The following is a 72,089-nucleotide window of genomic DNA, read 5'->3' on the forward strand; positions in this document are numbered from 1 at the left end:
TGCATTTTGAATCTCTCTAAGATCTACCTTGCATATTTTACTTGAGAGATGAAGATGCCATCATGCATTTGTTTTACTTCTATTCCTAGAAAATACTTCAAGAGACCTAGGTTTATCATTTCAAATTCATTTTTCATAGCCTCTTTGAAATCGCCAATTAGGAAAGTGTCATTTCTACTGAAGATCAAGTCATCAACATACAAGACAACAATCAACACATTACCAAAAAATTTCTTGATGTAAAGTGTGGGCTCATCATTGATTTTGCTAAAGTTATTTCTCATCAAATATGAGTCAATCTTGTTGTACCATACCTATGGAGCTTGCTTGAGTCAATAAAGAGTTCTCTTCAATCTATACACTTTGTGTTCTTCAACCAGAACTTCATATCTAGGTGGCTGCTCCACATATACTTCTTCTTTCAATACACCATTTAGGAAGGTGGACTTCACATCCATTTGATATACCTTTCATTTGTGCTGGGCTACAATTGTCATGACAACATGCATGGTTTCTGTTCTTGCAACTGAGGCATATGTCTCATCATAATTTCTACCATACTGTTGCTTGTACCCCTTGACCACTAATCATGCCTTATGCCTATCTATTTTTCCTACAGCATTGCAATTGGTCTTGTAAGCCCATTTCACTCCAATTACTTGTTTCTTGGGAGGAAAAGTAGATAGATCCCATGTCCCATTCCTTTGAATAGCATCTATTTCCTCATCCATCGCATTACACCATTTCTCTTCATTCATAGCTTCCTCAAAATAAATTAGATCACTATGAAAAAATAATGCAAAATTTACACTCTCATCATAATCTTCATCATTCCTTTCTTCTTGGTATATCTCCCTTACACCCTTAGTCTTTCTTGGCAATAGGGAGGTAAGAATGGGATCTAAATTTTCAATATTGTTGTTGCTACTATTTTGCATACTAGCTTAGGGTTGTCTTGATGTGCTTGGAGCTATTGCTCAGCATGTTAAGGGCTACTTGCCTTTTTGCCTTTGTCTACAATCCATGTTAGCTGCTCAATCTTCTTGCTAATTACCAATGTCATTTTCTTCCTCTTCAATAGTAGGCACTTTACTTGAAGTGCTTGAGGATTCATCTATCGATCCATCCCATGACTGATTTTCAAGAAACTCCACATCTCCTAAAATGATGATCCATTAGATCATATAGCTTATAGGCCTTTGATTCTGAGCTATACCCTGTGAAGATGCACTTTGCACCTTTTTCATCCAACTTTTTCCTTTATTCTGTAAGAATATGTGCATATGATATACATTTGAACACTCTCAAGTGTTCAACTATCCATATGTTCTTTGACCAAGCCTCAAGAGGTATCTTGTCATGAACTAATTTTGTAGGATACCTATTAATCAAATATACTATTGTTGCTATAGCCTCTCCCCAATATTTAGTTGGGAGCCCTTTTTCTTTCATGATGCTTTTTGCCATTTTTACAATGGTCCTATTCTTCCTCTTAGCCACTCCATTTTGCTGCAGAGTATAGCTAGCTATAAGATCTTTTCTTATACCATTTTTCTTGTAAAAATTTACAAACATATTGGACGTATACCCTCCTCCTCTATCTAATATTAGGACCTTAATATAGTGTGCATATTATTTTTCAGCCAAGGCTTTAAATTCAACAAATTTATCAAATGCTTTAGATTTTTTTTTCAAAAAATAAGTCCATGCCCTATGACTAAAATCATATATGAATGTCATAAAATAAGTACTCCCCCCAATAGAAGTAGTTTGCATAGGGCCTACAAATTAGAATTCACCAATTCTAATGGCTCTTTAGCCCTTCTAGAATTTCTAGAATTAAAGAGAAGCCTATGTTGCTTACCCAAAACAAAAGCCTCACACTTGTCATAAGAATCTACTATGCTTGGAAAACCATCTACCATTCTTTTCTTGGACTATAAATTTAAACCAAAAATGCCAAGATGTCCATACTTGAGATCCTAAAGGTTGGAGAGGTCTTCAATCACGCTCCTAAGAGTTGATTGCTGATGTACGATTGTACATGCATGCTTGGGAGGTGTAATATTGACTTGAGAAGAGAAACATGTCTCTATCCTCAATAGGAACAATTGGTTCTTTTTCATTTGGATGATTGCAAGTAATCCATTACTCCCATCCTTCTCATGAATGACACACTTGTTATTTTCCATCAGCACCTTGTATCCATTTTAAATAAGTTGTCCAACACTCATGAAGTTGTGCTTCATAATGGGGGCAAAATACACATTATCTATCTCCTTCTTCTCACCTTTCTTGGTGCAAACCATAATAGATCCTTTGCCCACTATGAGAATGATTCCATTATTTCCCATCTTAATTTTAGACTTAAAAGTCTTATCAATGAAATAAAATAAACTTTTATTACCACTCATGTGGTTGCTACAACCGCTATCTAGGTACCATACCTTAGGGCTTCCTTCTTCACCAATGTTACACATGATGAAGGCTGTGGGATTGATTGCATTTCCCATGTTCACATAAGCCACATTAACATTCTACTTTGACTGATCACCCTATTTCTTCCAGTATTCACTTGCATAATGTCCATACTTATGATAGTAGTAGCATTCAACATTGCTCTTGTTAGAGTTGTAATTCTTCTTACCTCCTCTAGAGTTATTTTCAGAGGTTCTTGCTCACTCTTGGTTTCTTGCTCATCTTGAGCTTTCTAAACTAGCATTCCTTTGACCATTCCTTCCATGACCTCTACTTCTTGAGCCTCTACTAGAGCCATTTCTTCCTCTCCCCCTACCTCTTGAATTCTCTTGAGCCTTGAAAGACTGCTTTTGGGAAGTTGTTGCTGATCTATTTATCTTGTGCTCATGGGTTTGAAGAGTTCCCATCAACTCATCCATGGTTAATGTGGTGAGGTCTTTTGCTTCCTCTATGGTCATCACAAGATTACCATATTTCTAAGGTAAACTCCTCAATATCTTTTCTACTATTCTTTGTTCATCATGATCTTCTCCATTTGATTTGAGCTGGTTTATCAAAGTGGAGATTCATGAGCTAAACTCTGCAATAGGTTCATTGTCCCTCATCTTAATGTTCTCAAACACTCTTCTAATCATTTGTAGCTTCACTATTCTAGCCTTATCAGTTCCCTTGAAATTCATATCAAGGATGTCCCATGCATCCTTTGCATAATTTGCTACTACAATCTTGGGAAAAATTGTCTCTGTCATTGCTACCTCAATCAAACTTAATACCTTTGCATCCTTTCTCCTTGGCTCCTTTAGCTAAGCCTTTTGATTGTTGGTAAGGGTAGCATACTGAGTTGGGTCTATCACATCATTGAACCCATTAATCACAAACTCCCACAAATCATTTGCAACCATTATGGTTTTTATCTTCTTTGCACATGTATCATAATTGTGTCCATTAAAAGATTGTGGCTACTACCATATCTTTCCTCCATCTGCTACCATTTCAAATATCCCAAAAAACAAATGTCCTAACTCACTGTAGATTTGGGGCCTTGAAGCTCTGATACAATGTGAAAAATGAATGACAACCCTAAAAAAAATTGCTCAGCAACAACTAATGATGAGTTATAGGAGGATGGTATCGAGTAAGCTCAGCACAAGAGGAAGCTGAGTGAACTTGGCACACCAAGGGGAAACTTGGCACAAGAGTATGTCAAGTGAGCTCGATAGCAAAGGATGCTGAGTGAGCTCGGTAGCCACTAAAAGGTGGTGCTCAATAGAAGAGGATGTTTAGTGATCTCTATAATAACTGCAGAGATGGAACTTGGTCAAAGACTAGATTGAGTGAGCAATACAATAGACTATCATTAAAATGTAGAGAGCATAAGGTTGACGCTTTCAACAATGAACTTCATAAATATAAGATATCATGCAATGATGAATAAAAGAAGAGAAAAAAAAGATATGTTTGCCTGCTTGCTTATATTCTATTAAACAAAACTATTACAAAATTTGGGAGCATTTGAATTCAACTAGAAAACCCTAAAATCTTCGAACTGGTAAAACTTAAAACTTACAACTCTAATGGCTACATACAACAATGGCTAGAGCAATCACTGCCTCATAGGTCAAATCAATGATAACTTACTAAATAACAAAAGACCCAACACGTGCATTGCAAACACCAAGTTGAAACCCTTCTATCTTCTAAACTCTAACTTGATCTACTGATTGATTTCCTTCTTTGCTCTATGCTCTTGTACTTCTCTACTTTGCTCTTTTGCAACTCTCTGATCTGCTGAACTAATCGAATGAATCAAAATGCATTCCTTTTTGTCTCCTGGAAAAAATGTTTTCCTCCCTCTTTTCAAATTTGAACTCACCTACCTATATTCAAGGTTTCTGATGCTCTCAAGGTAGTAGGTGGGCATTTGGCTCAGGGGCAAACAACTATCTACATTAAATATTTCAACACAGATTACTTGGGCTAAGTGGCTAGTTTGGCTTTGCATAGGGAGTTCCACTACTAATATAAGGATACAATTTCATCCCTTCATACTCCCCCACACCTAGCCAATCTAGGGTTACCCTTGGATATATTATCATTAATACATTATAGTAACTATAAATAGTTAGTAAATAATTCCATTGTAACTATATATTGTAATTTATACTACTTCGTATAAATTTTTCAGCCCACCAAATGAAAAATGTTCATCATTTATTTGTCATAGCATATCAGAGCTGGAATAGAAGCTTGGTACATAGGGTGGAAATAGTTACACATCAGATATGTTATGAGTGTAGAATGATGCACTAGCAACCTAATGTCACTCTGCAATGTTTGTATTTTTTGTTGTGCATTGAACATGTTTTCTTTTTGGTAGTGTATTAGTCTCTATATTTGAGATGCCTATGGAAGTGATCTGAGCATCAAATATTGCGCAATTGGATTGAAATAAGTTTTCGAGGAGCAAGGGGCACATTAATAAATTCCACCAAGAAAAATGATAAATTGACATTTCATTGCCCAAAGGCTTATTGGGAAACAACAAATTGCTATCTACTATCTAGAAAACTAATTTTTCATTGTTTCTATATACACTTGTTAGTAATTTTTTAATTTCTTTAGCATGACATGAAACATTTGCATTTTAGGACTTCCACCTGCATTTGGATAATTCTAGTTAGTGTGCTGAAAAATAAGTGAGTGATGTGTAATTCATAAGACTATAGGTGTTTGATGTTGGTAATCTTATTTAAACTTTTATGTATTTACAATCGAAAAGACCTTGGGATCTTGAAAAATAATGCCAAAATTGGAGAAGTGGGTGCAACATTGTACACAGTTACACTAGGCAGTTATTGAGAGGTTTTTGATAGTTGTTTATTAGTCCTGGCCTTCTAAGGGGGGAGACTATAGGTCTCACTCAGCTCTTTTGTATTAGTTGCACTTTGGAAAACATGAAAATGTAACAATAATCCTCTTAGACTATGATCCTTTCATTAGTGTTTATTAAAATTAAATTTTGAATTTCTCATTGGCTAGAGCTTTTCAAAATTATCCTAGAAAATTCAAAAATTTGATAGAAAAAGGAAGAAATTTGAGGTGTGTTGGCAAGTGGTAGTAGTATAATTTAACATGTGGCATTGAAAATCATCTTTATGTGCATTTTTTAAGCTTTTCCACTTAGCATACGTGCAAGGACAAGTGGTCTCTAGTGATGTGCAATAGGTGGGGAAGAAGAAGTAGCATCGAGAAACTGTGACAAGAGACCAAAATGTAGGATGTGGACAAGTATCCTATAATGCATCACCATGTAGGATAGATCTTCACATTCTTCTTGCTCTTCTATCATTCCCCTCTATCTTCTATCATTACCCTCTGCCATTCTCTGTTGTAAACTGGCAACTATTCTCAATTTTGAGGTCACTCCCCATCTTTATCTTATTCAATCTATGTTATACCTTGCAGTCAAGTCTAATAGTCCCTACATTTCTCTTTGATTTTTCTACTATAATAATTTAGAATCTTTTGTCACTAGTGGCTATTCATGAAAATCATCTTCCAAGTTTTATATTTGTAAGTACTTGTAATGATGGTACACATCAAGCCTGCCTGACCACACATATTACTAGTGCTTGCATCAAACATCGATGCAAGGTGAACCGATAGAAAACTTATATATGTTTAAAAAAATAGATAAATAGAGAATAAAAGTTTAAGAATAATAAGATTTTTTTGTTTGAACTTTCATGAAGATAAATACTCTTTTTTTTCAAATGCTTTTAATTCTAATTACGCGAATAGAGCATATTTGTAATAATTGAGAAAATAAAAAATACTAAAAAATAGTTTATTTAATATTAATAGAATTATTTGAAGATGTTTTGTATTTTGAAGTAAATGATTTCAAAAGTAACAAACTTAGATCATAGTTTGTTTATTTGTAGTGTTGTGTTCTATTTCTTTTTATCATTTCTTTCATTTATTTTTTAGCTTATGATTCTCTTCTAGATTCTCTCTCTTCTTCCATTTCTACTTTATCTTTGAATTGTAGAACTTTATTTGCTATTAATTTTAGAATAATAACATATGTAAATGAACTTTATCACAACAATGTTTAAAATATCTAGTTTCTTCCTATTGAATACCAAATAAATTAAGATTGATAAAAAATTTAAAATACATATAAGATAAAATTATCTAATGTTTGAATGAAATTTACTTTTAATGATTTCTAATGACATATATATCTATTTCATTTATATAAATACTACTAGATATTTTACATACAGAATAAATTAAAATATATACACTGACACTTAGTGGTAGAAGCTCTTATCAATACGTAACTATTGAGTGAAAAATGATTTAGAACAAATAATGTTAAAGCAAATAAAATAAATGGGTAATGATCTTGATGGCCACAAATTGAATTTTAACACTTAGTCTTAACAATAGTTTGGAAGGAATAACTCACACTTTATAAAAGCATAAGAATAATCATTTTGGAAATGTGTGTACAGACTATCATTGACATTGACAAATCTTATACTACTTAAAAGATACAAAGAATGATTAGGCTAATATTTAGACAAAGCGATGAAATAAATGTATGATCTTAAAATAATTTATATAATAAAGTGAGAAATAATCTAGACTACCAAAAAAAATTTATATTACTATAGTTTACTTATCAATTAAAAAGCATCTCCCAAACAAATCTTTTCTATAAAAAAAATTTACCAAATGATGTAATTTATCTTATTTTATAATTTAAATTATCTTAATTTTTAATTTAAATGTTTTTAGTTTGAAATTTGAAATATTAAGTGGAAATAAATTTTTTTACAAAAATTATTAGTTAATTCTTATTTTATTATAGATTACTATATAAAATAATGTTAGAACTAGCTAATAACTATAGAAACTCGCACAAGAGAAATCACTATGTTAATTTAATAGTATGGAGAATAACTTGATACCATAGTTGAAAGGGAGCCCTAGTGGATGGCCTGTGGCTAAATAGCAGAAGGAATGCACCCGACGTGCCTATTTCTTTGATTTATTAATTAATTAAAAATTCTCAGAACTGTGCTTTTGTGATTTTTACATTAATTAAAAAATCAACAAAAATGTCACATCAGGTGCAAAAAATTTGCTAGATAGACATCTCCTAGTGGATTCGATCGAAATGCACAGACTATGGCAGCCATATTTTGCTAATTTTTTAGTGGACAAATAAATAATACATCATCTGAAATTCTATGAGGCTTGCATCACTCAAATTACTAATATCATTGGATTTGATTGTGTGAAAGTGAAGACACTTCTTGTGTACTCATTAGTTTGGTTCTTGTAGCCAACAACACAAACATTTTTAGAAAGGGTATTACAAAACATGACTCAAATGGAATGAAATGCAATGACAAAAAAACCTGTTCAATCTGCACCAAAAGAGGGATCCCTGATGGTAACACCCACATTTGTGGATTTTATAGCAGGCTTTGGCAATTGCTTTGTAGTGATTCTAGGAATGGTGTGGTGCCGATAAATCTAGGCAATCCAACTCTTACACCCAACAAGATTCTCCTAGCCCCTCCATCTTATGGGGGAGTGGTTGTCAATCTATCAAGGTTGCTCAGTCACTCGACCTAGGTGTAACCAGGTCTATGGCATGGAAATGTCAACGGCAGTAGTATATTTTTTTTGACAGATTGAACAAGCAGCAGCGTGAGAAAATTTCAATGGGTAATAGCCTGGGGGAAAGCCTATTGGCTAATTATGTGTTTCAAACTAAAATAGTAGAAATGTAAAACTACGATAACTTACTTTTGTAGATATCACAATTCTTGCAAATACAAGGTGCAAGACAGCCTTGCATTTACACTTTTTTTAAAAATTTAGAGGTGTTAAGTTATCATTAATGTATTGTATTCATGTGTCTAATTTATTTAAAAGAACTATAATTTAAAATTTTGAGATTTAAAATTGTATTCAAGGTTTAAGTCTTAAATTTTATATATTTCAATGAATTTTTGTAAAGCCTTCGGATATTTAAAATTAGGAATCTTTATTGACATGTATGTGATAGAAAAATTGAAATTTTTGTGAAACTTTCAATGTCTATTGGCCTTCCAAATGACACAATTTAAGTTAAGTAGCTTTTGGTTTCACCAGTTTCTATTTTTAAAATATTATTCTATTTTTTTATTTTAATTTCAACTAGTTCTATTATTAATTTTAAATTATGGGAATGTATAGTTACATTGAAGACATTATTATTGGAAATAGAGGAGCTCATTTTCATGATCCTTGGTTGATATCATCTACAACGCACTACAAAACAAGTGAAGTCATCCTGACCATTCAACATCATCCCACTGATCTAGGTTCAAATAGGCAAATTGTGGTGTTCAATGGATGAACAGTCATGATAATTTGAAAGGAAGACATTAGTTTTTCTTAGTCTCTCACTTTCTTTTGTATCATCTATAAAATCTTTCAACAGAGTAATAACATCTACCACAAAATATGTACAAATTTTTTTTTGAGGTCTTCAATTCACAACAACCACCCTTCATCATTTTTGTATGCCTTTCCACTTTCTTGGGATTGACTTAATAGGACATGCTCATATTTCTAAGCTAGTAGTATTTGTTTTTAGGATTACTGTAAACTAATGGTACCATATATGGATCTTCTTCAAAAGAGAACATGATATCACATATGGAAATAATGTTTCTTAATTGCCATTACTTTAAAAAAAAATAATAATAATGAATTAGATCTTTCAGATTATGCATTTCCATTAGAAAACATAAGATACTCCAATAGAAAATAATAGAAAGGAACTCAAAAAGAATGCATATTAGAAAACATAAGATACTTGTTGCCCAAGTTTTAGTTCATATCCTTTTTCTCTAGGGTTTTGAGTCAAGCTAAGTGTCAAAGTTTTGAGTCTATGTCTAGATTACCCTTAAGGAACTTCTCCTCTCATATATCTCTTGGTGTGTACTTAGGTGGGTATTCAAACAAATATAATGCATTTGTTCATATGAGGTGATTAGGAAAGGAAGGGTAAGTTTATGCATTTTCCAAATGAGAGGGAAGTTGTTCAGAAACCCTATGATAAAGGGTTTCATTTGAGGCATAATACAGATGGAATAAAGAGATCACAATCATATTTAGAACAAATGGTAAAAAAAAAATGAGAACTAAAACTAAAAGATGATATGTAGATCATAGGAACATCATGTAAACTAGAGAAATTGGATTGAATGTAGGAGAAGTAGATAAATTCTTAGAAATAGTGAAAGAACTTGGTCAAAGGTGCAATGACTTTCTTTGAAATTAAATCGATAGCTCATATTTGATTCGACTATCTATGTTCTAAAGTTGACAGGTCAAATGGCTAAGAGATTAAGTCCAGATTGTTAAATGAAGACTATACCAATAAATAGTATTTTAAGATGGAATTATAACTAACCTTAGAGATGTATAGATTACTAACTATCATATCAAAAGCAGATCTACACTTGTCATTATGTCACTTTGTAAACTTGCACAAGGAATAGTCATGGCAAGACAGCGATAAGCTGACACCTGTCTGCAAGACCCAACTAAGATGGGACCTTTTTTGAGTCATATGCAATAATCAAATAACACAATGAAGATTTCTGATCTTAGGAAATATCCATGACTATCCTTATGTCACCATGTAAAGTTGTTCAATCATTAATCACGACAATAGAGTGATAGAGCACGTCGTGTCCTACTGAGCCCATTACATTCCATGAGACACAATTAGAACCTAGTCATGAAGTGCCATGAAGAAAAAAAGGTCAATGTTGGATTCTCTAAGCAATGAAATTGTGCCACCTATTTGCCATGGTGTGCATAGCTAGAAAGTGAACCCACAGTGTAGAGCAAAACAAAGAACATCTTTTATCATCACCATTAGATCAAAAAGAAATCAATGCTCATCATTTTATCGCTATGGAAAGTTTCTTGAGCATTAATTATAGTCATATAATGATAATTTTTCATGTGTACCTTGGTTGACCTATAGAGAAAGTCATAAAGGGAAATGGATGAGTTTTAATTGTGATCATTGGTTTAAAATCACCAATAGAAATTTAAAGCTATGGTGAGCTTTTTATTATGAATTATATAGGTTTGGCATGAAATGATAGAAGATGAAGAAAAAAATGATTTTCTATAGGATTTCATGAAGATTGCAAGAAGCTGAACAACCATTGCATATTTTCAGAAGTCCCATAGATTCAAATCATCGATAGGAAAGATGCCATGTGGATAATTTCTCATTTTATTTCCTTTTCTATTTTGTGATTGTTTCTCTATTGAACTAAGGGATGATAGAAAACTATAAATATAATCTCATTTAATAGTACAAAGGTTGACAAACTTGATGGTGAATTGGTCTATAATTCCATTTACCCTATTTGCTTGTCATGTTTTGTGTCCCATTGATAGAGTAGTTTTACATTAAGAGTTGAAAGAAAATCATGTATGATTATGTAAATCAGATGAATTCCATTTCACCTTGATGTTTGTAGTATAGTGATTGCATTTACTTTCTTCATATATGGTTTTGTTTTTACTCTTGTTAGTTTCATAACATGTTAGATTGTTTTGTTGAGAAATGAAAGATAAATGTGTATGCATCTATTAGTTATTGGTTGGATTCCATTTCATTCAAGGTTGATAGTGAAAGAAATTACATTTTCCCTCATGTGCATATCTTCTTCATTCCTTTTATGTATTTAGATGATTAATATGCATTTAGAATAGAATTAAGGGTTAGAAATATCAAAATAATCTACTATAGTCATTCCATAGAGTGTGATAGGTTATTCAAATCCATTTTGCCTAAATTTTTTGTGTGTACAAACAATTAGGTTATCCTTTACTACACTTGGGTTAAGAGCTTATAATGTCAAAACTTCTAATCTCATAAAAACACATTCATTGCATATCATTGAAAATCATGAGGGAGATGTACCTAATAATTTAGAGGGCAGTGATAGAATACATACAATGACCCATTTGTTGGTAAACATCCTTTTGTCTCTCCAAAACATTAGGTATCAAAGATTCAGGTTATTAAATCTAATAGGAGGACAAACTATTAAAAAACAATACTCCAATATAAAATAATATAAAAGAACTCAAAAAGAATGCATATGTAATGTTCACCAAGGTTTGTCAAAATATAGTATAGAGGGAGGAAGGAGTTCTTGATAGATTTCTAAATTCTATTTGAAGAGTAAGGACATCTAAGGGCTAGAATTTTTTAAACAATTATAAACATCTTAAAGTTTCTTTTTATTTTAGTACTTTTTTTCCTTTTTTTCAATAAGGATGGTTGAAATATTGAGGTTCCCAATCTTTGGTTTTGTAAAACTAGTGATCAAAGCATGTTAATGAGTACTTCATTAAGTCCATGGTTAATCCTAACAAGTGGTTAATGATAATATGTTCTCCTTTATGCAATTTATTATTTTATGATATTGGTTATATTTTCCTGTAATTGTTATTTTTGTCCATGGTTAATCGTAACAAGTGGTATCAGAGTGAGGTGTCATTATTTGTTTTAATCTATCCTCTATAGGAAGGTCTCATGATTGAGCGGGAGTCTTGTGGTTGAGTGGAAGCATTGGTAGATGAAGGTAAGATGAAGGTTGAGAAGTTTAATTGGAAGAACTTTTAGTTATGGAAAATGCAACTAGAGGACTATCTTATTAGAAGAATTTATGGCAGTCATTACAAGGAAAAATCTAGAAACTGACTACTACGATAGATGAGGACTAGGAAATTATAGATCGAAAGGAACTTGGAAGTATTGATTTTTGTCTAGTGTGCAATCGGTGAAATTTAATATTACAAAAGCTAAGATGACTGAAGAGTTGATACAAACCCTAGTGAAACTGTATGAAAGCCCTGCACTTCAGAAAAGGTATTTCTCATGAAGAGTTTATTTAATATAGAGAGAGCAAAATGCAGATCTATTGGAGATCATTTAAATAATTTTAATATAATTACTAGTCAGTTATCTTCTATAAATGTTAATTTTGATAAGGAAATTAGGGCTCTCTTGATTTTGTTTTCTTTTCTTAAAAGTTGGAATGGCTTGGAAATAGCTGCGAGTAACTCTATCTCTAGATCTAATAACTTAAAATTTGATGATATGATTAGTATTATTCTAAGTGAGGAAACTCATAGGAAAATATTGAGTGGATCTACATCCAGAAGTTTTTTGAATTGGAAAGTAGAGGTAGAATGACTAAAAGAGGAAAATCAAAGGGAAAGAGATCTCAATCTAGAGAACCAAGAGATTAGGGGCATTGTGGAAAACTACAGCATAAGAAGAAATATTGATCAACTTAAATGAGCAATGAATGAGATAAAAAAGATGGAGAAAATGAGGAAAATGTGGTGAGTAATAAATCCGAAGAGGATGCTTTGTTTTTTTCCCATAAAAAGTGTTGATTATTTCATGCTATTCCCTATAGAGGTTATTTTCTTGATTATGTCCAAGGGGATTTTGGGCTTGTTTATTTGGTGGCTAATGAACGTTGTCAAATTTTTTGATAGGGAAAAATTAAGATTAATTTGTAGAATGAAAATCATTGGCTACTACAAGAGGTAAGATATGTTCCAAGGCTAACAAGGAATTTAATTTTAGTAGAGAAACTGGGTGATGAGGGTTGCATAGTTACTTTTAATTATCAAAATTGGAAGGTTTCATAAGGTTCCCTTGTAGTAAAAAAAATTATGAAAGTAGGAACCTTATATCTTTATATAGGTCATACTATTCCTTCTACTTTAATTGTTTCAGAGAAAAATGAATCTTCAAGAACAATTGTTGTAGTTGAGCAACGAGAACAAATAGTCATTGTAGATTCTCATACATCACCATGGCACAATAGACTTGGGGACATGACTGAGAAATGTATGCAATGACTTCATTCAATGGAATTTTTACTAGGTTTGAAATGTGTCAAGTGATATGAATTTCTATGAAAATTTTTTTTATGGAAAATAAAAGAGAGTTGGTTTTGTAAAGAGTGGGAAGAAAAATAAAGGTGAGAACTTAGAGCTTGTGCATATAGATATATGGATACTAGCTTAGGTATTTTCCCTTGGTGGATATCATTATTATGTTACATTTATTGATGATGCAACTAGAAAAGTATGGATTTATTTTCCTTAGAGAGAAATATGAAGCATTTCAAACTTTTAAGAAATAGAAATGTTTGGTTGAGAATGAGATTAGTAAAAAGCTAAAATGTTTTAGATTTGATAATGGTGGCGAGTATTGCAGCAAAGAATTTTAATATTATTGTTCCTCTAATCATATTCTTAGACCAAAAACTATTCCAAGGACTCCAAAAAATAATGGAGTGGCTGAATGCATGAATAGTACAGTAATAGAGTGTGCAAGGAGTATGGGGTTGCATGTTGGGCTACCCTTAAACATGTTGGTGGAGGCTTTAGATATACTGTTATATATTTGACTAATAAAGGTCCTTGTACTCTTTCAAGCTATGGCATTCTAGAGGAAGCATGGAATGGTAAGAAGGTAAGTTATTCTTTTATCAAAACCTTTGGTTGTGAAGCTTTTGCATATATAGATTCTAAAAATAGAACCAAGCTAGAAGAAAAGTCAAAGAAATGTATATTTGTAGGATATGACATTTATGAATTTGGTTATAGGATTTTGGATTTTTAAAATCTTAAAATTACAAGAACTAGGGATGTCATATTCAATGAGAAAGTGTTGTACAAAGATCCATTGCAACACCATGAGAAGAAAGAATATGATTATGTAGTGTTGGATGATACTCTAAAAGATGATATTCTAAAAGTCTTCCATGCTCTACAAAAACCATAACAAAAAATACCACACACCCTAGTGAATGTTAGATGGCCAACAAGGCTAAGTAGACCTCAAGAAAGATTTCAGCCTCTTTGTGTTCTATTTTATTAATAGATGTTGGCAAGTCTGCATGTTATAATGAAGTTGTATAGGCAGATATAAACATGAAGTGGAAGTCTGCAATGATAGAAGAAATGGACTCTTTGCTGAAAAACTAGACTTGGTATTTATTCAACATTCCTGTAGGTGAAAGAAATTTACAAAATAAATGGGTTTACTTGTTAAAATAAGATAATAGAGGTAACAAAAGATTTAAAGTTAGGTTAGTTGTAAGAGGATTTTCATAGAAAAAGGGTATTGATTTTGATGAGATATTTTTTCTTGTTTTAAAAATAACTTCTATTCATATGATTTTAAGTATTGTGGATACTGAATATTTGTATTTGGAGAAGATTTATGTTAAAAAAACTTTTATTCATGGTGATTTGGATAAAGAGATATATATGGTATAGCCATAGGGATTTGAGGTCAAACGCAAGGAGAACTTAGTGTGAAGATCAAAGAAAAAATGATATGGCTTGAAGGAAGCACCTCAGCAATAGTATCTTAAATTTGACATTTTTATGAATGAGTAAGGTTATACTCAATGTCATTCTAACCATTGTGCTTATTTAAAGAGCTTAGATGATGACAACTACATCATTTTATAATTATATGTTGATGATATGCTTGTAGTTGGGTCTAATATGAACACATTAAGGGTTTAAAAGAATAGTTAGCACATTAATTTTCTATGAAGGATTTGGAGGAAGAAAATAAAATCCTTTGTATGAAAATTTGCAAAGATAGGAAGCAGAAAAAATTGACATTATCTCAAGCTAATTATATTGAGAAGGTGTTGTAACATTTCTCTATGGGGCATGATAAAGATGTTATAACACCTTTATCTTGTCATTTAAAATTGACTAAAAAGATGTGTCCAAAGATACATAAGAGGAGGCTATGATGTCCAAGGTGTTGAAAGTAGATTGATACAAGTATGAGAATGTGTTTGAATCATTATTCTCTCACTAATGTCAAAATTACTACTTGCCAGAAAGATAATTTCTTAGATTATTTGAGTACTATCATTTGTTTTATTGATGAAGAGGATTTGATCAAATGAGGTAACAATAGCACCTAGAGGAAAGGTTGAGTATATGGAAAAAGAGTACCAAGATCAATTATGAAAGTGAAATTATAATGCATTGATTATCTAATTAAGGTTACCAAGGTTGGATACACTGATTAAATTCATAAAAATACATAAAACAAATTGTGTGTACCAAGCTTAATAATCTACACATGAGGTGCTGAGAAAAGTTAGTGTAAGCCAACCAAAAAATTATCTAGAGAGGAGAAAAGTCAATTTTTAGTGTATGTCGAGTGATACAATGTTAGCCAAGTAAAGTTTAGTTGATGTCGAGCACCAATAAACTTTAGTTCATGCTGAGTGATTTGATAATGGATGCTGAGAAATATAGCATGTGCCGAGGATTAGAAGAAAGTTAATGTTAAGTGTCAAAATTATTAGAAAGATTGTGAAGTTGATGCATCTGAGCTAACAAGTTTGATTTCTTGGATTGTGTGAACCACGTGGAAGATAAGCTTGATGATTTGGTGGCACATAATTCAAGATAACTCTTTTTGGGGTGGATTCAAAGAGGATTGAAGGAGAAGTTTCTAGAAGGGACTAAAATGAAAATATGGGTAAATTCATTGAATCCTACCTAATCCTACCTGACCCTAAAATGGATGATAGATGATTCACAAAAAAAATCTAAATTTTCTATTTATAGAGATAGCTAGTTAGAAGCAAGATTGTCATGCGGGAGAACCTAAGGAAGACGAGGAGTCTAAGGTATTGCTTCATTTAGTGAAAAAATAGAAGAGACTGCTATTGGAAAGTAAAACAATAGGAATTAAGGACATGGATGCTTGAAGGGTGAACAAGCTATCAGAGATGAAGTGTGTGAAAGCCAAGCAAAATGGAGGATTGAAATAGAGATCTATAATTTGAAAATTGGAGTTGTAAGTTGTTATCAGATTAAGCCTTACCATTACTTTCTAATCATTGTATCAATCTAGGATAAATCTTTTGGATTAAGGTTGACAGTATGTGCAGGATCATGGTGTGCCAAAAAGTGGCGATGTGAAAAAAATAGAGTCTAAACACGTCTAAAAGCGCTTCAAAATCCACTCTGACTTTTTTCTACCTATCCAGGTACCAAGGCTGGAAGGAAAGGTCGAGCCTTATCGAATATTCGATAATCATATGACATTATTATAATAATATTATAATAATATAAAAACATTATATTATAACAGTATAATACATTATAATATAATATTATAATAATAATAATCATACTATAATATAATAATATTATACTATAATAATAATATTATATTATAATAATATTATATTATAATGTATTATATTATAATAATATAATATAATATTTAATATTATAATATATAGTAATGTAATATAATATATATATAATATAATATAATAATAATAAAGTATAATATATTATAAACTATAATAATATAATAAAATATAATACATTATAATAATATAATATAATATAATATTTCAAAGCTATATGTTATATGTTATATATCTTATATATAAAATATAAGATATGCGGGCACTTGGATATTCGATATTATATCGGATATCCAATATTATATCAAATATCCGATACTTGTAGCATTACATAAAAAAAAGACCAAACGCGCAGGCCCTTATTTCTCACATTTTGGGGGCCAGTATTAGTGCATGACCGGATATCAAATATAAGATCTGATATCGGATATTAAGGTTTTTTTTTTGTTTTTTAAACTAATTTTTAATATAAATTCGATAAATTTAGCATGATTTTGTTTGTTTTAGTTGAATCTAGGGTTTTTTTGAAAAAGAAGGTTAAAATTAAGGTTTTTTTTTAATATATATTATGTTTTGCAATTCAATAGAAATGGATGATCAGAATGATGACACTGAGGCAGGGAATAATATTCCTCATAACCCCCCACCAAATGATCCAGTACCCCCACAAAACCGTCCACCAAATGATCCTCTACCCCCTCAAAACCCTCCTCGATTCGAGGATTTGATAAATAAAAATCTCACCGAGTTGAGAGGTTTACATAGAACATATAATAATGTACCCACATTGGCTCCTACATTATCCACATTAAACACCATAGGGATAACATTGAAACCCTTAGAAACCAAAAAAATGCCGCTCTTCATTGGCATGATCAAATGCATGAGATGTTTGATGATGGTTTGGATTATGATGAGGTTGCATCCCTCAACATAAGCAAATACAATTTGGCCAGCCTTTTTGCGAACCCGAAAATTGGCTTACCAGTTGACCCAAAAAAATCCAAAGTATCGATTAAATGGTGCACAAATGATGCCATACGTGTAAACTTTTGGGATCGTTGGTGGATGGTCTTTGATATCCGTCCAGATGGCAATTTAGACATACCATTTTATTTCCTTAGAAAATTATATGCTAAATTTGTGTTGAAACTTAAAGTGAACGATTGGAGCATGAAGCCCAACATGGGCTTAGGACTAGGAGCTCCTCAGGATATACCCTCTTCCCAGTGGAAGAAAGCTGGCACTTTTGTCCCCCCCACTGATATCTCCCCTCCTCCTCAAGTGCAGCATCCAAATATTATGATAGAGGCTAGCTCTCAAACTATCAGAGCCATTCATAGGCTGAGTAGCCTAATGATATCTCAGGCTAGGTTAATCTTGAGTTCTTGTGTTGATGATGCTGGTGCCAATTCATCATCGGCTAGCTCATCACATGTTTGTGTGCCTCATACTTGCATTACATGCAACAATATTTCCTTGGGTCACATAGGTGATCTTCTTGAGTATCATTTTGTATTAGATGAGGATACACCAGACACACACGCATTTAGGCTACAGACCTTGATGTGAGAGAGGAGGGGAATGCAGAGGCATGGACTCCTTCGGTGTCGGTATGTGTATATATATATTTTTTATGACATGTGATTTAAAGTTAATTTTTATAATAGAGTAATTTTAATTTTTAAGCCATATTGATTTTTATATGTATATGATCTTCATTCAGGTTTAGTTGATGATCGAGGAGGAGCTCAAACAGATTGATGATGCCATGCTCTCGGCCATTTCATTTGGCCTTGAGACATCTATGATACATTGTGTTGTGTTCACAATTTTTTTTTCTATTTGATATTGTAGCATATATGGTTGCTAATCTTTCTTTTATCTTGCAGGTAGCACCTATCTTGGAGGGACAAAGTGCGGAGAGTGAGCCAGCACGCATTGACAAAGGAAAGGTAATTAGGAACTTTCTATTTGATTAAATATCGATGCATTCTTTTAAAATGTTTGTAGTAATCCCATTTAATTACATTCCTTATTGTATATAGGGCATCGCTACTAGTGATGAGCCTATATAGCTTCCGCATCATAGACCATCAGGGATTTCCATTTGCACTGAGAGCCCCATTGTATGTATAAGTATCATTTATTTTTTAGTATCCTTATCTTCATAAATAAATTCAAAACTGATTTTTGTGATATTAACAACTACTATTTTGTATCTCATAGGAGACTCCTAGTGCACATGAGGTCCGACAAGAGAGTTATGTAGATTTGATGATGCAACCACTCACTCCTGAGGAGGAGCCTACAATAGTAAGTTGTAGTTTGAATTCATGATTAAATATGTTATAAATTTAGCATGCTATGAATTATAATGTTATAGTTTAAATTGTAGATTCATCTAACAAAGGTATTTGAACATATACAGCCCACAATCAGAGAGGTATCAGCATTGAAGAGGGCATACGAGAGGAATCCTGACCGGTGCAGGAGGTCGACGAGAGAGTTATTTATTATGAAATTTTGATAGTATTAATCTCTATTACAAAAAAAATCATTATGAATTTGAGTAATTCAATGTTAGATACATAGAATCATATAAATTTAGTAGTCTAACTTTGGGTTTTCCTTTTTTGTTTATGTCGGGGGCACTGATCCACCTAGTGCAGCAAAGAGGCTGCATTTTGATCATCCACCAGCACCCTAGGATAGTATAGTTGTCATAGGATCCATCATGAGACATTTTGAGATGGCATATGCCACATTGTATACAGAAACATTGATATTATACACATTTTGATGGCATGATCAACCACATTTTGTATATGGATCTATGTATTTTGATATATATTTGAGTACTTTGTCTATGGATACATGATCTTTGATATATATTTGTGTAAAATTTTGTCTATGGATACATGTATTTTAATATATATTTTTTTCATTTATGTGCACAATGATATACATATTAATTTAGCATCTAGTATTGTTCAATTTATCATGGATCATGTGTCATGCCCTAAATTTTACTAGTAAAAACACAACAATTTTTAAAAAAAAAAATTGTAGCTTATGAAGTCACATAAGAAATTACATATTGTAAAACAAGGTTATCATTGAATAGGAGTTCAAGACTCATGTGGATAGTGTCATCCGGTTGTAACATTTTAATCACAAGTGGTTTTCAAATAGATTGGATGACAGTCTAGTTCAAGTTATCATCACGAGTCAAAAGAGAAAGTTCAAGATACAAAACTCATAAATTAGTGAGATAATTCAAATCCTAACAAGCCTTTGATACTAATATTCTATTAGGGTCTGTCGATTGTATCATATGGACTAGGTCGTGATTCTAGCATGTAAGGGAAGGGGATCATAATTACTTATTATCCTCATTACCAATGTACACACATTCATTAATCATTACAATATATACTAATGTGATAATTACTATATGGTGTGGAAGTGTAGTATATCTTAATCGATTAAACACACGTATCTAGAGAATTTAGATTTACTACTCATCACATGAGCACCCTTAGTCAAATAAGAAAATGTACACTTATCTACCACAATATATTGGATCTAACCATTGGAAATTAGAAAAGATATGCCCCAAAGGTAGCTTCAAAGTCTACATGATGGAGAAGGGGCCACTTGTATTGATAGTATCCATCATTCAACACATATTATACACAATTTATGGAATAAACAATTTGTTTTATGTGCCAAACGCGTATCATGTGCTTGCATCCATATCTTACTGGTTACAGGTCCTCTCTAAGATTGTACCAATACTGAGTCATTTTATCCCTCTTTACTCTATTTAGTCATCATTATGCATTCTATAAACATTGCTTCCTCACCAAACTAGCACTCACTACAGTTTCCTAAACACAAAAATTACTATTTCAATACATAAATTAAACTCACTCTAACAAAAGACAATTACTAACTATCTAGCTCATCAACTACTAACTAATCTAGCTACATTACCATGATTTTACATTTACTATTTTAATTACTATAATTACTATACTATTACATTTACTTTTTACATTATTACATCTAATTATTCACCATAGGCTTACTTTCTCACTATCAATGTTATTATTATCAAAGCATGTTAAGATTCAAAGTAGTTTCATAGTACGAATTAGTAAGCACATAAAATGAGGAACTCTTAGTAAGTCTAAGGGCCAATTCAAAGTACTTAACTCAATAATAATTCATGGTCAGTATTTAAACACATCCTACTACATCATCGTACTGAGTGTGTCAATTTAAATTTGTTAGATGAATTGTTTATGCAAGGATTAGGTGCAAGCATGTAAATAAGGTTTGTATATAACATACCTTGTTGTTCTGACATATATGTGTTCATCATTTCATGTAACTAACGTAGTTAAATGTGGTGTACATGAATCATATTATCATTAATTATACATAAGGTACGTGAGCTAACAAGCTACCTCTAATGACATGCATATTGACCCTTATTACATACTAGCTAACTAATGCTTTATTCCTACACTACATTTTCAAATTGGTATATATATTCTATTGACTTTGATATTCTACTAATATCTTCAATCGAATCCACAAAATTCATTATCTAACTAACATTCCCTCAAGCCAAATATAAAATTCACTTGACATTAAATCCAACATCTACACATGTTTGTCATGCATTCAATTCTATCTAGTAACTCTTATATATCAATGTGCTTTATTGACTAGATAAAACTAGATTTGAGTTATTATTTTAATTCACCATCCATCCTTATCCTTGATTTTCCAATCCCATCATCTCGACAACTTACTTCATATTAACCCTATTATATCTACATCCAACTATCCTAATTTACAGTCCTAACACTAATTTAATTAAACCCTCTGTACTTAACATCATGTTCAATTATATATGCATTCTCGTAAACTTATTTATTTCATTTAATTTATTTTCCTATATTGAGCTTTTCCATTACCATATGGTTTAATTGTTACATGTTTCTAAATGAGCCCCTTGATATAAACATTACCCTTAAACTAAGCTCAAATACACTAAGTGTCATTATCCTCTACTCAAGACTTGAAATGATTAAATAATTATCTAATAAAAATAAAAACAAATCTAAAGGGTGAATCTCCTATCTATCATAAATCCTCATCATTCCCTAACTCTTACCAAGGCCACATTTCTTCCTACACGTGGTCCCCACAAGGTCCCATGTGGGTCATGTGCAGAATTTTGACTAATCCAATCCTTAGAACATCTTTTTCCCATCCCTCCAATCAGCAATCCTAATGTGAACAAGTCATATTAAATGTCAACTTGACATTCTCCTAAGTACAAATCCCTTGGGATTGCTATCCCACTCCTTAATTTCAAGTCAACTACCTATGCTTGGGAACACGCGACCACTGCTGCAAGAAATTTCAAGTTGACTACCTATGCTTGGGAACACGTGACCACTGCTGCAAGGAGGGGATGACTAGTGCATAAGACAGGGATGTGATATAAACCCTTTCTCCTATGAACCAAAGTATATTAAACCCCTTTTCAAGGAGGCAAGCTCAAGGATAAAAGTTTTGACATGACATGTTAGAATGAATGTTAGATTTAACAATATGTCTTGGGGAGTGGAGAAATTTTTTTGCATTATAATGGCTTAGGAAATGTTGGGGGCTACTCTAGAAGGGCGGTCAAGATCAATCTTGGATTTTATTTTATTTTTGAGTTAAATATTTAAATTTTTCATATTCTCTAACATGCACACTAATATGCCTTTATTTATTTAATTACTAATTTATTATTTGAGTGTTGGATGTGACTTAGAGGTCACAAGATTGTAATGTGTACCATTTTGTCAGTTAGAAAATATATTAGTCTAGGACACTCATTAGTCTCTATATGTTATTATTATTCTTTTTTTTATTGGATAATAGTCTGGAATCTAGGAATATTCTTTAATATTTCATTGCTCTATATTAAGGAAGGGATTTATTTGCCTTTACCATACATTTTTCAGAGAGGAAAATGCATGCCTACAGAAATGTATCTCATAGATTTTATTATGTCTTCTCTTACAACAAACTTCATTTTTTTATATCATGAAATTAATTTGATGATTTCCTTGCTTAGAATTGTATTAAGCTTGGTAATTAAAATCAATTTTATCCATGCATGTGATATGAACATAAAATTTTCCTTCCAAATTATTGAGTGCACAATAAGATTGTAAGAAATCTACTAAGTTTTAAATTTATACAATCAATGGTATCACATAACATCTATGGATTGTTATTATCAACTAGTCTTTTACAATACCACAAGGAGAAAACATTCTTTCACATTTTCAAATGATAACAATGATGTCAAAGTAAATTTTTGAATCATACCAATACTTTCATAACAATATAAACTCCAAATGAAACATGCATATACAACCTTATCAATTATTTCCTCTACACGTACATTAGGTAACAATGATACAATCTCCTTCCATCACAATATCGACCTCAAAATGCACTTAGAGCACCTTGGAGACTCCTCGGTATGGGGTGGCCGCAGATGATGGATGGTCTCCATGGTAAGAACAAGGTGTCACTAAGGTTCACCTACCCACCCAGAGCTAATGGCACTGACAGTTCGATGCCAAGGTTAGCAGTTTCAAAGTTATGTTATGGTACACCTATGAACTAAGGCACACTGCGAGTTTTGGCATCGAGCGAGATCATTGTGCCGAATCCAAATGGAATGTGATCTCTCAAAAATGAGATAGATTATTTTAGGTCTTAGCATCACTTTCTTGTAGCATTTGACATTTAATCGATAGCCCTCACGAGGTCCGAGTTATGACCATCAAAAGGTCAACCTCGAAATGCACTTAGAGCACCTTGGAGACTCCTCGGTACGAGGTGGCCACAAATGATGGATGGTCTCCATGGCCAAAAAGATGGCATGACTAGGGTTCACCCACCTATCTAGAGCTAATGGCATTGATAATTCGATGCCAACATCAACGGTTTCAAAGTTACGTTGTGGTGCACCTATGAACTAAGGCACATTGCAAGTTTTGGCATCGAGCGAGATCGCTGTGTCGAATCCAAATAGAATGTGATATCTCAAAAATGAGATAGGTTATTTTAGGCCTCAGTATCACTATCCTATAGAATTTGATAGTTCATCAATAGCCCTCACGAGTTTTGAGTTATGATCCTCGAAAGATCGGCCTTGAAATGCACTTAGAGCACCTTGGAGACTCCTCAATACAGGGTCGCCGCAAATGATGGATGATCTCCATGGCCAAAAAAAGGGTGTGACTAGGGTTCACCCACCCATTCTGAGCTAATGGGGCTGATGATTCAATGCCAAGATTGGCGGTTTCAAAGTTACACTATGGTGCACCTATGAACTGAGGCACATTGCGAGTTTTGGCACCGAGTGAGATCTCTATGCCAAATCCAAACAGAAAATGATGTCTTGAAAATGAGATAGGTTATTCTAGGCCTCAACATCACCATCCTGTAGCATTTGATAGTTCATCAATAACCCTCACAAGCTTCGAGTTATGACCCTCGAAATATCAACGTCAAAATGCACTTAGAGCACCTTGGAGACTCCTCAGTACAGGATTTCCATAAATGATAGATGGTCTTCGTGGCCAAAACAAGGGTGTGACTAGGGTTCACCCATCCATCTGGAGCTAATGGCACTGACGATTTGATGCCAAGATCAACAGTTTCAAAGTTACACTGTGGTGCACCTATGAACTGAGGCACACTGCGAGTTGTGGCATCGAGCGAGATCATTGTGCTGAATCCAAACGAAATGTGATCTCTCAAAAATGAGATAGGTTATTTTAGGCCTTAGTATCACTATCTTATAGAATTTGAAAATTCATTGATAGCCCTCACGAGCTTTGAGTTATGACCCTTGAAAGATCAACCTCAAAATGCACTTAGACCACCTTGGAGACTCCTCGGTATGGGGTGGCCGCAAATGATGGATGGTCTTCATGGCTAGAACAAGAGTGTGACTAGGGTTCACCCACCCATCCAGAGCTAATGGGACTGACGATTCAATGCCAAGATCAGAGATTTCAAGGTTACGTTGTGGTGCACCTATGAACTGAGGCACACTGTGAGTTTTGGCATCGAGCGAGATCACTGTGTTGAATCCAAATAGAATGTGATCTCTCAAAAATGAGATAGGTTATTTTATGCCTTAGTATAATTTTCTTGTAGCATTTGATATTTTATTGATAGCCCTCACGAGCTTCGTGTTATAACCCTTGAAAGATCGACCTCGAAATGCACTTAGAGCACCTTGGAGACTCTCGGTACGGGGTGGCTGCAAATGATGGATGGTCTCCATGGTTGGAATAAGGGTGTGACTAGGGTTCACCCACCCATCTGAAGCTAATGGCACTGACAATTCGATGCCACGATCAATAGTTTCAAAGTTACACTTTGGTGCACCTATGAACTAAGGAACACTGCAAGTTTTGGCATCAAGCGTAATCGCTATGCTGAATCCAAATGGAATGTGATCTCTCAAAAATGAGATAGGTTATTTTAGCCCTTATTATCATTGTCCTATAGCATTTGACAGTTCATCAATAGCCCTCACGAGCTTTGAGTTATGACCCTCAAAATATCAACCTTGAAATGCACTTAGAGCACCTTGGAGACTCTTCGGTACAGGGTGGCTGCAAATGATGGATGGTCTTCATGGGAAAAACTAGGGTGTGACTAGGGTTCACCCGCCCATTTGGAGCTAATGGCACTGACGATTCGATGCCAAGATCAACGATTTCAAAGTTACGTTGTGGTGCACCTATGAACTGAGGCACACTACAAGTTTTGGCATCGAGCAAGATTGTTGTGCCGAATCCAAATGGAATGTGATCTCTCAAAAATGAGATAGATTATTTTAGGCCTTAGTATCATTGTCCTGTAGCATCTGATAGTTCATCGATAGCCCTCATGAGCTTTGAGTTATCACCCTTGAATGATCAACCTCAAAATGCACGTAGAGCACCTTGGAGACTCCTCGGTACAGGGTGGCCGTAAATGATGGATGGTCTTTGTGGCCAGAGAAAGGGTGTGACTAGGGTTCACCCACCCATCCAGAGCTAATGGCACTGACAATTCGATGCCACGATCAATTGTTTCAAAGTTATGTTGTGGTACACCTATGAACTGAGGCACACTATGAGTTTTGGCATCGAGCGAGATCACTGTGTTGAATCCAAATAGAATGTGACCTCTTGAAAATGAGATAGATTATTTTAGGCCTCAGTATCACTGCCCTTAGGAATTATTTTTGCATCGAGTGAGTTTTCCAAACAGAATGTGATTTCTCAAAAATGGGATAGATTATTTTAGGCCTTAGTATCACTGTTCTATAGCATTTGACAGTTCATCGATAGCGCTCACGAGCTTCGAGTTATGACCCTCAAAAGATCGACCTCAAAATGCACTTAGAGCACCTTGGAGACTCCTCGGTATGGGGTGGCCACAAATGATGGATGGTCTTCATGGTCGGAACAAGGGTGTGACTAGGGTTCACTCACCCATCTGGAGCTAATGGTGTTGACAATTCGATGCCACAATCAGCATTTTCACACTATGGTGCACCTACGAACTGAGACACACTGCGAGTTTTGGCACATTGAGCAAGATCGTTGTGCCAAATCCAAACGGAATGTGATCCCTCGAAAATGAGATAGGTTATTTTATGCCTAAACATCACCATCCCATAGCATTAGATAGTTTATCAATAGCCCTCATGAGCTCTGAGTTATGACCCTTAGAAGATCAACCTCAAAACGCACTTAGAGAACCTTGGGGACTCCTCGATAAGGAGTGGCCACAGACAATAAAGGGTCTCCGTGGTTGGAACAAGGGTGTCTCTAGGGTTCACCCACCCACTCAGAGCTAATGGTACTGATGATTCAAACAGTTCTAGCCATTAGGAGTTAGATTTTGAAAAGTTGTCAAGAAAATTGCAAAAGTTGCTAAGCAACTTTTTGCAATTTTTGCGCTAAGACAAGTTTTATTGCAAATTTGATTGCAAATAGAGTCTAAAAACTCCTAGGGACCATAATAATGTTCTAAACATCTAGACTTACCTAAAAAACATGGAATTTACCAAAAATCCACTTTATTGGACCAATTGATGGCCAAGGCTTATAGTCACACCATCGGGTCTTGTGTCCATTACAAATGTGGATGGTCGCAGGGAGATCATTAGATCTATCCCTAGACCTTATTACATAAAGAAAAGAAAAATGATTAGGTGCTTTGCACTAGTGTTCACTGTATTTCATAAAATTTAAACTATAGAGTTTCCTTCCAAAATGCTCATGTAGCCATTACATTCAAGATTTGAATTTTTTTAAAGCAATAAGCTAAATTTTAAGTAACTTATTGAATGTTTCAACTTATGAAATGACTTGAGATTATTATGAGACCTTATTAGGACCTATGTAATGACTCACTTACCCTATGCAAACCTAGACATTACTAAAGTTCAAATCTCATGGTCCTTTACAACTTTTCAATATGAAAGTCTTTCAAAACATTATACAATATTATGACTCTTTATGCTTTCAAATGCCATGATTGGTTGCAAAATGGAAGAAATCAAGTATTCTAATTGTTCATCCGTACTTTCTAGATTTTTTTTATTTGATTAGCTTGATAAAAATAGTTTTAATAATCATAATGTCAGCTTTATGTCAAATAAGGAAAAAACCAAATTTGTAATAAGATATCCGCAAGAAATGATCTTTCATATAGTTATAAATGCTCTTAAAATTGTCCTTATAGCCTTGTATCACATGCAAATATGATTTGCAAGAACTTGTTCAATATCTTCCTCTTATAATGTTGGAGTTGAGGAAAGCCAACTCCGAAGACACCCAAGATCACTTGCATGCGAGAAACTATCAAAGAGAAGCCAAGAAGAGAAAGAGCATGGAGCAAGGAAAAAATTCGAAACGGACATGAGAGACAAATATGAAAACACAAGAAAAAAATGTATTTACAATGAGAATGCCTTATGTGATGAAAATACAAAGAGAGAGAGGTCTCTTATAAAGACCTCATGGAAGCTTGTAGAACAAGCTGGAAGGTTGTAGAAGATAAGCTTGACAACTCAGCACATATCCACAAAAGGTGGAACATGCTAGAAGGGAACAAACTCCCGTGTTGTCAACAACTAACCACTGCATGCATTAAATACAAAATATTAAATAAATGCATTTACCTAAGTAAGCTTAAGTAAATAGAATAAATAATTAATAATTAATTATTTACTCTAACACCCCCCCTTAAGTGCAACTTAGGGAAATGCCTTAAGCTCACAAAATTAAGATGAATGCAAAATGGGTCCCAGCAACGAGGCCATTTTAGGTACCCATGTACAATGCAAAAAAATGCAACCTCTGTAAATAGGAAAAGAGAGAAAACCACATAGGAAAAACCCTCCTCCAAAAAGAGGTAAGAACCTAGTGAAGAACTGAAGAAGACTCCAACTAGGGAAATGTCCCTTAAAACAAGAACAAGGAGTGATCATGAAGAAGCATCACTGAAGCATGAAGAAGCCGCAAATTTGTCAAACTACTAATCAAAAGAACCTCCATGGAAGAAGGCACAAACTGAGCATGTCTATATGGTAGATGATCCATCTCACCGAAATGCATAGGTAGCCAGCCACTACAATTGCCTTGTACATAGGATCAACCACTGAGTACACAGTTCACACTATCGAACCATCAAACCACGGATGCATTAGAACAACAGCATAACCCCCCCCTTAATGTAGATGGGGTGTGATGACAAGCAACTAAGAAGGTGGGCCAAAGTCTCCTACAAATGAACCAAGAACGAGGAGAGAGGAAAAGAGGTACAGACACCTATAAAGACATGGTCAAACTGACTCTACATGGGGCTAATGTCATGGAAGGGACACTCACTTGACAAAGGGAGAATGCCTAAAATAGCAAACAATAATCCCCCCCATGGTGCTTTATGAAAATAGTGCATGTACAACTGACTCAAAACAATGTTCATGATCCCAGAAATGCAAAAGTGACACTTTATCTCAGTGCGATACAAAAAAGTGCTTTAAAATGATAGCTACAATGATCAAAACAAAAAAAGGCTGTAACAAAATAGAGTATAGCCTAAAACAAAGGAATCCATGCCAGGAAAACGATCCTCGGGCCTAAAACACTCAAAATATCCACCATATAGCAAAAATAATAAAACTATGATAGAAAGAGCATGGGCCAAAAACTAAGAAAAAAGATCACATTTTTGAAAAGATGATAGAACCAGCTTTCCAAAAATATAAAGTTTTCAAAAAACAAGTGTGGGACGCAAAAGATATGCATGTCGTAGTCAAAAATAGGACTTTGGACTTCAACTAAAAAAATAAGCAATAAAAAAGCATCAAAACCTTAAAAAACCTACACCAATGTCTCCATCTCAGAACCAGCTTTTTGGCGCTTCTTTCGGATTGGAAAAATACCTTTGTATGCAAAAGTTATGGCCAAAAAACCACAAATAGGTCCAAAAGTGAATCAGGAGAGGTGCATGCAAGGATGGATGATGCAAGAATGATGTCATGATGATGTCAGCAAACTAATGCATTAAAATTGATGGCCACGTGGCAGTCACTGCAAAAAGAAGGCCACATGGCAGGTCCACGTGGCAGCCATGTGACAAAATGCTGACGTGGCAGGGTCCACGTGGCACTATGCCATGTGGCACCCCTGCCACGTGTCTCACGCGGATTGGGTAAAATGCCACGTGGGCTATGACTATAGCTACGCTGACTAGGTGTGGTGCTATCAGAGGAGTAGAGCCGCTGGCAGGTGGAGCTCTGCGAGTAGTGCTGAACGACAGAGCGGCATAGAAAGAACCCGTGGCGACAAAATCAGCGACCGGGCGACGCAGTCAGGTGGAGATAGGAGGAGCGGCAGAGAGGCACTGTAGAGGCAGGAATAGGTAGTAGAGACTAGGCAGAGGTGGCCAAAATAGCACTGGCGGAGCACAACAAAGAAGGAGCGATGACAGAGCAGGGCGTTGCCGTCGGTAACTGGGGAGACGCGGGCGGAGCGCAGTCGACCCCACAATGGCTTTTGGGCGATGCCACGGCAGCACACTCTGCGATTTTTTTTAAATTTTTTTTAAAATGCCTACGTCCGTACGACCGTACGGCAGACCCCTGCAAGCAAAAAAAAATTGCCTCTCGGAGCTCTGTCTCCAAAATCGACAAACTTTATATGAATCCTGACTGTAAACGGCCTTCTGGATCCAATGGTGATGTCTGTTTGGCCCCAAAGTGCTCCAAAAAATTTCTGATTCTCTGATTTGAAGAAAAAATGCACAAACAAACTAGGGTTTGTGACTCCAAATCACGGCTTCAAAAATTCTTCAACCAAGCAATAGCAGGAAGGCTCTGATACCATGTTAGAGTTGAAGAAAGACAACTCCAAAGACACCCAAGATCACCTGCATGCGAGAACCTATCAAAGAGAAGCCAAGAAGAGGAAGAGCATGGAGCAAGGGAAAAACTTAAAATGGACATGAGAGACAAATATGCAAACACAAGAAAAAAATGTATTTACAATGAGAATGCCTTATGTGATGAAAATACAAAGAGAGAGAGGTCGCTTATAAAGACCTCATGGAAGCTTGTAGAACAACCTGGAAGGTTGTAGAAGATAAGCTTGACAACTCAGCACATATCCACAAAAGGTGGAACATACTAGAAGGGAACAAACTCTCGTGTTGTCAACAACTAACCACTACATGCATTAAATACAAAATATTAAATAAATGCATTTACCTAAGTAAGCTTAAGTAAATAGAATAAATAATAAATAATAAATTATTTACTCTAACATATAATTCCTTACAAAGAACCTACCAAAATAAAAATTAGAATGTGCAACTAATTTAACCTCTCTTTTTCATTATTACAAAAACTATATACAAAAAAAGTTCACATTTTACATCATAATACATCATAAATATTAGGAATTCTCCCCAATACCACCACCCCCTCACCCCCCATGCCCCCCCTCCCCCCCAACTCTTCATGACGTACCTACATTCCAATATCATAAAAAAATTAGTAACTTATTGTATTAAACAAGATAATCATCAGTTCATTGAATCATTATGAAGAAAATAACATAAGAAGTAAATATACCTAGTCGAGTGTTCCAATAGGGTCCTCCCTCTGTTTTAGGGTCTCCAACAGGGCTTCATGATCAGCATTAGCAATAGTAAAAAGTTCTTTTACTTTTGGTCTTCCTTGATGCTTCAACAAATTTACATTTGTTTCTATAATAAGATCTAAATATATGAGAATTATTTTGTGCTTCTGATAGTCTTTGAATATAGAAATTTTGTTCCTGCTAAGCATGTACGTCCGCAGCCATGTTCCAGTGACAACCACTAAACCAATAGGATATGTGAATCATCATCTGTGATTGGTTGTGCAAGTTTTTTTTTACCTCTTACACAACGTGCTAACCAATAATTAGATTTCTCATCATTCCCTTGTAGTTCAACCAATGCAAAGACATGTCCTGGCTGAAGTAGATCTAATAAATGGTTATGCTCAAGTGAACTTTCCATGTCATCATTTTTGATAGAGGATATGATAGACAATGGAGTAAGATAATGTGGAGCCTATGTGTCCACCCACGCACTTGACTCATAGTGATCCCAATCACACTAAAAACAACTAAGACAAAAGCAAGCTAGTTGTCATGTCCAAATGGTCCATGTACTAGAATTAGAGCTCCAAAATGAATGCATTTTTTATGAGTCTCTCACTGTAGCACAATCTAATGTATCAACTACGAACCCTTTCTCAACCAACCAAAAGAACCTGTGTACTACTGAATCAAGAGTCCCCCTTGTGATAATGCTAAACTACACCAATCAACAATGCTACGAGCAACAAGAAGCTCTGCTACTAAAATCTTTAATTGCTCCTTGACTAGAGCTCTCTTCACACATGTCCCCGCTCCATCATGTTCCCCTTTTCCATGGCCAAACTCAAAAAAACTCCAAATATGAGGCACCCCTCTCTTTACATGCATCCTACACAACCAATAAAATATGCGAGTATTCTTGAATTGACCTGTATAGTTATCTGACCAAATGATATGTCTATCCATAGCAATTGCATGCTCATGTAAGAAATCAAAATAATTCTCAAAACAATGTTGCACAAACTTGTGAGAGTGAGATCTATCATCACTCATATAAAAATGATACTCTCTAATAATCTTCTGATTATCTTCTGCACTATCAGAGGCATGTCTATATGTTATTTGAACAAGAATAGCAATCTGAATAGAGTTTTAATAATGAGATTGTGTCTCATTTTGAGGTTGTAATGTGTAGTTCTCAGCAAAATAAAAAATTGATATAATAGTGCCAATGGGAAAAGTCTCCTTGCACATTCTAAATTTTTCATCCAATCACTGAGACTTGTGACTATGTCTTGCATATTTGTAAAAAAGATTTGCCTTGAAATCTGAAATAAAACTAGCCACACTGATATCTTTTCCAACCAATTCACATCTAGAGCTCTCACGTCCACTCTTCAATGTGTATTTCACCGTTTCATATAGCTTTTTTTTCACTATTTTTTTCCAAGATCTTGTTCACACCCCTCATGGAAACATGTGTCAAACTTGGATAAGCCACCACATTCTGAACACTTCTCATTTAAGCAAGCATTTCTATAAAAGAAACAACCATCAACTTTATGACATAAAAGTTGATCTAGCAAGTCTCTTGATGATTTTAGAAGCTCACTAGCACCACAATCCTCCAACATTTCTTTACTATGCAAAGTAGAATAGATGGAGCTAATAGTTCATAGGGCATAGAAAACTCAACATGATATTTACAACAATATGTATTTCAAATTTTGAGTGGCACACAATAAAATGGCTTCAAAGATTCAAAATCCCTTTGTGATAAATGAAGACTTGGATGACTCTCTTTAAATTGTTTGAACAACATAGTTTGACTTACCTCCAAACAGTGTTTAAGATGTGATGTGCGTTCTTTGATGCCAATTCTCAACTTTAACACGTCTTTAGCATTGGGTGATACTCATGAGTTAGAGTGCCAAAATTCTGTAATTTCTTCCTTCACATCATCGGATAGCTTCTTATCAAAACTTGGAAGTCTCCCACCAAATGCCCATGTTTCATTTTGAAGAGGATCATTGATTTTCTCTCATCAACTAAGTGCTCTTCCCAAAGTAGTATGATTTAGATTCAAATCAATACAAGTTTGTCTCATATATCTACCCTTTCTCAAATGATGAATTATCAAAGAGGTTGTAATAACCCTTCGAGCAGCTCTGTTATCCTTCTCCCTATTATTTTTTCCAATGCTATTGAGAGCACTGAAAAGATTTTTCACAATAATGGAATTTCTTTCCAACTTTTTACTGACATGAATCTTCAATTTGGAAAGCATAGGTCTCATCTTTTGCATCTTTAATAAGTGCATGAAAAGGTGAGATTGCTCTACCACTGTCTTGTTACCGAAAAACATATGATATAGTCTTGAAGCCCATAACCGAATGGTTCTTTCTAATTTTTTCCCTTTCAAACTAGTAATATCATTTCATCAATTTCAATTATCCATTTTGGTGTTTTAGGACCTTCATGTCGATTATAATTAGGAGATATGTAACGTTCTTGTGCATTAGGTTCTTGTGCATTGTCATGTTCGACATGGTCAATTATGCAATTTGGATTATGACTTGGTAGCATTTCATCTTCAAAATTTTCATTCTCTAAATTTTCAATTTCGGCATTATCATTTTCAATAGGTACATTTTCATTCTCCAACTGTACATATTCATTATCTGACTCTATAATTTCACCTTCAACTAATTCATCGTCAACTTGACTGATATTTAGCATACCTTGTCTTTTTCTTCGGTGTTCCATTTTGTCTCTTTCCCTATATGTTGCAATGTCTTCATTGGATATCTTCCTTTTGCATCTATCCTTTCGATGACTACTACTTCCCATTGAGATGACATATTCGAACACCTAAGGTTATATTTTTGAATTTTTTTCGATAGGTTGGGCCCCAAAACACACATTTTTACAAAACTTGTGAAAAAAGAACTAAAAAAGTGATGTTATCGGGTCTGTAGGGATAGGGATATGTTGGAAATTGGTGTTGGAAAAAATTTGTTATCGGATATCTGATTTTAGATCAGATATCCGATTTGAAATCGGATATTCGATTTTCTCTAATGACATTTGGAGGGAAAACAACTTTTTCTATAATAGTATTAATATTAGAATAATTATGGGAGAGAAACTGACTTTGGTTTATTAGTATTAATATATGGTATTAGAGCTATAAGAGTGTGTGTATATATATATATATATATATATATATATAAATTATTATAGCTATAGTATCAATATTATTATTATACCTATAATAGTATTATTATTATTACTATAGATATAATAGTATTAATATTTAGTGTTTATTTATATTATTATTATTATTATTATGCTACAATAGTATTAATATATATATATATATATATTAATACTATGCCATAATAGTATTAATATATATATATATTATTATTATAGCTATAATAGTATTATTATTATTACTATAGATATAATAGTATTAATATTAAGTGTTTATTTATATTATTATTATTATTATGCTATAATAGTATTAATAGTATATAAATATGTCATCATTTAATGGGTCAAAGGGGGTCATAGGTCACCCTATGACCCTCTTTGATCCATATGAAATATTTTAATATCTCCTTAGGGGTCCTTAGACATCGAGGGACATATGTCATCATTTAATGGGTCAAAGGGGGTCATAGGTCACCCTATGACCCCCTTTGACCCATATGAATAGTTCTAATATGTCCCTAGGGGTCCCTAGTGGTCAACATATAACTCTTAAAACAATTTATAAATAATAAGCTATAACTCTTAAATTCATATTTAATTATTTATTTGGAATACAAATACCAAAAAATATGCATCACATCTGGGCATGAGTCTACTTTTCATATCTATAATTATATTAAAAAAATATTATCATTTGATTTTGATTAAGGTGGTCAGACATACATCTACTTTTTATTTTTGCCCTGAAATTTTCATAGTACTACATTAAAATTCAAACTTTTGACCAATCAATTATTTTTTTCTCCTAATAAGGCCTAGTATTTTAGAAACTACATTCAATTTTCTAAAAATTATTTTTTTACAACTTTTTAATATAATGTCTATAACCACTTTAAAATTATGTGCCAAGTTGACATAACCCTGATTTGTTGGTTTTTCACTGCCACTTAAGGCCATAGTTTGGTTGACCATGATCCTACACATACCTTGACCTAATATTCATTTGTAAATTATTTAATTGGGTGACATTCTAAGTGAGTGATCTAAATTCCTCTAACAAGACTCACTCCTAACAAGGTGAATGAAATCCTCTAACCAGGTCACATTAAATAGTTTGCATTGTAACCTTTGACAGGGTTGGACCTTTCATAAGACATCACTTTAGAAGAGTGAGACTAGAATGTTACTAGTGATTTTTTCCTAATTATATTTTCATGTAAAATTATTTTGTCAAATGTGTTATTGAATCTATTATGTCTCATGCTTACATTTCTACAAAGTTCATTTGAGAGTAACCTACAAAGTTTACGTTATTTTACAATCTAATAGATGCATGTATAATGAATATATTTTATGGATATTGGTTCACAAAGCTATAAATTGTTTTATTTCTACATATGGACTTTGGATAACTAATTCATCCCCACTCTCTATTATTCTAAAAAAATTCAAGAATTGGTATCAAAGCCATCTGCTTAAGAGGACTAGTTTGAAGGTACTAAAAAGATGAAGATGTAAAAAAGAGAGATACCCAAGCTTAATAGAGATAAATTCCCTACATGGAAAAGTCTAATGAAGCTACAGCTTGGAGGTCTTGGAGATCATGCACAATCTACCATAACCACAGAGCATGTCAATCCTATAAGAGCCCTAACTACTAAAGATCTGTAAAAGAAGAAAGAACACAAAAAAATGTTGGAGATTGTCTTTTCCCTAAGTTATACCAAGTTTGATGATATCGAGAGTTGTGACAATCCAAATAAAATGTGGGATGCTCTTCACACTATTTATGGAGGAGACACAAATGTTCTAAGAGCCAAATTCGAAAGTCTTAGAGGTAAGTTTAATGATATGAGAATGCAAGAAGGAGAGTATATTGCTCAATATTGTTCTAGGATAAAATATTTTGTTATTGCAATAAGAAGAGCTAATGGTAAGATAGATGATGAGTTTGTACTTAGAAATTTTTTGGGAACACTATTGCCCATTTATGGTATTAGAGCTTCTACAATACAAGAACTGAGATGTATACCATGTTCTAATTTGACTCTTGAAGGTCTGGTAGGTATGCTCACTACTTTTGAGCTATCTAATTTTGATAACTTCAAATCTCACATGTTAAATTTGCATTTTTGAATGGTATATTGGAAGAGGAGGTTTATATAGAACAACCAAAAAAATTGGTGATGCTAACAAAAACACATGGTATGTAGACTAAAAAAATTTTATATGGTTTGAAGCAAGCACCAAGAGCATGGTATGAAAGGCTTCATAATTATCTTGTGAAGATTGGATTTGAAAGGGTTGGTAATAACAAAAATCTGTACTTGAAGATAGAGAAAGGCAAAGGTATTTTACTATCTAAATTTTTTGTTGACAATGTCAAATTTGGAGGTCAACATACTATATGTAAAGCTTTTGCAAATTAAATGAAGAAAGAATTTCAAATGTCTGTATTTGGAGAGATCAAGTTCTTTGTGTGTTTTCAAGTATATTAGATGAAATATGGTATATACATCACTCAATCAAAATATATAAAGGAGATAATGAAAACTTTTGGATTGGAAGATTCCAAGCTAATAAGCATACCTATGGTGATAGGAAATAAATTGTCAAAGAATGATGATTCAACTGAGGTGAACCAAATATTGTATAGGTCTATTATTGGAAAATTAGAATAGGTAGTACATAGTAGACCTAATATTGCATTATCTGTTGGGATAGTTGTAATATTCTATGTTAATCCCAAGTAGAATCATTTGATGGTTGTTAAAAGAATAATGAGATATTTGAAAGGAACAGAAGACTATGGTCTATACTATAAGAAAAATGAGAAATTTGAATTGAGAGCCTACACTAATGTTGATTACACTAAAATTATTGATGATAGAAAGAGCACTAGTGGAGGAGCATTTTTCTTAGGAAAAAGGCTAGTTAAATGGACTAGCAAGAAATAAAACTACATATCTCAATCTATTGTTGAAGCTAAATATGTTATTGCTATAGTAAATTGTACAAACATTATATGGATCAAATAGCTACTAAAAGGTATGAATGAGTAAATCACTAAATGTGTGATACTTTATTGTGATAATGACAAGTGTTATAAATATATCAAAGAATCATGTGATGTATACAAAGAGTAACCACATTGCAATCAGGTATCATTACTTGACAGAGTTAGTTCAAGATAAAGAGGTGAAGATGAAATATGTTAACACAAATGAGAAAATATATGATATCTTCACAAAATAATTACCTAAGGATGTTCATGAGTACCTAAGAGTTAAACTAGGGGTAATACCCCTATCTAAGGATATTTAAGAAACATGAGAAGTTCCCTACATCAAACAAGATTATTGACATATGTTACACATTGATGCTATGGATACTACTTTAGGAACTATCTAAAATAATCAAAGAGTTAGAGTTTTAAATCTATCACAAGCTAGGTCATAGAGGGAGAAACTAAAAATGTTTATATCTGCATATTAAGATGACAAGTCTTTGGCATTGTTGTCAAAGAGAGAGAAAGACATAGAAATGTTAAAATTTAGTAAGAAATGATTACAATTACCTAGTAAGAGGGAGATAATGTTGAGGGAGATATAAGAAGTGATCAAGAGGGAGTCATAAGGATGAGTTGGTTATCTGTTGATCAGAGAACAAAATTTAGTAACTACAGAAGATAAAAATTGTTGATAGAGGGAGATATTTCAATACACAAAATTATTTTCTTTTTGGTATTATTTTTCGTCGTACTGATTAAGTTTAATTTTCCATTAATGCCAAAGAAGGAGATTATTGAAAATAGACTAATACAAGTATGAGAATTTGTTTCAATCATTGTTTTGTCACTGATGTGAAACCTGGTACTTGTTGGTAAGACAATTGCTTAGATGATTTGAGTACTATCATTTGTTTGATTGAATGAAAAGGATGTGATCAAATAAGGTAAAAATAGAACCTAGAGGAAAGGTTGATTTATGATATGAAAAAGGAGTATAAAGATCAATTAATATAGTGAAATTACAGGTAAGTGCACCAAGTTGTGGTGCCAAAAAAGATGACACCTTTTTTTTCTTTCTAGTTTTGAAAAGTGTGCACATGCTATAGTGCACACGCACTATAGTGTGTACACACCATAGAATGTGCATACTTTTAAAAACAAATTACAAAGCACGTACACACTATTTAGAAGGAAATTTAAAAAGCTTTAAATAGCAAGTGCACGCTATAACACACATGCACTATAGAGTGCACATGCTATTTAAAGCTTTGCATTCTACCAAGCTTAGAGCTTGGTTTTGACTTGGGGATCCGACCCAAAGCTTTGGAGTCTATAAACTAGTTTGAGACGTGTTTTGCTACAAACATACAAAAAATGATTGATTTTTCTTGTGTGCTCTTCTTCAAGTTTCCTCATGGTTGAAGATCAATAAAATCAAGTTACATGAACTCGACATCCACTATCAAAAGAAAGTTATTGTCAAGTGTCAACATAATGAAAAAGATTGTGAATTCGATGAATTTTAGCTGACAAGTTTGATTTCTAACATTGTGTGAATTGTGTGAAAAATAAGCTTCATGAGTTGGCATAGAATTCAAGATAAATCATTTTGAAGTGGATTCAAAGAGGATTGATGGAGAAGTTTCTAGAAGGGAATAAAATGAAAAGATAGGTAGGTTTCTTGAATCCTACCTCACCTTAAAATGGACAATAGAGGATGAATGGAAAATGATCTACAAATTTTCTATTTATAGAGATGGCTGGTCAGAAGCAAAGATTGTCATGTGTGAGAACCTAAGGAAGACAAGGACTCTAAGATATTGCTTCATTCAATGACCAAATAGAAGATATTTCTATTGTCAAGCAAAGAAAGAATGCTTAAGAGTATGGATGCTTGAAGGGTGAACAAGCAAACAGAGCTAAAGTGTGTGAAAGCTAAGAAAAATGGAGGACCAAAACAAAGATCTGTAATCTGTAAATTGGACTTGTAAATTATTCTAAGATCAATCTTGATTGTTACTTTCTAATCATTGTATTAATCTAGGGTAAATCCTTTGTATTAAGGTTGACCTACCATTCATTTGTAAATCCTTTAATCAGGTGTCATTCCAAGTGACTGATTTAAAGTCCTCTAACAAGGCTCACTCCTAACAATGTGATTGAAATCCTCTAACCAAGTCACATTTAATAATGTGCATTATAACCTTTAATAGGGTTGGCCTTTCATAAGGCATCACTTCAGAAGAGTGAGAATTAGTAACATGTTACTGTTGGTTTTGCCCAAATTGGGTTTCCATGTAAAATTATTGTGTCAAATGTATTATTGAATCTATTATGTTTCATGCTTGCATTTCTGCAAAATTGATTTGACAGTAACCTACAAAGTTTAAGTTATTGTATGATCTAATGGATGTATGCATAATGAATATGTTTTATATATATGGGTTCACTAAGCTATGAAAAGTTTTATTAGTACATTTGGACTTTGAATAACTAATTCACCCCCCTTGATGAGGCCAATTATTGCCTCTATTTTGTGTTTCTTAATAATTTATTTTCAATGTTGCTAAGACATTTGTGAATTTATAATTAGTTGAACTTATGATAAAGTCTATATAGAACTGTTAACCCATGAGTAGATACTTATGTCATATTTTTTCAATATTATACATATAATGCAATGTTTCATATAACCATCAAAATGTGTGTTCTAATATTTGGATTTAATTTGATTATGTTTATTTGCATGAATATTTCTACATCACAACTAACTTGTTAGGAAAGGGAGAAGTTGGAGAATGGTCGACAACATTTAAGGAGGAGCGTTAAGGCCCAACTGTGATGGAGGAATCATAATGGCATCAATAGACATGGATGCTACAAAGGAGGAACTATTATTCTAGAAATGTAGGGATGAAATGTTTCTATATTCCCTTTGGGTAAAAGCACAAATTTGTGTCACCTTTTATAAAGAAATGAGATATCAAAATGCGATAGTTCAACATTAATGACAAAAAAAAATGGTATTTGTGTTTAGAATTTGAAGATGATGTAAACTAATGAAATGTGTAGAACTGGATGAATTTTATGTCTATAATTTTTTTAAATTTTTTTGAGTAAGAATTTATTCATTTTATTTTATTTTGAAGTCCCTATTTTAACTATAAAAAATATAGGGTGTAGTTCCCATCAAATAAGTATATGCAAATAATTTTTTTTGTTCTAATTTGAAACTATCTTATAGATGACATGTATAGCTAGGGAATGAAAAAAAATTAATTATTTTTTATGTATATTTTCCTTTTTATAAGTACTCAAGCTTGACCTTATCAGAATCCAATAGATTTTTCCTCTTGTCAAAACTCCCCTATCAAATCTACACCTTCTTGAAAATAAATTACATATGCATGAAGAGGAATCTCTCCTCTAGAGATAAATGTAATTTAATTTTTTTTTGATATGATTTACTATTTTTTTTTCTTTTTGAGGGAGCATCTTCTGAAATGTTGAAATATCAACATATGACATTTTGAAATTATAACTTATTATAACTAATCAAAACACTCAAAAATTTAGATAATGATGATATTGAATCTGAGATCAATAAAAGGGTATTTTTAGTTTTTGAAAAAAATTGAGTTTTGATAGAGAAATGAGATTTGACCAAAATAGGTTTTGGAATCCAAAATGGTGAAACAAATTTGTGATTTTACCTCTTTGCATTTACTATTGTGCTGAATTGGTTACCCAAACTTTATTGCTTATACTGCTAGCTATTATATTTCCTTCTTTTCTGGTGGATTTTTTGTTCATTTTTTTTCTTTCCTATTTTAGAATGTGTCGATCCTATATTTATAATGATTGGATCGATAGTTTTGGAGGTTGAGAAAATTCTATCAAAAAATATTGTTGACTCTTGTACTGAGTTTTTTTATAGTTTTATGTATTGCTCTTATGTAAGGAGTTTTGAAATATAATGAAGTAATTTTTGGTTTACATTTTGTGTTAGTATATTAGCAGAAGCCAACCAAGGGGACCCACTTGGGAGGTGGATTAAGTTAGAGCAGTGTAAATTTACTTCTAGTATTTCTAGTATTTCAGATAGAAGTTATAAGTTTCCTTTTGTAGCATCGTACTTTGTGAATTTTTTGTAGCATCTACAAGAGTAGTTATAGTGGATGGTTTGAGTTGAAATATAAGTTAGGATAGAGTTGTATTTCCAGCATTCATTTCAATAAAGATTTTAGTGTGTTACTTTCCTACAGGACTAGTGTAGGTTCTTTGTATGCATTTTACCTTCCTACAACATAAACATAATAAATCCTTAAGAAATCTAGTGCACATACCATGCTGACCATTTCAAGTATACATCCCTAGGTTGATAGATTAAATGCACATCATGGTGGGAGAAGTAATCCTTAGATTGAATAAACTATTCCTAAGTAAGGCCTTGGACATGATTATCAGATGCCTATTGTGAGGCAGACCAATTTTCACATCATTTCCAGGGATGGTGTCAAGCTAGGAACATCTTTTTGGGTCATAGTTTTTTTAGTTAATTTTATTTAGAGATTTGTTGTCCTAAAAATTGCTTCGTGAGTATGAAGAATTCAATTGCATGCATTGAAGAAGAAGACAGCAAGATGAATATGGAATATTTCTTCCACAAGAGTCTATTAATTTGAACAAAAAAATTGAAGAAGTTTAGTTGCCTTTTGAGGATACAAGCCCTGATTTTTTTGCAGCATCTTCTTCTAGAGTAGAATCATTGGATATAAGTGGTCTTTAGCCTTTTTTTGAAATCTTGGCCAGCTTTCTTGATAGTTCTGGTCCAAATCCACCTATTGTTAACAATCCAATAGCCAATGCCCCTTTTCAGCAACAACCCCATAATCAAATACCTCTAGTAATGGCACACACTACTTTTCTATTTCCTCTCCCAAGCCTCATAACGGATGCTAATCTCAAAAAAATACCTATAGCTACTCTTCCAAAGTTTTATGGCCTTGTAACTAAGGATCATGATACTTTCTTGTTTGACTTCAACATACTCTATCATAGCTTTGACTATATCAATGATGCCCACAAGCTCAAGTTGTTTCCAACAACACTAAAAGAACCAACCTTAGGATGGTTTGTGGGCTTAGGAGCCAATGTAGCATGTACTTGGGATGAAATGTAGAATCTATTTCTAGGGAAATATAAATATTACTGCAAGGGTATTGATCAAGGAGGAGATGAAAATTTTAGAACATCACAAAAGGAGGATGAAACATTGGAAGAAGTTATGTTTCACATTTTTTGTACACAATGTAGAATAACCCCCAACATGTCCTGGTGGAGGATTCATAGAAACTAGTCTTCTTGAGAGGGGTAAATGAAAATTGTTTAGAAGCATTAGACCTAATGGCTGGTAGTGATGTATACCAATATTTTTGGGATGACCTCAAGAAAATTTGTCTTAACTACTCAAGGTCAACTGTGAAGAAAGGCAGAGGATACTGGTCCACAACCACTAAGGGGATCAGCTAGGGGATTTCAAAGCTTGAGATATCTAATTTACTCTTAGATTTCAAGTAGGACATCATAAATGATGTCACTACACATCTTGACACCATGACTGCAAAGAACAAGTATGCAGAAGTTGAATCAAAATTGGCAGAGTACTGTCCTCACTACTACAAACAAAAGCAAGACTATGCATGTAAGCTAATAGCCAATTTGGAGAATCAACATTTTCCAACTGAGTACATGAAGATAGATAGGGACAATGATCAAATGTTCTTTATTTCTCAACATCAACCATGGGCTTCAAGATAAGGTATGCCTCAAGATCCTTTACAAATTTCAAATCCTTACAATAATTAGTTGAAAAACTAAAGTTATCAAAGTTTTTTGAGTACTCATAATTACTCTAAATGAACGATCAACCCCACAGCTCCCAAGAATCACCTGCACATAAACACCTATTACAAAAGAGAGAGGCAAAAAGCTATAGAGGCGAGAATTGCCAAATCCATAGACGAGACATTCTTGATGAGCAAAAAAGAGATTGCTATTATCAAAAGTGAATTATCACAAGTGAATGTTTACAATGAGAGATCATCCTTATAAAGGAGATCAAAACCATAAAAAAAGGTGTAACCTAGGTTGCATCATGATAATTAATAAAAGAAATTAATTATTAGATGCCTAAGGTTTAGCTTAAGAAACTAGAGTTAATTGGGAAATATCTAATTACTCTAACACCCCCCCTTAAGATAAACTTAGGGAGTAGCTAAAAACCTAGAAAATACTACTAAAAATAAAAATGGGTCCTGACAAACAAGGGCTGATGAGGTACCCAAGCACAACCAAATATCTGAAAAGAGGATAAATAGAGAAAACCACATGGGAAAAACCCTACTCCAAAAAGAGATGGAAAACATGCTTAAATAAACTAGCGAAGGATTGAAGAAGCCTCCAAACTAGGGAATGTCCTAGAAGATAGGAACAAAGATGATCAAGTAGAACACCACTAAAGCATGTAAAAGCTACAAAGCTCTGTCAAAAGTAACTGCTGATATGAAGAACCTCCACTAAAATAGAACTTGATCAAGTAGAGAAGACTGTAATCTACATCAAATCAAGAGGCACATAAAGGAAAACAATTGAACTTGAAGATGCAGATGGCATGAAACACCAAAGCCTGAAGAGCTGATTAATCAAACCAAGGAAGCATGAGAAACAACAAAAGAACCCCCCTAATGCAGACAAGGGTGAGGTGATAGGCAACTGAAAAAGTGGGCCAAAAGAATTGTAAGTCAAGGAACCACAATCAAGATGCACAAAATAGTACATATGTCTATACTGAGGTGATCAATCTCAAGCATGTCATGAAGCTAATGTCATAGAAGGGACACTCACTGAACAAAGGAAGATGGCAAATAAAGGCAAACATCAACCGCCCTGGTACTTTATCATGAATAGTGCATGTACAATAGGGCACAAGACATAATGAATCCCAAGAATACAATAACCTGCATGAGTTTCCTGAGATGACACTGCTCGAATAAGAAGGAAAAACAAGGCAAACAACTGAAACAAAAATACAGATGCAATATGGCACTTTATCTTAGTGTGTTTGCAATAATACATACAAATGATGGCTAAATAGACCAGAAGAGACATAAGACTAATATAGTAGATAGTACAATTCATGATGAATCATCTAATGCAAAAAAATCGATCCTCAGACTTGAAACAACCAAGTTATCCATCATAATGCAAAAGTATAGAAGACTAAATAGAATGTGCCTGGAGCAGAATATGGAAAAACAACTAGCATCACTGAAACGATGTCAAAAAGACCTTTCCAATGATATAAATAATTCCCAAATTGGAGATTGGATGCTCAAGATATGCCTCCCAGAGTACAAAATTGTACTCCTGACTTTGACAGTAGAAAAAGCTATAAAAAATGCATCAAAACTAAAAACTAACTATTCTATTGTGATGGGCTCGAAACTAGCTTTTTAGCAATATCTTGTTTGTAAAAAATGGAGTCTGCATGCCCAAGATATGAGTAAAAAAGTGAAGAAAGGTCCAAATAGAGGCCGAGGAAGTGATAGGAAGTGATGATGCAATGCTAAAGTGGCACTGATGTTAGCAAGTGACGAGTCCAAATTTGACAATTCAACAACCATCGAGGCAAAAAAATGCCATAAAATGACCCCTATAAAAAAAAAAATCCAATCACCAAAAACATAACAGGATGTCGCAAAAGACACTGTCACCGAATCAAAGCGCTGATGCCATATTAAAAACTAGTGGCAAAAACAAACTCCATATTTGAAAATACACCATGTGGAAAATAGCATGGGCATAAAAATTTGCAAAACTGCCTAAGCATGGAAAAAATCTGGGTCTTATGCAACATCTACTCCAAAAGATTTTTCCCTCTAAAGACATGTACCAAGGTCATTAATCAGACCCAAGGCCACCAAACAATGCATTAGAAAATTTCAAACATCCAACCATGGTTGAGATGCGTGTGGGACCAAACAATGATGTTGCCTTCCACGTAAAATCTAAGGAGCCTTTCAAAGGGTTTGTATAGTATGAATTTCATGTGCATTGGGCATGCAAAAAAGTGTTGATGTGGCCAAGAAAGGAGGCACAAAGCGTTGTGTCGATATCCTGGGAGAAGAGCCTGAGGAGAACATAATGCATTGAGTGCACAGTTAGCAAGGAAATAAATTGAAGGCCGATGTCAATGGGAGCGCTTCCATGTACTCATACAAAATCACAGGGAGAGCCGGAAATGCAAAGGAAATGACTGCTTCACGTGCATATTGTCCATGTTAGATTGTTCTCTAGAAGATCAGATAGCAGAGGATCAATGGGAATGACTAGTTTTTTGAAGGATTTCTCCCAAAAAAAATTAGATTTTCTTAGAAAGCCTGAGGTGGGGCCTATAAAGAAAAGACACAGACCACCCTTGCCATAGGTTCCTCCAAATGATTCACCCACCCTTGAAGACAACGCAAAAAGTAGAGCAAAAAATGCCAAAAAATCCCAAATCCACCAGCAATTAGCTCACCGATAGCAAAGAAGACCACTCAAGATGCTGCAAAAGTCGCCTTCTCCTCCAAATAAAGCCAACCACTATCAGGGGCAATAAAATCACCAAATATTTGGAGAAAAATAAACTACGGTGGAAAATCCATAGAAACTGCATCATTTCCCATAATCATGCAAAAAATAACATTAGTTAAGCCCAATGCATAGTCCACCAAGGATGTGGCAGCAGGTGCTAGGTGCATGGACTGGAGTTAAGGCCCAAGGAAGGTGATTGAAAGGAGTGAACTACCAGAAAATGTCGATAACCGGCTGAAGTTTCTCAAAAAAGTCTGCTCCAAGCACAAAGACTCCACCAATTACGCATGGGAATGGTGCGGGCTTTTCGAGAATGGGATAGTCCTATAGGGGTGACAGCCTACAACTTTTGAAATGGCCCCAACAATCGCAGCTTCCCATTAATGGAGAAAAAAGAAATGTTAATCTCCAAAAAATTCATGCCCAATAAATCGTGGGGGTCTCCTTTGTCCTTAACCGCAACAAAAAACAAATCGTAGAGTATGGGCTCCAAAAAAGAGTGCAGGTCAGAGGGGCAAAGGCATGAAGTGCTTCCATCAAGCATGTGAAGTGTGTGGACTTTAATCACGTGAAACAATAATGTAGTCTACCAAAAAAGAGGAAATCATGAACTTCACCAAACTAGGCTGATAAAGACAAACACCATGATTAGACTGCTGCACATAGACTCATGAACAAGTAAAGGCGTAGGTGCATTGGAAAAAAATGCTTCAACACCATGATTAATACAACAAGATTTTAATCAAAATAAAATTTTGATAAAATAAAACTACTGTCTTGATTTACATATCAGGCAAAATGGTGTGTGTACAAAAAAAAATTTGCCTCAAATTTCAATAGCGTCTAAATTAGACATATTTTATATGGAAATGGGGGTTATCGAGCACTCTAAGCTCAACATTGATGTCCGTTTTTGCTCAAAGTGCTTCAAAGATCAGTGACCCCCTAGATCCAATAAAAAATGTTGAAAGCTCAGATCTGAAAACCAATGTTAGATCCGATGCCAAATCTCTCACAAACAAAATAGGGGCATGAAGATCTGGGGCTTTGATGCCATGTTGAAGTTGATGAACGATCAACCCCATAGCTCCCAAGAATCACCTACACGCAAACACCTATTACAAAAGAGAGAGAGGCTAAAAGCTATGGAGGCAGGTATTGCCAAATCCATAGATGAGACATTCTTGATGAGCAAAAAAGAGATTGTTATAATCAAAAGTGAATTATCTCAAGTGAATGTTTACAATGAGAGATCATCCTTATAAAGGAGATCAAAACCCTAAAAAAGGTCTAACTTAGGTTGCATCATGATAATTAATAAAATAAATTTATTATTAGATGCCTAAAGTTTAACTTAAGCAAGTAGAGTTAATTAGGAAATATCTAATTAATCTAACACCTACTCCCACAAAGAAAAAAGAAGTTAGATCTTTCCTAGGACATGCTAGATATTATAGGAGGTTTATCAAAAAAAATTAGTCATATAGCTAGTCCTCTAGATATACTTTTCTTACCAAAGAGGATGAATTTGCCTAGACAAAGGAATGTAATGATTCCTAGCAGCTTAGGTCATTATTGACAACTACACCAATACTTAGGGTTCTTGATTAGACTTTGCCCTTTCAAATGCATACAAATGCTTCTTACTATGCCATAGGTACAGTCCTAGGGAAAAAATCTCAACATCTTAAAAATGCAATCTACTATATCAATAAGAGACTTCATGGACGAGAGTTGAACTATATAATGATTGAAAAAGAACTGTTAGCAATCATTTATGCCTTGAAAAAAATGTGGCATTATATAACTAGATATCCCAAATTTATTCATACTGACCATGCAACAATTAAATATCTCATGAACAAACCTGCCATTATAGGAACGTTAGCAAGATTGTTACTTCTTTTATAGGAATTTGATATCACAATCATTGACAAACTTGGGAAAGAAAATATGGTAGTTGATTATCTATCCAAAATCTACCATGATGAAGAAGATGCTACTTTGATAGATGATACATTTCTAGATGAGTATTTGTTTCATATTTTTGTCCAAACTCCATGGTTTGCAGATATAGCTAATTACATTGTAGCTAATAAAATGCCAGCACATTTCTCTTACAATTATAAGAGGCTTCTTGTAGAGAAAAGCTTCTATTTCTCATTGATTGATAACACAATATTTTACACTGGACATGATCAAGTTATGAGGAGATGTGTACAAGAAGATAAGACATGTGAAATTCTAATTGCATGTCATAATGAACCATGTGGGGGACACTTTGCAGCAAAAAGAACAACATTGAAGATTTTAGTAATTGGTTACTATTGGCCTGCACTTCATAAAGATGCAACCAATTATACATGAAAGTATGATAAATGTTAGAGGATGGGCCAACCAACAAAAATAGATGAAATGCTTCTCAATCTACAAATGGTGTTAACACCATTTGATAAATGGAGCATTGACTTCATTGGTCTAATAGATCCTCCATCCAATGGGAAATCATATATCCTTGTATTCACTGACTACCTAACAAAATGGGTCAAAGTCAAAGCCATGAAGCATTCCTACAAGTACAAAGTTTTCAAATTTATGTATGAAGAAATGTTTACTCAATATGGCACACCCAGAGAGCTTGTTATTGATTAGGGTGCTCAATTCACTTCCAATTTGATCACATAACTCATGAAGGAATATAAAAAACGACATTGCAAATCAAGCTCCTATCACCCTCAAACTAATGGACAAGTAGAAGTTACAAATTAGGAGATAGAAGCAATCTTGACAAAGATAGTTCATTTGCACTGCAGAGATTGGAGCAATAGACTACCAAAACCTATCTGGGTATACTGAACCACATGGATTACCAACATGAGATTTGCACCATTCAAATTATTGTATGGAAAAGAAGTAATGCTACCCATTGAATTTGAACAAAAAACTTTAAGAACAACACTAGAGTTAAACATTGATCTTCCTACAACACAGAGAGAGTGCTTACTGCATCTTAATTCTTTTGATGAAATGTGCAAGTCTACCCTGGAATGCACTAAAATCATACAAAAGAAAAGGAAACAATGGAATGACTCCCACATTAAGAGTAAGAAATTTCAAATTGGAGATTGGGCATTACTTTATGATTATAGATTTAAAGACATACCAAGCAAGCTTCAACCATGATGGTTGGGTCCCTATGAAATAAGCCATGTATTTGAAAATGGAGCCATCTAGTTAACTATAATTGATCTTGTACACTTCAAGTTATTAGTCAATGGACATTAGCTAAAGTTGTATAACTAGCCCCAAACAAAAGAAGACTTCCTACACGAATTTCAACAACTAGTTTCAAACACACAACAAGTAACACTTGCTACAACAGAAGGTGCCAACCTTCTGCCTGCTACTCTTCAATAAGAATTCCTTTGAGTTCTTCTTTTTCAACTCATCTCATTTCTATCTCTACCACCCACCCACCATCCACATCATCATTTTCCTATGCTTTCAATAATTTACAAGTCCACTAACGTATGTTGATGTTCCCTTTCTTCCAATCTCACCACCTTTATCTAGCATGTGCAATGATTAAATTTGGTTGGTATAAGCTTTTCAAAATTTATTCATTTTTAGTGCATAGATTTAGTTGGTTATATCTATTACTACATTGAATATATCATTGCAACATTATGCCAGTTCTATACCTCATGACAAGTATGACAAGTGAGGACACTTGTCCATGTTTCATAGAGGGCATGGAAGGTTACTAATTCCCAATGACATTTCTATTTATTCATTAAAGATCCTCAAATCTATACTCTTTTTATTATTATTAAAATCTAGTTGTCATAGTATGCAAGTGTCAAGTGTCACACCTTTATTCTTGAATAATCTCTCATTGTTAGACTGAGATGTGACCTAAATTAATTTTGAAGTGATTCTTGCATATCTATGATTTATTCCCATTAAACTAGATTATTATTGTTCATGACATATTTTTCATGATGGAAATTCATAGAAAAGAATGTGAAAAGGGTTTGTGGTTTTCAAAAAATGAGTTTGAAATTCACACAAGGGAAGAAGATAATTGTTGAAAATAGAACAGAGGTCAAAATTAGTAAGCACAAATGGGAGGACAGTTGTAGTGATGTGAACCAATTGAACATAGTTATTTATTTTCTAATGTAGAAGAAGTAAGAATTTTTAATGCATGTGATTGGATAAGATATTTCTTGAAACTAATAGAGTTTGATGAAGGAGCAACTAATAAATTTATACATACATTTGAGGAAGGTGAAGCAATAGTATGGGGATTAATAGTTGTTACCATAGAGGAACGAATAGTGGAAGTAACTGGGCTACCAATAGCAAGAGAACACTACCCCAATGTGTATGATGCTATATCAGCTAGGGCCTAGTTTTTCCTACCAAGTGACCCTCCATTGGATATTACCAAGCAAGGATAAAAAAGAATGTCTCTTCTACCACTGTACAATGAGTCTTCCATGCATATTATCAGGTATTTTACTTATGAAGGAATATTTTCTAATTTGCATACACATCATTTTAAGTTACTTAGTTATGTAAGGCATAATTTTCTAGTAAATGTCCCCAATTTCTTGTACAATATGTTATGCATTAGTGCTAAAGAAACCCAAAAAGGAAAGGACAAATTGTTTACTCATAGAAAGATCTCTTAGAGATTTCTCTCCTATGTCATGGGCAAAATTTGTCTAGCATAAAACCCTGCAACGTCAGATTGCCCCTAATGTACATCCTAGCTAGGATAATGTAGTACCCATTGACATAGTTACTGAGTAAGGCACCCAAGGTGTGGAAACTAAAAATGTGCATGAAAATGTGCCTTTACCCACTCAAATGAGCAATGTGCCTACTTTTACTCGAGCAAAGAGAAAACTAAAGTTACAAGAAGAAACTTTAGTTCTAGTATCATAAAAATGAAACCCTACAGTCTCAAAACAAAACAAAATAAAGTCAGTTCTTGGAGTGGCTACTCCTATAGTACAGACACCAAAAAGTGTTAGCAGGAAAAATGCTATGGTACTTGAAAAAATCCTTGTGCAAAGAAGCCTTAGAATGAGAGGGAAAATTCCTAAAGTGCCCTCAAAAACCTAGCCCACTTCACCTATGGGAAGAAGAGAAAAAGGAAATAAGGAAGGTAATAATAGACCAAGGTGAAGAAATTGTAGAATTAGAGGAGCAATTGGTGAGACATAAGAAAAAGATGGATAATGCCCTTAAACTGGCTAACCAAATAATTACTTGTAGGCTACCACCTAAGATCTATGCCATCTATTTAAAAGAGCAATTCCTTATATTCTAGTTGATGATGACCCTCAAAGATATAGATACAAAATTTAGGATAGCTCAAGAATTCTATGGTGTGTACCAAACTCTTGCATAATGGCAGAAAAATTTACTTTGTGAATTACATGTGCATAATTTCATTATCCCTATAGAAACTCAATGGAACCCTCTACTTTATATCAGAGATATACACCTTAGGGCCCTAATTTCCTACATGTATAATGAAACCAATTATGATAGACAACTAAACAACTAAAAAGACAAGGAGAGAACAAAACCTCTACCATTATGAGTAGAGAGAAATAAACCAAAAGAAATCCTTAGGGATTGGTTCATACTAGCCTATGGAGATGTTCACAAGGAAATAAAAACATAAATTTTTGAGGCCAGAACAAAAGTGTACGTAGAGTATGACAACATGCCTTACTTTTTCTTTCAAAGAGCCATAAATGGTGTCAAAAGCAAATGGGGTAGACTACCTAAGGGAGTCAGATGGTCAGAACCACATAGCCCTATCAACCTAGAGGTAGCCCTTCACTGAGCACAAAAATACATGCAACTAGGAAGAAAAACTAGACCAGAACTTTGGTGCCCATTAATGATGCAACCACCTATGCTCCTTTGGCCCCTGTATGACATCAACTTTGAATGACTTGAAAAGATGCAAGAGGATCATAGAAAGGAAGTCTTGGAAAGAACGAGATGATTCTACCACACTTTCAAGAGAAATAGGTGAGGGAGGACTGAGGTTGGAGACTTTTGATCAATGGCCAGAAGATGCAATGCTTGAGGACAAGCATTAAAATTACCAGGGGGTAGATGATGAGGCCAATTATTGCCTCTATTTTATGTTAATATTAATACTTTCTTTTTAATGTTGCTAAGACATTTGTGAACTTATAACTAGCTAAACTTATGATAAAGTGCAGATAGAACTGTTAACCCATGGGTAGATAGTTATGTCATATTTTGCCAATGTTATACATATAATGCAGTATTTCATATAACCATTGGAATGTGTGTTCTAATATTTGGATTTAATTTGATTATGCCTATTTGCATCAATATTTATACATCACAACTAACTTGTTAGGAAAGGAAGAAGTTGGAGAATGGTTGACAACATTCAAGGAGGAGTGTCAAGGCCCAACTATGGTGGAAGAAACATAATGGCATCATGAGACATGGCTGCTACAAAGGAGGAGCTATTATTCTAAGAATGTAGGGATGAAATGTTTCTATATTCCCTCTGCATTTACTATTGTGTTGAATTGGTTACCCAAACTTTATTGCTTATTTTGCGAGTTGTTATATTTCCTTCTTCTTCTCTAGTAGATTTTCAATTAGTTTATTTTCATTCCTATTTTAGAATAAGTGTCAACCCTCTATTTATAGGGATTGGATCAACAGTTATGGAGGTTGAGAAAATTTTATGGAAAATGTTTTTTGACTCTTATAGTGATTTTTTTTACAATTTTATGTATTGTTCTTATGTAAACAATTTTGATATATAATGAAGTAATTCTTGGTTTGCATTCTATGTTAGTAGATTAGTAGAAGCCAACTAAGGTGGCCCACTTGGGAGGTGGATTAAGTTAGAGAAATGTATATTTACTTCCATTATTTCTAGTATTTCAAATAGAAGTTATAATTTTCTTTTTGCAGCATCATACTTTCTGAATGTTCTTGCAGCATCTCTAAGAGCAGTTATAGTGGTTGAAATATAGGTTAGAATAGAATTGTATTTCTAACATTCATTTTAGTAAAGAGTTAAGTGTTTTACTTTCCTATAGCACTAGTGTAGGTTCTTTGGATGCATTTTACTTTCTTGTAGCATAAACGTAATGACTCCTTAAGAAACCTAGTGCACATACCATGCTGACCATTTCAAGTATACATCCCTGGGTTGATAGATTAAATGCACCTCATGGTGGATGAATTAATTCTTAGATTCAATAAACTATTCCTAAGTAAGGCCTTGGGCATGACTATTACATACCTATTTTGAGGTGGACCATCCCTCTCAGTTATTCTAAAGAATTTAAACAATTGGTATCAGAGCCTTCTTCTTAAGAGGACTAGTTTGAAGGTACTAGAAATAAGAAGATCAAGATGTCAAAAAGAGAAGCACCCAAGATTAATAGAGATAACTTCCTCACATGGAAAATTCTAATGAAACTAACCTTGGAGGTCTTGGATATCACATACAATCTACCATCACCATAGAGCATGTTAGCCCCACTGGAGCCTTAACTACTAAAGATCAAAAAAAAAAAAAAAAACACAACCATGCAATGTTGGAGATTTCCTTTGCCCTAGGTTATGCCGAGTTTGATGACATCTAGGGTTGTGACTATGCAAAGAAAATGTGAGATGCTCTTCACACTATTTATGGAGGAGACACAAATGTTCTAAGAGACAAATCTAAAAGTCTTAGAGGTAAGTTTGATGATATGAGAATGCAAAAAGGTGAGAATATTCCTCAATATTGGTCTAGGATAAAATATGTTGTTAATGTAATAAGAGGAGCTAATGGTAAGATAGATGATGAGACTATACTTAACAATTTTTTGAGAACATTGCTACCCATTTATGCTATTAGAGTTTTTCCAATACAAGAATTGAGATGTATACCAAGTTCTAATCTGACTCTTGAAGGTTTGGTAGGTAGGCTCAATGCTTTTGGACTATCTAATTTTGATAACTTCAAATTTGACAATGTTAATTCTACATTTATGAATGGTGTATTTGAATAGGAGGTTTATATAGAAGAGTCAGAAGGGTTTGTTTGTACTAACAACAAAAATATTGTATGTAGACTACACAAATATTTATATGATTTGAAGCAAGCACCAAGAGCATGATATGAAGGGCTTCGTAATTATCTTATGAAGATTATATTTTAGAGGATTGATGATAAGAACAATTTTCACTTGAAGACAAAGAAAGGAAAAGGTATTTTACTATATGAAATTTTTGTTGATGATATTGGCGATCCCGCAATAATGGGTTCCACTTTTTGACCAATGTTGAAACTGAAATTAATATTTTTGAAACAAACCTCAGATTCGAGTGACTATATCTCTAAAACTATGAAATTTCAAGATAACATAAACTAGTGATTTGTAGTACTCTATTCCTACTTTGTAACCATATTTTTTAATTTAAAAAAAAATATTTGGGTCAATTTTTTTTTTTCTCCTCCAAAAAGTGGTACATATGAAAATTTAATATTTTTAAAGAGTGACAATCTGGTTGACATGCATAACATTTTTTCTACAAATGATAATGAGGTAATTCTTTTGGTGTTTGATTTATAACATCAATATCCAAAGGATGCATTTGGTTTGATTAAATTTGGTTGAATATTGTATAGTTTACAAAGTTTTGAATTGACATATCAATTGTAATTTAGACATACATTCATTTTGACACAGATAACTTGAATTCAATTTATCATAAATTTATCTAAATTTTTTTTAATAGAAAGCTATCTCAACAATCTATTTCCTAGATATTTTTCAATTTTTTTACGTAATTTACAAATTTTTCTGAAGTGTCAAAGTTAGTTGATGTTCAACCATTAATGAACCTGTAATGAGTTAAACTCATATTTGAAAGTCCTAATGAATACAATATGTATTACAATTATAGTTGTTGGAAAGCTTGCTCTGAGTAGCACAAATTGGAACTTTTTATTTTACAATAAGAGATCATTCAATCTCAATTTTTGATGTTAAAAGAGCCAATTTCATTTTTTTAGAAATCAAAACAAAAAAATTGTAAATTAATATGTATGCACGAACACTATGTTCATGCGAACATTTTAGACATGTTTGTGTGAACACATGTTCATGTAAATGTATGAGCAAAATAATCTGTTAGAAATTTAAGTTAACGTGTTCACATGAGCATGTAAAATGATCTTTCTTCGTGCTAACATACAAAAAAGTGAATTTATCAAGGCAAGAAAAAAAAATTATTTTTTATCTCAAAATTACTATTAAAATATGTTTATGCAAACATATTCATAAGGTATGTTTGTGTGAACATACCTTATTTAAACTCAATATGTTCATGCAACCATATAATTGCTTTATCTTCATGTAAACATAGTTATTATGTTTGTATGAACATACATAAAATTCAATATGGGAAATTTTTATCATTTCATGATTTTCTTTGTCCCCAAAAAGTGGTACCTAGCATTGTGGCTTCACTCATCATATTTGGAGGTCAAGATAGTTTATGTAAAGGTTTTGCAAATGAAATGAAGAAAGAATTTGAAATGTCTATGTTTGGAGAGATCAAGTTCTTTATGGGTTTGCAAGTACATCAAATAAAATATGGTATATACATCACTTAGTCAAAATATGTAAATGAGATACTAAGAACTTTTGGATTGGAAGATTCCAAGCTAGTAAGCACATCTATGGTGATAGGACATAAATTGTCAAAGAATGATGATTCAACTAAGGTGAATCAAACATTGTATAGGTCTATGATTGGAAAAGTACAATATGTAGTACACAACATACGTGATATTGCATTATCTATTGGGATAGTTGTAAGATTCTATGCTAACCCTAGGGAGAATCATTTGATGGCTGCTAAAAGAATAATGAGATATTTGAAAGGAACATAAGACTATGGTCTATACTATAAGAAAAATGAGAATTTTTAATTGAAAGGCTACACTAATATTGATTAGGCTAAAAATACTAATGAAAAAAAGAGCACTAGTAGAGGAGCATTTTTATTAGGAAAAAGGTTGTTTAGACGGACTACCAAGAAACAAAACTACATATCTCACTCTACTGATGAAGACGAATATGTTACTGATGTAGTAAATTGTACATAGTATGGATCAAACAACTACTCAAAGGTATGAAGAAGGAAATAACTAAACTTGTGATACTTTATTGTGATCATACAAGTGATATAAATATATCAAATAATCTTGTGATGCATACAAATACTAAGAAAATTGCAATCAAGTATTATTACTTGAGAGAGTTAGTTCAAGATAAACAGATGAAGATGAAATAGGTTAACATAAAAGAGAAAATAGCTAATATATTATTAAAAGAATTATCTAAGGATGCTCATGAGTATCTAAGAGGTAAACTAGGTGTAACATCCTTATCCAAGGCTATTTAAGAAACATGAGAAGTGTCCTACACCAAACAAGATTATCGACATATGTTACACATTGATGTAGTTGATCTTACTTTAGGAGCTGCATAAAGTAATCAAAGAGCTGGAGCTACAAATCAATCACTAGGTGACGGAGGGAGAAACTAAAAATGTTCATGTTTGCATATTAAGATGACAAGTCTTTGGCATTCTTGTTAAACAGGGAGAAAGAAAAAGAAAGAGAGAAATCTAGTAAGAAATGATTACACTTACCTAGTAAGAGGGAGACAATGTTGAAGGAGATATAAGAAGTGATTAAGAGGTAGTCATAAGGATGAGTTGATTATCTGTTGATCAGATAACAAAATTTTGTAACCTACAAAAGATGAAAATTGTTGATAGAGGGAGAGATTTCAATGCAATGAATTATTTTCTTTTTGGTATTATTGTTGGTTGTACTAATTAATTTTGTTTTTCCATCAATGCCAAAGAGGGAAATTTTTGAAAATAGATTGATACAAGTATGAGAAAGTGTTTCAATCATTGTTTTGCCATTGATGTCAAAATTTCTACTTGCTAGTAAGATAATTGCTTAGATGATTTGAGTATTATCATTTGTTTGATAGATGAATAAGATTTGATCAAATGAGATAACAATAACACCTAGAGGAAAGGTTGAGTTATGATATGGAAAAGGAGTAAAAATATTAGTTAAGATAGTAAAATTATAGTGCATTGATTATCTACTTAAGGCTTCCATGGTTGGATACACTGATTAAATTTAGAAGAACAAGGAAACTAAACTATGTCTACCAAGCTTAACAATTTGCATAGTAGGTACCAAGAAAAGTTAGTGTAAGTCAAGTAAAAAAGTAGTTGGAGCCAATAAAAAGTAAAATTTTAGTGTATGTCGAGTGATACAATTTTTTTCGATTACAGTTTAGTTGATGCCAAAGACTAGTAAACTTTAGTTCATACCATGTGATTTGATAGTGGATGTTGAGCAATGTAGTATGTGCTAAACATCAGAAGCAAGTTAATACTGAGTGTTAACATTATGAGAGAGATTTTGAATTCTATGAATCTGAGCCAACAAGTTTGATTTCTTGGATTGTGTAAACTATGTGAAAGATAAGCTCGATGAGCTAGTGGCATGAAATTTAAGATAAACCATTTTGAGGTGAATTCAAAGAAGATTGAAGGAGAAGTTTATAGAAGGGAATAAAATGAATAGATGGGTAGATTTATTGAATCCTACCTAATCCTACCTAAACCTAAAATGTATAATAGTGGATGAATAAAAAAAGATATAAATTTTCTATTAATAGAGATGATTGGTCAGAAGCAAAGATTATCATGTGCAAGAACGTAAGGAAGACAAGGAGCATAAAGTATTGATTCATTCTGTGACCAAAGAGAAGAGATTGTTATTGACAAGCAAAGAAAACAAAGAAAGAAGGCTTCAGGGTATGGATACTTGAAGGGTGAACAAGATATCAAAGCTTAAGTATATGGAAGCTAAGAAGAATGGAGGACTGAAACAAAGATATGTATGTTAGAAATGCTTTAGAATAATTGAGAGGGGGGGGGGGGCGGGGTCGGGGGGGGGGGGGTTGAATTAGTTATTCAAGGTCCAAGTGTCCATTTAAAACTTTTTCATCAAGTAAGGTGAACCTATACAATTGTTCATTCATCTAAGCTTAAGATTCCCTACTTAGCAAGTTACTGTAAATCAACATGCAAGCATAACACATGAAGAATCAACACATAACACAATGATTTACATGGAAACCCAATTTAGGAAAAACCACTAGTAACATGCTACTCAATTCTCACTCTTCTAAAGTGATGCCCTATGAAAGGCCTACCCTATTAAAGGCTACAACATATTGTTAAATGTGACATGGTTAAAGGATTTATCCACCCTATTAGAAGTGGGCCTGGTTAGAGGATATTAGAACATTCCCTTGGAATGCCACCCTATTAAAGGATTTACAAATGGTTGTTAAACCAACCTAAGTCCATAGGATTTTACCCTAACTGATACAATTGCTAAATAGTAACAATAAGCGGTTTTGACCTGATTACAATTCACAAATTATCTTGTAAATTTTAGATCTTTGTTTAGCACATAACATTACCTAGCTTTCAATCTCTGTAGCTCTAACAACTTGTTCTCCTGTTCTCCTTTCAATATTTGTCTACTTGAGTCTTCATGCTTGATGAACTAAAGCAATCTTCTTTCTGACCACTAATCAAAGCAGATTCTCTATGTTCTATTCTTTCTTCTCCTTTATGCCTTCTCTTTGACACTCTTCAACCACTTCACAATTTGGCACACTAGCAACTCTAGCTTCTTGGCCTATGACTCCTTAAATAGAAGTCTGGAATTACTTTTCTCACTTGATTCTTTCCTCCTTTAATTTTAGTTTGAATGGATTAGGTAGCATTCATTGAATCTAACCCACATCTTGCTCCTTCTAGAAACATCATGAAGAATCCTCTTGAATTCACTCAAAAATAGTTTACATAAAATTATGTACCACCACCTCATCATCATTATTCTCTATTTGGTTCACAAAATTTAAGGTAACAACTTTGTTAGCTCAGATCTGGTGAATCTTTGACTTTTCCAATAATGCAGCTGCTTGGCACCATTGAAATTTTGGTGTTCGGCACATACTATGTTACTCAGTATCAACTACATTTTACTGATGCTCAACACCTAATATGGATTTACTTGGCATCCACTAAATTTTTTTGACACTCGATTCCTGTACTTTTCTCGACACCTGAACATGCTCAGCTCCTTCTGTGTCACTCAGCACACCCTAGATTTTTTATTTTCTCAACACTAACTAAAAATATACTCGGCTCAAACTAGCTTTCTCAGCACACACTAATGAACTTAGTTAAGCTTTGAAGTCAACCTTGTTTCAACTTATTCCTTCAATGTTTCTAAGTGTGGCTAGCTTCTATATCTTCAAGTATATTATCAATACACCATTTTACCATTGTCTTAACTAATCCTTGCACTTCATTACAAAACCATAACTCAACCTATAGTGTCTACCCTAGTTTGCATTTCACTATGATGGATTTTTGTATTTTACTTTGTGCGTCCTTGTTGTATTTTATATTAATTAAGTCTAATTAAATGATTTAATTCATTATTTAATTAAATGGAAAATTAATATGATATTTTATTATTTTATTTTATTTAATTAATTGGGAAATTAATTAAATAAAAGAATTAAATTTGGAGATGAAGTTATAAGTTTAAAGTTGGAATGTGATAACATTTATTTAACTTAATAATAATATATTTAGAGTTCATTTTTAAATAAATGCTAAATATTATTATTTAAGTCAATAAATATTTTATTTATTAAGTTTGAAAAATAAATTTTAAAGTGGAAAATAAATTAATTTATTAAAAATGTCATGATTGCATGATAAGTGCATAAAATTTAAAAATTAATAAATTAAATAAAAAAAAGGGTCAGGTGAATATTAAATAAAGTAATGTGAATTATTTTAATAATTATTCACCTAGGAGTATGTGCACCTCTTTTATGCACATGTTGTCTACAACACGGGAGTTAGCATACTAATTAAGCACATGGTGTCTACAACCTTATCATTCTTATCCCATTATCTAGAAGGTTGGATAAGGCTTGTACTAAGTTGTCAATGCTTATCTTATCTCCTAGTTGTTTCTAGAGACATTCTAGGTGCTGCCTGAGAGGTCTTTATCTCCAAGCTCTCCTAGTAGCTTGGGTAATTCAGCTTTGGAGAAACGGCGAATGTTGGATTAGGGACCTTGCACTACAGATTCTGAGGAGTAGTTTTTTTTTTGCATCAGTATCCGAGTAGACGCTCGTGATTTTCACATATATCATTTCAGTCCTTTTTTCTTCCTATCTTTATTGTGTTTATTATGTATGTCTGAATAATTCCTTGAGGAATGAATCTACAATCTTGTAATCTGAATTGAGAATAGAATATAATCTATGATGGTTATCGTTAGATAATATTTTCCATCTTTCTCATGGTTTGGTATGGACATATTAATCGCTGCTTGACTTAGGCTCGTTGTTGTATGTAAATTTAGTTCTACTTTACCAATACTGCTACCAGTTGTCTTTTAATATATATGAATAAAACTTTCATAGCTTTTGATGCCATGTGTGTTTTATTGCCAACTTATAGACACTGTATATTTATTTAGACACATACTTAACTTCTGCTATCGCCCTATTCCTTCTCCTCAACTCGCTCAACCTGTGGCTACAAGGGTACTCTAACCAATAGGCAAATTTGGGGAAAACTCCATGGCTAATTGCACTTAAACTAGAGTAGTAAAACACCCTAGGAAGTCTGATAACTTCATTCCTATGACCATAGCCTATAAGTAATTGACGTTCGATGAGATAAAGGACACTGACTACCAAACTGATATTATGTAATAATGTTTATAGAATTCTCAAATGTCAAACACAAGATCCAACATTTTATAGGAAAAATTGATGTTACTGCTATCGCAACTGCCAAAAGCAAAACAAACCATCTAATAATAGGGGTGGGATCTAAGGGAAAAAAATACTCATAGTCAAATCTAGAAACAATAGCAAGAAGCATTATAGATTGTGGAAAACTATATCCTTAATAAAACATAAAAAAAATCATGACTTGGTGAAGTTGAGCTTATAAAATTAGAGTGAAGAGTTCACAAAAAATTGAGACAATTAATAACTAATATATTTAATCATAGGGAAAATGCATCAAAACAAAAGAAAGAGGCACATAGTTATCTTCTTTCAAACCTTGAGTATTTATTGCCGACCAATCACATATAAGAGTATATTGATTACAGCTAGTACATACTAGAATACAAAACAACTAATGGCAAAAGCAAACAACCCTCGATATAATTATTAGGATAAAGTCTCACGGGCTCCAAAATTATACAAGGCTATGACTTGGAATCTGTTGTGAAGTGCTAAATCTTTCAACGTTTCCCTATATTAATTTGGGTATATTATTTGGACAGCAGAAAATGCAACAAAAAGGAACATTCATTCCCAGGTGATAGTCTGCAATCACAATGTAAAATCAAGGAAGGCAAATGGATATGTTGTCCAGACAGCAAGAACAAAATAACTAGATTGTAAGCTCCCTTTCAAGGATATAGGCTATACACGAACATATTATGGTCAAATGACTTATGTCTCCTACTTTAATATGCCAATTAAATATTAACATGTATTGCATGAATTTGAAGAGTTGTTAATATGTGTCTCCTCGGCAATGTCTGAAGGCTTCTGCCAAAGGTTAATTGGTTTTATGGCAGACTCCTAGGTCAATAGTCAAAAAGCTTGTCACTGGTAAGATGTTCGAACCATACTCCATAAACAAATTAGGTTTTCTATCAAATGAATTGTTTATATTATTTTGTGACTGCATCCAATGGCCGGCTAGCTGATTTAGGCATTTGTTCATAGCATATAGCGGCCCCCGTCGCATTCAACTTTAGTTAGTATGAGTTGAAGATCCATAATCTATTTGGCACAGCTTGCAAATGTCTCCAATTTACCAGTCACTCTATCATCAAACCGTATACCAAGGTAGGTAGCAAGTCGGCTTTATCCACTACATAATTTGCATAAACAGTACCATGCATTCCCAGCATCTCCAAGTGTCTCTCATCTGAATGATATCCCATGTCCGCATGAAAAATTTACTTCAGCCCAATGTATTTCTATCTCAACATTATACTTAGGCGAGAATTTGCAAAATATTTATTTTTCTTTTTAAGCCTGTATTTCAAATTTGATGAGGCTTTATTTCATTTGTGAGTAGCCTTATATTTGACCCGAGACCATTATCAGACATCCTTGGATCTGCCTCACATTTGGTTTTTGGAATAAATGGTAGCAATAGTATTTCCATGCACAGTGGTGGCATCTGGGCTGTCATTATGGCATGTTTACAACCACCTTCAGAATTATACTTAACCCTCGTATCAGTGCTACATAGTTGGTATCATCTTCATGGTGCCTGTGTTTGTCATGATGTCCTTTATGGCTCTTGTGACGAACAACAAATCTATATATATTTCAAATCTTTTCGAGAAATGTTCGAGGCATGGGTTGTATATATAATTTTCATTCACTATGTTTTGGCATGGTTATATTAATCAAGCCCATGTAGATCATCTGTAGCGATTTAATAATCGCTTTCCTTCAAATTTTATGTTAATAGATTTTGGAAGTAATTTATTATTACTGTATATGAATTCTAAGATTGAATTCATAATTATTTAATAAGATTTTTATAATTCTTCATTATTATTTCAATAACAATTAATGAACAAGTTTTTTTACTAGTGCATTTAATATAGCTAATTTTTAATTAATAAAATTATTAATAATTTTATTAGATATTTGTGACTAATAATTGTTTAGGTAGAAAGATAAGCATTTCAATTTTGTTTATTACTATTTAATTTAATTAAAAATTACTTTAATTAAATTTAATTAATGATGTATATAGTCAAATGAATATTGTAGATTTATTCTATTAATATTCTTAGTAATATTGCTTAGATCGTAGTTATTTATTTGCTTCATTAAGTTAAATCAATAGCTTGCCCTTAGATTATTTTTTGAAATTTGCTTTAAATCAAGTGGGGTAAATGGACTTTTATCAAATATGGGAAAGGGTCAAAACTTTATTGAGTGAGATGTACCTCTTTAAATTTGGAAACTCACATTGAAATGAAAATTGGAACTTTGTTCTGAACTGACACTGTGTTTCAAACTAAACCCAAAACATGAAATTGCATCTTACCTTTGAATGATTCGTTCTTGATGATGTCATATTGAGAACCTATAGATATTGTGATTAATCATTTGATGCCTTTCAATTGCTCATAGAGGACTGATGTGAATACAGTGGATTATATGTTAATGCTTTCTAATCGCTTGTATAGGACTAAGGTGTTTTTATATGATTCTTGGGTTTGTGATTTCATAAGCATACACCAAAGGTTTTGTGAGACATCTTTTATACTATTTATGTGGCTGGATGGATGTCATGATATGTCTTCTGATTCAAATTGAAAAATTATATTTGTGAGGTTTACTTTGTGGAACATTTATGTGCTCTTGAGTGGAAGTACCATCTTATTGTCAGGTTGCCTGTTAGGGAACCAAGATTGATTAATATGAGTGTTTTGGTATGGGACACAACTATGTTTTATGTTCTTAAGAGAGGTTGTCTAGGTACATGTCTTGGGAGTGGCTTGTAGTAGGGGTTCGGGGCCCAAAGTGGTTAGTATCAAGGTAACCTATTGCAAGTTATGTAATAGGTGATAATTTAGTATTTAATAATTTTGGGGAAACACATTAAAAAAGATAAGTTAGAGATATTTAACCCACCCATACCCTGAGTGCTTGTTTAGACTGAGGATGGGAATGTGATGATTGCCTCATCTTCATGAGAGGACTTTTTGGTTCCACATGTGCCACGTTGAAGGTCTGGGGTTCAAAGTAACCAGTCCAAGGTAACTCAATGCTTAAGGGTCCGGGGTCTACTGAGAGACCTGTCCAGGGTAACTCAAGTAGCCATGTGATGAAACTCCCTAGAATGTAGCCTAAGTTTCCTCTATAGAGTTTGTGTGTACCTCTGATGGTGTACTTATTTTTGGATGTGCTTATTGTGGTTATTTACTTTCATTGATGATCATTGGCAATTTTTGGATGATGTACTATTGACATGTGGATTTTGGCTTGAGCCTATCTCCTCTAGCACATTCTTTTTTGGCATTTACCTTCCTTCTATTCTTGGATCTTATGATGGATGTTATTTACTAGTATGTTTCTTTATATTAATGATTAGCATATGATAGACAAAAGTTATCTACTTTATATGATCATCTTATGCTTTATTCTTGTATGCTAGATTCTTTATGCGTATAATGTAGTATGTTAGATTTCTTTATGTATATATTGTAGCATGTTTAGGAGTGACATCCCTATTATGATAGTACCGGTGATCTCTTAGATGGCTTGGAATGTTGTGTGTAGTGAAGGCTAGGGCTCATGATGCTTTAATGATGCTATTGATGGTTGGGAGGAACCACACACTTAGATTAATTGTGTTTTATGATGGATAGTTATCTTTTACGATGATTGCTATATCCTTGTTGATGGATGGATGTATCATGTATGTTATTAGTTTCATTTACTTTATTGTACTTGTATCATAAATTCATTGAGGATGATGCATCTTTATTTTTACATATGTATATTCTTTTAAGCCTTTTATACCTTGTGACATGTATAGTGGATGATTAAGCATTCTGAATCTCATTTGCCAAGAGGCATTCAAAACAAATGAATATTATGGATTTTGGACTGTCTATTATTCATTCATATGGATGTGGTGGTTGTTAGACTTAGTTTTAATTAAATTTAAGTATCACTCAACGTCATGGGATCCTTAAGGAATGTACCTATTATGTATACTTATAGTTGATTATATGTCATAGCTTCCGCAACTATGTGTATGACATGTATGATGTTATCTTTGTTGATTCAAAAAAAAAATAATGCTTGGTAAACTTAGTAAAACTTTAGGTTATTTCTTTTGGATCCCTTGGCACGACGTTACATCTGGTATCAGAGCTCGAGTTTCAACATTGGGAACTCTGGGCATAATGTGTGCCATCACTTGAGTACTTAGTAAACTTGCAAATGATTTAAACGACAAATTTGTATTGACATCAAACTTGAAACCAAACTGTTCTGAGTATGGAACTAGAAAACTTATAAAACTTTCTAAATTATTGCTTCATGTTTATGTTGGATTCTTATATGTCATTCTTGTATTTGGGTGTTGTAGGAGAGATGACTTCTGGTGCTAGATCCATTGCTAGGGGTCATAGCTCTGGACGTGGTAGAAGTCGTGGGAGAGCTAGTCACCGTATCCCTTCCATGGTCCATTTAGGGGACCCTATTCAGGAAGAGGCTTGAGGGGATGATAGTGTTGAGCAACATGTTGAGATGGAAGAATCAGTCACTAGAGACTTGGTCAAGGAGATCCTAGCACACCTACCCTTGTAGGATAGAGCTCATCATTCAAAGCATAGAGATAGAGAAAGGTCCATGAGTCCTGAGGGGAGGAACCTAGAGAGCAGAAGGTAGTCAGGCCAGTCCATCTAGATGAAGGACCTACTACAGGTCAAGGTCAAACCTTTCAACGGAGAAGGTACTAGATATGATGCTAAGAATTGGTTGATCACACTAGATATATGCTTCTCCATACAAGACTTTGACTCCAACGTCAAAGCAAGATATTTCATCACCCACTTAGAGCACTTTGTAGCGGTTTGGTGGAAAATAGAGGAGAAGAAACTTGGGATAAATATCCAAATTGTCACATGGGATTTGTTCCTCTAACACTTTCATGAGCGATTTCTATTAGAGCAATGGAAACAACAAAAGGAAGATGAGTTCCATGATTTGAGACAGGGTACCAAGGCTGTGGTGGGGTACGAATGTAAGTTCTTCAAGCTTATGTCTTATGCAGGAATCAGTGATAGCTCACCATTGATGGTCCAACATTTCATTAGAGGAATTAATGCTAACATCATTGGGCATGTTAGGGTGTTCCAACCTAAAACCCTTAACGAGGCAATATTGCGAGCTACCTTGGTTGAGATGAGTGTGACTTCAAGTCAAGGTGGCCTACCAGGTGTTCAAGCTAAAGAATCACCTTATTCAAGAACATCGAGGGGTAACCAGTCTTAAGGAGCTGGAAGTTCTAAAAAACTTCCTAACTTCTCTGAGGGTAATTAGGAGAAGTGGCGAAAAAATTTCTTTCATGGTAATAGTGGTGGTTCATAGTCAGGGAACTATCGCAACTGGAAGTGTAGTATGCGTAATAGGTTGGATGAAGTTCTTCAGGGCCACATTCAGGATGCTTGTGTTGGCAGTTTTCATCAATTGCATGCATCTAGGGCTTAGGAAGGCTTTAGTGGAGATTGCTACTCTTGTGGACAACAAGGTCATAAAGCAATCAACTGCCTCGAGTGTGTACGTTAGCTTTGAGTAAGAGGCCTATAGAATTCTAGTGTATAGTCAGGAAAGTTGCATATTGAGTTTTGAGTTTTTGAGTTTGATTCATGTTTCTTTGTAATGGGGCTGCATAGGGAGTACCTTACTTTGTCATTCTTCCAGGCTTTCAGGAGTAAGCCTAATTCTAGGGGGGGGTGGATGTAGTGCCTACCCTAGTTTGCATTTCACTATGATGGATTTTTGTATTTTACTTTGTGTGTCCTTGGTGTATTTTCTATCAATTAAGTCTAATTAAATGATTTAATTCATGATTTAATTAAATGGAAAATTAATATGATATTTTATTATTTAATTTGATTTAATTAATTGGGAAATTAATTAAATAAAAAAATTGAATTTGGAGATGAAAGTTATAAGTTTAAATTTGGAACGTGATAACATCTATTTAACTTAATGATAATATATTTAGAGTTCATTTTTAAATAAATGCTAAATAATATTATTATTTAAGTCAATAAATGTTTTATTAATTAAGTTCTGAAAATAAATTTTAAAGTGGAAAATAGATTAATTTATTAAAAATGTCATGATTGCATGATAAGTGCATAAGATTTAAAAATTAATAAATTAATTTAAAAAAGGGTCAGGTGAATATTAAATAAAGTAATGTGAATTATTTTAATAATTATTCATGTAGGAGTATGTGCACCTCTCTTATGCACATGTTGTCTACAACATGGGAGTTAGCATACTAATTAAGCAAATGGTTTCTACAACCTTATCATTCTTATCCCGTTATCTAGAAGGTTGAATAAGGCTTGTGCTGAGTTATCAATGCTTATCTTATCTCTTGGTTGTTTCTAGAGACATTCTAGGTGCTGCCTGAGAGGTCTTTATCTTCAAGCTCTCCTAGTAGCTTGGGGGATTTGGCTTTGGAGGAACTGTGAATGTTGGATTAGGGACCTTGTGCTATAGATTCTGATGAGGAGTTTTGTTTGCATCAGTATCCGGGTAGACACTCATGATTTTCACATATATCATTTCACTCCTTTTTTCTTCCTATCTTCATTGTTTATGTTAAGTGTGTCTGAATAATTCCCCGAGAACGAATCTTCAATCTTGTAATTTAGAATTCAGGCATGCATGTTGTTCCACTGAAATTGAGAATAGAATATAATCTATGATGGTTATGGTTAGATAATATTTTTCATTTTTCCCATGGTTTGGCATGGACGTATTCATCGTTGCCTGACTTAGGCTCATTTTTGTATGCAAATTCAGCTCTACTTTACCAATATTACTACCAATTGTCTTTTAATATATATGAATAAAAATTTCATAGTTTTTGACGCCATGTGTGTTTTATTGCCAACTTATAGACATTGCATATTTATTTAGACACATTACTTAACTGCTCATATCACCCTATTCCTTCTCCTCAACTCGCTCACTAATACATTTGGTACCAAATTGCAACGGCAGTACCGTTGCAATTTTTTTCTCACAACCTTGTTGTCATCGCAATTGCAACGGTCTATCATTGCAATTGCGACAACAACAAGGTTGTGATGAAAAAATTGCAGTGGCACTGTCACTGTAATTTGGTACCAAATGTATTAGTGGCTTGACCTATGGCTACAAGGGTAGTCTAACCAATGGGAAAATGTGGGGAAAACTTCATGGCTAATTGCACTTAAAGTAGAGTAGTACAACACCTTAGAAAGTTTGATAACTTCATTCCTATGACCACAACCTATAAGTACTTGATGTTCGGTGAGCTAAGGAACATTGACTACCAAACTGATATTATGTAATAATATTTATAGAATTCTGAAATGTCAAACACAAAGATTGAAGCCAACAAGATCCAACATTTTATAGGAAAAACTAATGTTATTGCTGTCACAACTGCCAGAAGAAAAACAAACCATCTAATAACAGGGGTGGGATCTAAGGAAAAAAAAAAACCCATAGTCAAATCTAGAAACAATAGGAACAAGCATTATAGATTGTGGAAACTATATCCTTAATAAAATAGAAAAAAAAATCATGACTTGGTGAAGCTGAGCTTATAAAATTAGAGTAAAGAGTTTACAAAAAATTGAGACAATTAATAATGAATATATTTAATCATAGGGAAAATGCATCAAAACAAAAGAAAGAGGCACACAGTTATCTTCTTTCAAACCTTGAGCATTTATTACCGACCAATCGCATATAGGAGTATACTAATTACAACTAGAATGCAAAACAACTAATGGAAAAAGAAAACAACCCTCAATATAATTATTAGGATAAAGTCTCATGGGCTCCAAAATTATACAAGGCTATGACTTGGAATCTATTGTGAAGTGTTAAATCTTTCAATGTTTCCCTATATTAATTTGGGTATATTATTTGGACAGCAGAAAATGCAATAAAAAGAAACATTCATTCCCAGGTGACAGTCTGCAATCATAATGTAAAATCAAGGAAGGTAAATAGATATGTTGTCCAGACAACAAGAACAAAATAACTAGATTATAAGCTCCCTTTCAAGGATATAGGCTATACACGAACATATTATGGTCAAATGACTTATGTCTCCTACTTCAATATGCCAATTAAACATTAACATGTATTGCATGAATTTGAAGAGTTGTGAATATGTGTCTCCTCGAAAATGTCTGAAGGCTTCTGCCAAAGGTTAGTTGGTTTTATGGCAGACTCCTTGGTCAATAGTCAAAAAGCTTGTCACTAGTAAGATGTTCAAACCATACTTTATAAACAAATCAGGTTTTCTATCAAATGAATTTTTTATATTATTCTATGGCCGTATCCAATGACCGACCGACTGATTTAGGCATCTGTTTATAGCATATAGTAGCCCCCGTCACATTCGACTTTAGTTAGTATGAGTTAAGGATCCATAATCTATTTGGCACGGCTTGCAAATGTCTCCAATTTGTCAGTCACTCTATCATCAAACTGTATACCAAGTTAGGTAGTAGGCCAGCTTTATCCACTGCATAATTTGCATAAACAGTACCATGCATTCCTAGCATCTCCAAGTGTCTCTCATCTGAATGATATCCCATGTCTACATGAAAAATCTACTTAAGCCCAATGTATTTCTATCTCAACATTCTACTTAGTTGAGAATTTGCAAAATGTTTATTTGTCTTTGTAAGCCTGTATTTCAAATTTGATGAGGTTTTATTTCATTTGTGAGTAGCCTTACATTTGAACCGAGTCCATTATCAGACATCCTTGGATCTGCCTCACATTTGGATTTTGGACGCAATGGTAGCAATAGTGTTTCCATGCACAGTGGTGGTGTCTAGGCTGTCATTATGGAATGTTTACAACCACCTTCGGAATTACACTTAATCCTCGTATCAGTGCTACATAGTTCATATCATCTTCATGGTGCCTGTGTTTGCCATGATATCCTTTATGGCTCTTGTGATGAACAACAAATCTATATATATTTCAAATTTATTTGAGAAATGTTTGAGGCATGGGTTATATATATATAATTTTTATTCACTATGTTTTGGCATGGTTATATTAATCAAGCCCGCATGGATCATCTGTAGTGATTTAATAATCGCTTCCCTTCAAGTTTTATGTTAATAGATTTTGGAAGTAATTTATTATTACTGTATATGAATTCTAAGATTGAATTCATAATTATTTAATAAGATTTTTATAACTCTTCATTATTATTTCAATAACAATTAATGAAGAAGTTTTGTTATTAGTGCATTTAATATAGCTAATTTTTAATTAATAAAATTATTAATAATTTTATTAGTTATTTGTGACTAATAATTGTTGAGGTAGTAAGATAAGCATTTCGATTTTGTTTATTATTATTTAATTTAATTAAAATTTACTTTAATTAAATTTATTTAATGATGTATATAGTCGAATGAATATTTTAGATTTATTCTATTAATAATCTAAGTAATATTGCTTAGATCGTAGTTATTTATTTGCTTCGATAAGTTCAATGAATAGCTTGCCCCTAGATTATTTTCGAAATTTGTTTTAAATCAAGTGGGGTAAATGGACTTTTATCAAATATGGGAAAAGGTCAAAACTATATTGAGTAAGATGTACCTCTTTAAATTTGGAAACTCACATTGAAATGAAAATTGGAACTTTGTTGAGAACTAACACTGTGTTTCAAAAACCAAAACATGAAATTACATCTTACCTTTGAATGATTTGTTCTTGATGATGTCATGTTTAGAACCTATAGATATTGTGATTAATCATTTGATGCCTTTCAGTTGCTCGTAGAAGATTGATGTGAATACAATGGATTATCTATTAATGCTTTCCAGTCACTTGTATAGGACTGAGGTGTTTTTATATGATTCTTGGGTTTGTGATTTCATAAGGATACACCAGAGGTTTTGTGAGATATCTTTTATACTACTTATGTGGATGGATGTCATGATATGTCCTGTGATTCAAATTGAAAAATTATATTTGTGAGGTTTACTTTGTGGAACATTTATGTGCTCTTGAGTGGAAGTACCATCTTATTGTTAGGTTGCCTGTTAAGGAACTAAGATTCATTAATATGAGTGTTGTGGTATGGGACACAATTGTATTTTATGTTCTTAAGAGAGGTTGTCTAGGTACATTTCTTGGAAGTGGCTTGTAGTATGGGTCTGGGGCCCAAAGTGGTCAGTACCAGGGCAACCTATTGCAAGTTATGTAATAGATGATAATCTAGCAATTAATAATTTTGGGGAAACACATTAAAAAAGATAAGTTAGAGATATTTCACCCGACCATACCCTGAGTGCTTGTTTAGACCAAGGATGGGAATGGGATGATTGCCTCATCTTCATGAGAGGAATTTCTGGTTCCACATCTGCCACATTGAAGGTCTGGGGTTCAGAGTAACTAGTTCAGGGTAACTCAACACTTGAGGGTCCGAGGTCTATTGAGAGACCAGTCCAGGGTAACTCAAGTAGCCATGTGATGACACTCCCTAAAATGTAGCCTAAGTATCCTCTATAGAGTGTGTCTATACCTCTGATGGTGTACTTATTTTTGGATGTGCTTATTGTGGTTATTTACTTTCATTGATGATGATTGGTGATTTTTGGATGATGTACTCTTGACATGTGGATTTTGACTTGAGCCTATCTCCTCCAGTGCATTCTTTAATTGCATTTACCTTCCTTGTGTTCTTGGATATTATGATGGATGTTATTTACTAGTATGTTTCTTTATATTGATTATTAGCATATGATAGATGATGTTATCTACTTTGTAGGATCGTCTTATGCTTTATTCTTGCATGCTAGATTATTTATGCATATAATGTAGTATGTTAGATTTGTTTATGTATATGTTGTAGCATGTTTAGGAGTGACATCCCTATTATGATAGTACCAATGATCTCTTCGATGGCTTGGGATGTTATGCACGGAGGGATGGCTAGGGCCCAGGATGGTTTGATGATGCTATTGACTATTGGGAGGAACCACACACTTAGATTAATTGTGTTTTATGATGGATGGTTATCTTTTATGATGATTGTTATATCCTTATTGATGGATGGATGTATCATGTATGTTATTAGTTTCATTTACTTTATTGTACTTGTATCATAAATTCAATGAGG

The sequence above is a fragment of the Cupressus sempervirens genome, chromosome 4 (assembly GCF_028749045.1).
Source record: "Cupressus sempervirens isolate cs-2001-9-10 chromosome 4, ASM2874904v1, whole genome shotgun sequence".
NCBI classification, from domain to species: domain Eukaryota; kingdom Viridiplantae; phylum Streptophyta; class Pinopsida; order Cupressales; family Cupressaceae; genus Cupressus; species Cupressus sempervirens.